This window comes from Panicum virgatum, chromosome 7K (genome assembly GCF_016808335.1).
Source record: "Panicum virgatum strain AP13 chromosome 7K, P.virgatum_v5, whole genome shotgun sequence".
Classification (NCBI taxonomy): domain Eukaryota; kingdom Viridiplantae; phylum Streptophyta; class Magnoliopsida; order Poales; family Poaceae; genus Panicum; species Panicum virgatum.
This window is the reverse complement of record NC_053142.1, coordinates 30,313,864-30,384,175: the sequence shown is the minus strand read 5'-3', so window position 1 is coordinate 30,384,175 and position 70,312 is coordinate 30,313,864. Positions and strand designations below refer to the sequence as shown.

Genomic DNA, 70,312 nt, shown 5'->3' with positions numbered 1-70,312 from the left:
GAAGGAAAACAAACAGTGCCTACTCCTATCTCAAAATTTCTCCCTCGGGTTTAGAGTCTAAGAACTATTGTAACATTTAACCGTGTATATATCTACAAGATGGATATTTCGATCGGTTTAATTCCATATCTAAAAAATGTCAAAATTCCTGCCTGCACCAGGCTTTTCGGGCACAGATTGAAAGGTTGTGCTATATGGCACTATGACTAGATAGTTGCTCCTTGCCCTCTATCTCCTAGGGCCTTTTGTCTTTCAGAAGAAGCTCAATTTTCCCACAACATCCCTCACTTCGCCCCTCCCTCCTCTCACGCCGTTCGTCTCCTAGTCGTTGCCGCGGTGGTACTCGCTCGTGGGCGGGTTAACGTCTAGAGTCTAGACGACGCCATGAGTGTGTTGCGCGCCGTCGCGGCCGCGGCCACAACGGCAGGCGCCTCCCGGGCGGCGTCACCGTCGGACTCAACCTCGACGACGAGAACAGGGAACGCAAGGACGCCGAGGAGTCGGCGGCAGCAGGCCTCCATCATAATAAACCTGTTCCGGAATTTCTCACCTACGTGACCACCAGTTTGAAACTTCAGTAACATATTGGACCGACATGACAAATTCTGCGACCCACGGTACAATTCGTTCTGTTAGCTCCCGAGGGGGTGCAAAATTCAGCATATAAAAAAAAAAGAACTACGTTGCACTGATTTTTGAACTATCCACTAAGGTCAAAGATTCAGGGGGAAGACAATCCACAGGGATAATATGAGTTACTGCTGAATTTAGAAACTTTCCATCTATGACACCTTCAGAGACAGCGAAACCAGGCTTCCGGTTCACGCTCTTACTTTGGCAGCGGCTTCCTTGATTTGCTCGATCGTGAACACCCCAAAGAAGCTGTCATCTACGACTGCGTTGATTGCAGCGTAGGCGACATCATCCACGCTCACTGGGGGTGCGAGGACTAGGTCAGAAGCAGGCAACGAGCTCAACGGTTTGGTGAAGTTTTCAACCGAGGAAAGCAGCTTCTCTAATGGTTGTCCGACAGCGTCGAGTGGTATCTCAAAGCCATTTACTTTCCTTTTACCGTAAATGAAGCCTGGCCTCAACACAACACCTGTAAAAGATAAAGAGTAGGTTCCAAAGATGACAGGATGTATAAATTTTGAGACAAAGGATAATGGTGTGAAATGCTTCTAACCTGAGCCTGGGTATTTTGCGAGGACTTCAGACTCGGCCTTTCTCTTACCCGTGAAGTAGCCCGAGGTAAGAAGAAAGGATGGAAGATTGTAGTCATGAACAGAGATTAAAATGAACTTTGGGACTCCTGTAGAATAACACATGCTTAATTGTTATGCTCTTTTATTTATAAACAACCCCAAAGGAAAGGATAAGGTAACCTCATGTCATTCCTTGAGAAGATTAAACCAAGAAAGCAATCTCTAACCAAATACTGTAACTTAAACTTTGATAGTTAAAAGCTGTAGATTACCAGATCCCCATAGTTCAAATTCTGATGAAACTAAAGGTCGATGTGTTGGTCGCGCTAAGTAGACATAACTTCAGAAAAAAAAGCAAGTAGGTTTCTTAACATCTCCCTTTAGGTTCATATAATTGTTTTATGACAGTCAGGTTCCAACATTTAAGAGCCAACATATAGTAATTTCATTACCACCAAACTATTACAAATAATTGTCAAAGCAGGATTTCTATAGGGCTACCTTGGGGGGAAAACATGAGCCAAAATCACATTGGTGCCAAATGCATAGCCCCATAAAAGAAAAATAAAGTGTCTTTCTAAGTACCTGTTTGAACAATCTTAGTTAACTCACATCAATCTCCTAAATTGCCAATATAGAACGTAGTTGCATACAAATTGGCATATCGTTGTCATAGGGCATTACATAATACTTACCATATTCTTTTGCAGCATTTACTGCTATGATATTTGCCTCACCATTTATCCTTTTCATTTGTTCTTCATTGCCAAATCCTCCAAGGGTGGACACAACAGCAGTAGCTCCAACCAATACTTCATCCCATCTTGCGTAGAAAACATCTCCTACATCACATTAAGATGCTTAAACTGAATACTAGAGTGCCACACAACATTTAAACAACAATCTCTTGAAAATCGAATATCGGACCCTGTGGGTCTGCCACATATTTGCAGGAACAAGGTTGTAACAGGAAATTCCGTCTCAGTTGCACTTTGTTAAATCATTTTTTTCACAAATAAAGAGAATTGTAATAAGCCAGTGAGCAAGGCCAAAATAAAGACACAGTCTTGTATAATTATGTTTACATTATTTTGCAATAGCCAATGTCCAAAACAAGCATGACAGAGTGACATCAATGCATAATGTATTTCTTACAGAACAACTATTGCTCTAGATGAGGAATTTTATTATTTCCATTCTCCATTCAATTGCATGCCCAATCACTTGATAAAGGTATAATTTGGAAGACATAACAAGGGAATTAAGTTAACTAACATGAGGGAGCTAAAGCTAATCGCCAAACTTGTCACAACATATAATATCATAAGCGTACCTGCTTGCCAATTTACTTGATCAACCCAGGGATCAGTGTAAGATGGTCTTCCTGACCTGCCCGTCAACACAGAATGAAGCAGAAAGTGTAAATGTCACCACAATGCAGGTCAGTACCCAGAAACACTATAAAGGTAACCTTTCATGTTTCATTGCCAGACAGATTAATGACCATGAAATCGAGTCGTTAAATTTGGTGAAACAAAGGAGACGCTGAAGAAATCAATAGATGTGGAGCCTAAACTTAAAATTGTCAAATATATTCAGGAATGTGAAGATTGCAACTTGCCTAGTGACTTGATTTCCATATCAGTTAATGCCCATCATACAAGGGGAAAAGAGGGTACCTGCTCAAGCTCACAACCTCAATGCCTTTAGAGACAGCAGCTTTGCAAATCGCAGAGCCAACGAATCCACTTCCGCCCAACACCACAATCTGCAACCATAGAGAAACAGTTCAGAACGGTGAGGAAAAACCAGCTTAACCTGACAAATACTGAAATGGTAGAGACTTCAGCTGTACTCAAATACGGAGTACATGCCTTCTCGGTCTTCACATCAGCGACAATATCGATCGGGGTGGAGGAGTAGTCCTCTCTGACATCCGACGCGGCCCTGCACTTGGTACGGAGCCTGCGCGACCAAGAGAAACCATGTCACCACGAAAAAATTGCAGTAACCGAGGAGAGTATCCGCCGGGTGAGAGGGAGAGAGGGAGGGAACCTAGAGAATGGGGACGCGGCGGTGGGGGCGGGAGCCGCGCGGACCGACGCCGCCGCGGTCACCGCGGGCGGGCACCGGCGAGGGGAAAGAGGCGAGCTGACCGGCGCCGGCGGCCGGACGAGCAGCGGCGAGGGCGCCATGGGCTCCGCCGCTCGATGGACCTGGGGCTGGTCTTGCGGAGGCGCGAGCACGCGACGCCGGGAAGGTGGTGGCGCTGGGCGCGGCCGCGTGGGGGCGGTGGGCTGCCTCGACGTCACCGGTGGCTGTGGGGCGCTGCCTGCTGGAGCTGGAGTGAGGCGTCCCGCTGCCACGTCGCTTGCTTGTTTTTCCTGTGGATTTTTTTTGTGCTCTGCAAACGACGAAACGAAACGGGAAAAGCGTGACGTACTGTCCAGATCCGATTGGACGGCTCGGATGTTTCGTTGCTCGTATTTGCAACGAACTCGGCGTCCGGGCATGCCGACAGGAGATTGACAAGCCGGGAAATGTAGAACTTTCGTGTCTGAAGCGTGAATTTTCAGTATCAGTATTGTAACTATTCAGCAAACCATGTACAGCACAGCACAATCGTCTCTAATGATGATGATGTGCATAGACAACCAATGTTTTTCAATACAGGAAAGAATGACAGACAGGATATGTGCACAGCCTAAATCTAATCAGACAAATCAATAAAAAATAGAATCTGCTTTATATGCTTCAGCAATAAGGTAGAAGCCCTGGCTCAGGCCGTCAGAGGCAGCCTTTCTAGTCCTCAGATTGTGCCAGCCTGCCTGCCCCTGAAATCAGACTTCAAATCTTCAACTAGTTGAATGCCCGTGGGTTGCTACGGGTGCAATACAAGGAGCGCAAGCAATATGGTTTGATCTTAGCAACATGTCGCTTGATGCTCATTCAAAAAAACAAACATAAACATATATCAAGTACAAGCATAGCACACGGAAGTTTCTTATTCAAGCTCGTAGTTTGAAATTATATAATAAGGTACATATGCTATTGATGAAGTACATCGCGCATCCGCTTGATTTTGGCTTAACTTCTCAGTTGGGCAATGTCGTGGGCTTTTGGGGTACCCACAGCCAGGTGGCGGAGCGCACCCGCCTATTCCCCGAGGGGGAGTACTCGAGGAAGTGTCAAGCTATTAGGCTGATCTAGTTCGGGGGCAAGAACGCAAGAACAAACGAGTTTTGAGTGGTTCGGGCCGCCATAGCGTAATACCCTAAATCCACAGAGTGGTGCATTGCACTTGTATGAATGAGTCTATCCTCTGTCCCGCCGCGCCTTGGTTATTCTCTAGCGGGTGTCCCCCTTTTATAGTGCAAAGATGGGCCCCGACAGATGGGCCCAACAAGGAGATATTCTATACTAAATAGGCACTAATAGTGCTACAGTGATGGAGAATCTCTTGCCGGGTACACTTCGCCGTCTTGTAGACTTCCTGACCGAGGGGGTCTTCTCCTTTCCCATCGGTGAGACGCCCGTTGAGACAGTGTAGGTTGCGGCGTAGACTGTTGGGTCTACCGTATAGCCGTTATGATACTCTGTCACCGAGTTGTCATGTCTAACTGGCGTAGCAGACTGATGCGCGTGGCATAAGTGGCGCCAGCGGCTGTACTGTGCACCTTGGTAACGCGCGACCAACAGTACAGCTTGTCAAAAGTCTCCTTGGGTTCTGCTATGGCAGAGCACTTCTGAACCACCTGCATGAAATGCGGTAGGTGGGCAAGTCCTCCAGAGGAAGCTTGGCAGCCGCGCGCATGCTTGCAGACACGTGGCGGCTCCGGACCCCCCAGGCGGGGTGTCTGTTCCCTCCCGGTGAGGGGTCCGGATTACTATGGGGATCCCAGACCCCACAGGGGGTCCAGGGCCCCCGGCCGTTTTGGTCCTGAGCGCTTTCTTCTCCAGGACATGTGGTGACACCGGACCTGTCCCGACCGGGAGGCGGGTCCGGGGCTGTTGGTCCAGTGAGATGGGGCCGGACCCAGGGGTCCGTCAGCTCCTTAGGGCGCAGTTACGGACAACTACACGAGTCTTGCCATAGCAAGAGGGGGTACCCTAGTCCTGAGGTACCGACAGTGGCCCCCGGGCCCACCTTAGGAGAGGTACGAACCCGCAGGTGGGGCCATTATCATGACGCAATGCTGATTGCGTTGGCGTGCCCATGTTGAGAGCGGGTGCTCCGGACCCCTTCAAGGCCGTAGCACTTGTCGTCAGGTTCGGGTACTAGAGTGCTCTCCATTGGGCGGCGAAGGTGCAGGCTTAGTTGTACGAAACCGAGCTAAGCGGACCTCGAACTGCCCAAGGAGCAAGCACTACTTCCCTGGACCCGGCTTCAGGAGACCATGGCAAGCGGTCTCCGCCGGAGCGGGCCACCGGAGTGGACTTGAAGCGACCGTGGCGAGCGGTCTCCGCCGGAGCGGGCCACCGGAGTGGCCTTGGTGCGACCGTGGCGAGCGGTCTCCGCTGGAGCGGTCCACCGGAGTGGACTTGAAGCGACCGTGGCGAGCGGTCTCCGCCGGAGCGGGCCACCGGAGTGGACTTGGTGCAACCGTGGCGAGCGGTCTCCGCCGGAGCGGGCCACCGGAGTGGACTTGAAGCGACCGTGGCGAGCGGTCTCCGCCGGAGCGGGCCACTGGAGTGGACTTGGTGCGACCGTGGCGAGCGGTCTCCGCCGGAGCGGGCCACCGGAGTGGACTTGAAGCGACCGTGGCGAGCGGTCTCCGCCGGAGCGGGCCACCGGAGTGGACTTGGTGCGACCGTGGCGAGCGGTCTCCGCCGGAGCGGGTCACCGGAGTGGACTTGAAGCGACCGTGGCGAGCGGTCTCCACCGGAGCGGGCCACCGGAGTGGACTTGAAGCGTTGCTGACGATCCCATGAATTACGTCTCTGGGCCTTGCAGCAAGGTGTAGGAAACCAGGCCTTATACTAGAAAGGAGCCCGAGACCTCTAGGGACAGCAGACTCGGATACTAGGGGACTCGTAACAGGGCGGTGAAGTACGTAGGCTTAGGGTACATTACCAGGCTAAGCTACGCAGAACTTCTCTACCCCAGGATACGGGCACCACTTCTCCTGAGCAGGTCCCTAGGGGTCCGAACTGCCTTACAGCTAGAAGGGGTGTTCCAACCTGACCATAAGCTAGCAACTCAATTTGGATTGTTAGTAACAAAAGAAAAAATTCCATGCTGGAGAAAGAAAACATGCAGGTTGAACGAACAAGTGCTATTAGGTTAAAGTAAAGATAGGACGGAGGAAGCAAATCTCATTCATTACTTGATTTGTGGTGTACATCAGAGGTCGGGATTACGAGGGCGGACCTCTACCGCTCTGGACCACTTGGTGTTGCCTGATGAAGCCAGAGGCTGGGTTTACAAGGGCGGACCTTTACCGCTCTGGACCACACGTAGGCACCAAATCATTACAAAGGAGAAACCAACTCAAACCTATCTAGTGGTAACCTACAGCTGCCGCTTAGTAAGGTAGGCACGTTCCTGGCTGGAGTGGAACCGCCATCTTGGAGGTTCTTCTCAGTCGTTGGAGGCGAAAGTGCCCTGGACATGCTAACACAGCATCATCCAGCATCACCTCGGGAGCTTGCCGGGCCCTCCTTTGCACAAGAACTGTTTCATGCTTAGTTTGCATGAGAACAAATTCTTTGGCTTTGAATGGGAGGGGCCCAGCCGCCGCCGTCTGCCGCCGGAAGTCCAGCCCGATGATTGCTTGTCACGAGCTGGGTGCTCATTTGGATGAGCACGGAGCGCGGAGAAGGGCGGTCGTTCGCCGGCTCGACCTTGGTGCTGGCATCAGGCCCCGCGCTTGGTGGCGGAATCCTGTCTGCAGCAGCACCAAGAGAGTCTTGGTCCTGGCGAGGGAGGAGACGACGGTAGACTTCCCCCGGGCCATAGCGGTTGGCTCCAGGCTTCATATTGAGAGAAAGCCTTGAGCCGACGCCATGCCGCCACAGGGGAGTCCTGGTGGTTGCTTGAGAGAAAACCTTGAGCCGACACGGAAATGTTTGTAGGGTGACGCACAGCGGGCGTCTCCGCTGCGCGCCGCTGCACCGGCTCTGAGGCTCTGAGGTGTCGTAGTGGCGACGCACAGCAGGAGCCGCTGCCGTGCGCCGCCGCACCAAGGGCAACGCTGCCTCGATGCTGCGGCGTGCGGCGTAGGTGCCGCCACGCCTCTATTCATCTTCTCGTTGCCGTTGCAGAGGATGAGCTCAGCCTCAAAAGCCTGGTGATCTAGCCAACGCTTGCACCTCCCCACGGACGGCGCCAAATGTCGTGGGCATTTGGTTGTACCCACAGCCGGGTGGCGGAGCGCACCCGCCTATTCCCTGAGGGGGAGTACTCGGAGAAGTGCCAAGCTATTAGGCTGATCTAGCTCGGGGGCAAGAACGCAAGAACAAACGAGTTTTGAGAGTTTCGGGCCGCCGGAGCGTAATACCCTACATCCACTGAGTGGTGCATTGCACTTGTATGAATGAGTCTATCCTCTGTCCTGCCGGGCCTTGGTTGTTCTCTAGCGGGCGTCCCCTTTTATAGAGCAAGGAGGGCGCGTACACGGGTGTTGGACCCCGACAGATGGGCCCAACAAGGAGGTATTCTATACTAAATAGGCACTAATAGTGCTACAGTGATGGAGAATCTCTTGCCGGGTACGCTTCGCCGTCTTGTAGACTTCCTGACCGAGGGGGTCTTCTCCTTTGCCATCGGTGAGACGCCCGTTGAGACAGTGTAGGTTGCGGCGTAGACTGTTGGGTCTACCGCGTAGCCGTTATGATACTCTGTCACCGAGTTGTCATGTCTAACTGGCGTAGTAGACTGATGCGCGTGGCATAAGTGGCGCCAGCAGCTGTACTGTGCACCTTGGTAACGCGCGACCAACAGTACAGCTTGTCAAAAGTCTCCTTGGGCTCTGCTATGGCAGAGCACTTCTGAACCACCTGCATGAAATGCGGTAGGTGGGCAAGTCCTCCAGAGGAAGCTTGGCAGCCGCGCGCATGCTTGCGGACACGTGGCGGCTCCGGACCCCCCAGGCGGGGTGTCTGTTCCCTCCCGGTGAGGGGTCCGGATTACTATGGGGATCCCGGGCCCCACGGGGGTCCGGGGCCCCCGGCCGTTTTGGTCCAGAGCGCTTTTTTCTCTAGGACACGTGGTGACACCGGACTTGTCCCGACCGGGAGGTGGGTCCGGGGCTGTTGGTCCATTGAGATGGGACCGGACCCAGGGGTCCGTCAGCTCCTTAGGGCGCTGTTACGGAGAACTACACGAGTCTTTCCATAGCAAGAGGGGGTACCCTAGTCCTGAGGTACCGACAGTGGCCCCCGGGCCCACCTTGGGAGAGGTACGAACTCGCAGGTGGGGCCATTATCATGACGCAATGCTGATTGTGTTGCCGTGCCCATGTTGAGAGCGGGTGCTCCGGACCCCTTCAAGGCCGTAGCACTTGTCGTCAGGTTCGGGTACTAGAGTGCTCTCCATAGGGCGGCGAAGGTGCAGGCTTAGTTGTACGGAACCGAGCTAAGCGGACCTCGAACTGCCCAAGGAGCAAGCACTACTTCCCTGGACCCGGCTTCAGGCGACCGTGGCGAGCGGTCTCCGCCGGAGCGGGCCACCGGAGTGGACTTGAAGCGACCGTGGCGAGCGGTCTCCGCCGGAGCGGGCCACCGGAGTGGACTTGGTGCGACCGTGGCGAGCGGTCTCCGCCGGAGCGGGCCACCGGAGTGGACTTGGTGCGACCGTGGCGAGCGGTCTCCGCCGGAGCGGGCCACCGGAGTGGACTTGAAGCGACCGTGGCGAGCGGTCTCCGCCGGAGCGGGCCACCGGAGTGGACTTGGTGCGACCGTGGCGAGCGGTCTCCGCCGGAGCGGGCCACCGGAGTGGACTTGAAGCGTTGCTGACGATCCCATGAATTACGTCACCGGGCCTTGCAGCAAGGTGTAGGAAACCAGGCCTTATACTAGAAAGGAGCCCGGGACCTCTAGGGACAGAAGACTCGGATACTAGGGGATTCGTAACAGGGCGGTGAAGTACGTAGGCTTAGAGTACATTACCAGGCTAAGCTACGCAGAACTTCTCTACCCCAGGAAACGGGCACCACTTCTCCTGAGCAGGTCCCTAGGGGTCCGAACTGTCTTCCAGCTAAAAGGGGTGTTCCAACCTGACTATAAGCCAGCAACTCAATTTGGATTGTTAGTAACAAAAGAAAAAATTCCATGCTGGAGAAAGAAAACATGCAGGTTGAACGAACAAGTGCTATTAGGTTAAAGTAAAGATAGGACGGAGGAAGCAAATCTCCTTCATTACTTGATTTGTGGTGTACATCAGAGGTCGGGATTACGAGGGCGGACCTCTACCGCTCTGGACCACTTGGTGTTGCCTGATGAAGCCAGAGGCCGGGTTTACAAGGGCGGACCTTTACCGCTCTGGACCACACGTAGGCACCAAATCATTACAAAGGAGAAACTAACTCAAACCTATCTAGTGGTAACCTACAGCTGCCGCTTCGTAAGGTAGGCACGTTTCCGGCTGGAGTGGAACCGCCATCTTGGAGGTTCTTCTCAGTCGTTGGAGGCGAAAGTGCCCTGGACATGCTAACACAGCATCATCCAGCATCACCTCGGAAGCTTGCCGGGCCCTCCTTTGTACAAGAACGGTTTCATGCTTAGTTCGCATGAGAACAAATTCTTTGGCTTTGAATGGGAGCGGCCCAGCCGCCGCCGTCTGCCGCCGGAAGTCCAGCCCGATGATTGCTTGTCACGAGCTGGGTGCTCATTTGGATGAGCACGGAGCGCGGAGAAGGGCGGTCGTTCGCCGGCTCGACCTTGGTGCTGGCGTCAGGCCCCCGCGCCTGGTGGCGGAATCCTGTCTGCAGCAGCACCAAGAGAGTCTTGGTCCTGGCGAGGGAGGAGACGACGGTAGACTTCCCCCGGGCCACAGCGGTCGGCTCCAGGCTTCATATTGAGAGAAAGCCTTGAGCCGACGCCATGCCGCAACAGGAGAGTCCTGGTGGTTGCTTGAGAGAAAACCTTGAGCCGATGCGGAAATGTTTGTAGGGTGACGCACAGCTTGCGTCTCCGCTGCGCGCCGCTGCACCGGCTCTAAGGTGACGTAGTGGCGACGCACAACAGGCGCCGCTGCCGTGCGCTGCCGCACCAAGGGCACCGCTGCCTCGGCGCTGCAGCGTGCGGCGTAGGTGTCGCCACGCTTCTCTTCATCTTCTCGTCGCCGTTGCAGAGGATGAGCTCAGCTTCAAAAGCCTGGAGATCTAGCCAACGCTTGCACGTCCCCACGGACGGCGCCAAATGTCGTGGGCTTTTGAGGGTACCCACAGCCGGGTGGCGGAGCGCACCCGCCTATTCCCTGAGGGGGAGTACTCGGGGAAGTGCCAAGCTATTAGGCTGATCTAGCTCGGGGGCAAGAACGCAAGAACAAACGAGTTTTGAGTGGTTCGGGCCGCCGGAGCGTAATACCCTACATCCACTGAGTGGTGCATTGCACTTGTATGAATGAGTCTATCCTCTGTCCCGCCGGGCCTTGGTTATTCTTTAGCGGGCGTCCCACTTTTATAGTGCAAGGAGGGCACGTACACGGGTGTTGGACCCCGACAGATGGGCCCAACAAGGAGGTATTCTATACTAAATAGGCACTAATAGTGCTACAGTGATGGAGAATCTCTTGCCGGGTACGCTTCGCTGTCTTGTAGACTTCCTGACCGAGGGGGTCTTCTCCTTTCCCATCGGTGAGACGCCCGTTGAGACAGTGTAGGTTGCGGCGTAGACTGTTGGGTCTACCGCGTAACCGTTATGATACTCTGTCACCGAGTTGTCATGTCTAACTGGCGTAGCAGACTGATGCGCGTGGCATAAGTGGCGCCAGCAGCTGTACTGTGCACTTTGGTAACGCGCGACCAACAGTACAGCTTGTCAAAAGTCTCCTTGGGCTCTGCTATGGCAGAGCACTTCTGAACCACCTGCATGAAATGTGGTAGGTGGGCAAGTCCTCCAGAGGAAGCTTGGCAGCTGCGCGCATGCTTGCGGACACGTGGCGGCTCCGGACCCCCAGGCGGGGTGTCTGTTCCCTCCCGGTGAGGGGTCCGGATTACTATGGGGATCCTATACCCCACGGGGGGTCCGGGGCCCCCGGCCGTTTTGGTCCTGAGCGCTTTCTTCTCCAGGACACGTGGTGACACCGGACCTGTCCCAACCGGGAGGCGGGTCCGGGGCGGTTGGTCCAGTGAGATGGGGCCGGACCCAGGGGTCCGTCAGCTCCTTAGGGCGCAGTTACGGAGAACTACACGAGTCTTGCCATAGCAAGAGGGAGTACCCTAGTCCTGAGGTACCGACAGGCAAGGACACTCACCACTCAGTAGACAACAACATATCGATCATTTAATCGAGTATGATCCATCACCTTTGCTTTCATCCATCTGTATGTTTACCATGGCTCACAAGTCACAAAGGCAGTGCCCTTAATTATTCTCATCAAGGCTTAGACAAATTAAATCTTAGTCAGTTCAGGAACGGAAACGTCAAATGATTTGAGGTGCAACCGTGCAAGCATCTGGTGATTCCCCTAAATAAAATATCTTATCTCTATGCAAAAATTACAAAGAAGATACAAAAATATTTATGATCAAAATCAAAATCTTGGAAGGCTACAGTGTACATCATATCAGCACTGTGAAGATATAAATGTCAATGTTTTTCTTTTCTGAAACAGATATAAATGTCAATGTAGCCACATTCAAGATCTACATAATTCAATACCAGTACCTAGTATTGCTATTCCGATCAAAAGCTGGAAAAGAAGCTAGGCATTCAAGATCTAAATAAATGATGTCTTGCCTGTTGGTGGCACCAATGATGAAAACAGTCTTCTTGGCGTTCATGCCATCCATCTCAGTCATCAGCTGGTTCAACACTTTGTCAGCAGCACCTCCAGCATCACCAACGCTGCTTCCCCTCTGAAATACACACATAAAATATCAATCATAACTAAGTTGCAGGGAGCGACCATGTATGCACAAGAGCATCATAACAAGAGCATAAGCAAGAGACAATACCTGAGTAGCAATGGAGTCAAGCTCATCGAAGAAGAGAACACATGGAGCAGACTGCCTGGCCTTGTCAAAATCTCACAGATATTGGCCTCACTCACCAAACCACATGGTAAGCAGCTCAGGTTCCTTCACACTGATGAAGTTAGCCTGGCATTAATTAGCAATTGCCTTGGCCAACAAAGTCTTTCCACAGCCAGGAGGGCCGTAAAACAGAACACCCTTTGAAGGATACATTCCAAACTTCTCGAATTTATCTGGATGCTCCACTGGATATTGAACAGTCTGCAAGAATTTGAACTTGTCGAAAAAAATGATAACTAAGATTTAGCAATTTAATAGCCAAACCAATGTATGGGACAAAAATACCTCCTGGAGCTCCCTCTTGACGTTCTCCAGGCCACCAATATCATCCCAAGAGACATTTGGAAAACAACCTTAACAAATAAGTTCAATGTTAGCCTCTGGAACAAGTAAACTTTATCACAACAAAGAAACCCCTCACCTGCCCTATTCAGTAAGTACATGAACCCGAACGATCAGAACATGACATTATCGATGCAGTATTAGTTGATGTGATTACTGTTTTTTCCCCACCCTTCGTTGAAATGATCAAGAGATTTCCAAAAGTAATATCCACTGTATGTAGCGGTGTTTAATGGCGCCGGGTTGACCAGTTTGGGCAACACTGCTGGACGCCCAAAATTAGTTCAATTGGAAGAAACCAGTTGAACACCCCTGCCTGTATTATTATGGTCTGATATATACAACTTATTTAGTCAAAATCAAACTGTGAAGAAGAATTCTATACCCAAGAAGAAGAAAGCATGCAGAGACAATAATCAAAACTTCACAAGATTACATGATGAACAGCCCTAACATAAAAGACTTCAAGAGTACTAAACATATGAACAAGTGATAGTGAATGTCTCACGTCAGTAACAAACAAAATAGTAATGCCCTGGAGGCAAAGGAAACAAACCTTGGTTTACGAGCCTGGTACATAAAGGAAGAACCTGTGACAATGGGCCAATTTTTGCCTCTGCAAGCAACTTGTTGTTTAGTATCTGCTAAACAAGCATGTTGTTAGTATCACAGTAGCCACTGCTGAGTTTATTATCGCCTGATATATTAAAAAACAGATCCCTATTTTACAGATCATTCCATCACACAAACGGCAGCATTGGTCAAGGCCAAACATCACATCCGGAAGTTTAGAATTAAGAGGAAATCTCCACCAGCAACATCAAATATTGTGCTCCTCGGAAAGATTTCGAAAGGGCAGGATCAAAAACTAAAACAAAACTTGGCCAAAAACCTCAGAGAATTGAGGGGATGGAATCGGATAGCTATTTGTTCATAGTTACTTTGATCCTGTTATTTGAAATAAATAAAAAACTTTCTAACAAATGCTGCAACATTTTTCATCCAACACTTTGTAACAGACAATCCTCCAAACTTATAATAAACTTTCTAACAAATGCTGCAGCATTTTTCATCCATAACACTTCGTAACAGACAATACTCCAAGGCCCCATTCATCTAGCCAGGTCCATGAATCAATGAATGAATGCACCTAAAGGATCAAAAGCATGGAAGAAATGGACAAAAAAGATCCCTCATTTATACCTTGGATAAGAAATGGATCAAAGTCACAAGGAACAACTGGATTCAAATGATACTACAATTAAGGAAAAAGGTATAGTTAGATTATCCGTACCAAATGATGAATCAGCAAAGGTATTGGTCTTGTTCTTAAATTGCATTAGGAGTATACAAGAACTAAGAAGCTGGAAAACGGCAAGTCATTAGAAAAATAGAAATGTGATGAGTAGTTGCCAAGTTCCACTTATTTTGTTTCCAAAACCATGTTGGGAATTTGACCAAATGGCATAATCTAACTATACCAAGTTGCTGCTCAGTTCCATGTGCCAGTTTTGTAATTCGATTTACCAAGTTGCCAAATTTTACCATCAAGGTTAGGCATTAGCAGAAATCTAGAGAATTCTCAGTCACCACGGATTGATCTCCAAAGATCCTCACCTCTATGAAGCTGCGGAGGGCCTCCCCTGCTCCTGGGACCCGCCTCCTCTGTCCACCTCGCCGCTCGCCGCCGCGTCCTCACGTAACAAACAATTTCCCCAGCGTGAGATGGGCATCAACAAAACCCTACTGCCCAGCTGCTACTTGCTATGAGACCAAGAGGCCGGCGCCGCCTACATCCTGATGTCATCAGCGACTCGGCGTTGGTGGCATCGAGGGATCAGGTCCGCTCGTTTTGTTCGCCTCCACGCCATAGTCTCGGGGGAGGCCGGAAGCACCAAGCTGCCGCCCGCGCGCACGGAGATCCGGCTGCGGCGTGGCGCATCAACGTCGAAGTGCGGGCCAAGCTGAACGTCATTGAGGAGGACCGAGCAGGAGAGTACGGTTCAGATTGCCCATCAACAAATCAAAGGCATGTTTATCTTGCATATATCGATTATGTCAAGTACTTGAGGCTTGAAATCAAATCTGCAAGTGGGGAGGCTCTCCGCACCCTTGTGTATCATGAAATTTTGTTATTGCAATTATATTATGTTTCTATAGTCTGATGATCATTCTACTGTTGATAGTAGATTGGTTATCTGGACTTCTGTAAGGAACAAGGATTTCAGACTGCACAAGCCCCAACGGAAGTATCCCGCCACACAGCAAATTCATCATGCACATGGCGAGCAGGATTAGGGAGCGACTGCAAGAGGGACTCACCTGACGATCGAGTCGGGGATTCGGCATGGCAGCGTTAGGCCGGCGAACGTGGCGCCGATGGCAAGGGACTCGGGCCGGAGCAGATCGTCGGGGAGGCGACGAGCTGACGCGCGGGAAAGCGCAGCAGGGGCGCGCGGGTCCACGGCGAGGGCCTCGGTCCGGAGCAGATCGTCGGGGAGCCGACGAGCTAGCGCGCGAGGAGGCGACGAGCTGACGGGGACCGCCTCCTTTTTGCGCAAGCGGACGGGGACCCCTCGCGGCGGCAACCAGGGGCACCTCGATTTGGCGGGGTGGGGCGGGATGGCTGGATGACGCGATGGCGGTGGCGGTGGCGCGGACCAGCTCGGCGCGAGGGGTAGGGCGTCGCGAGGGGCGGGATGGGATTGCGATCGAGGCGGCGTGACGGCGGCGGCGCGGAACAGCTACTCGCGCGGGGAGGCGCAGGAAAGGTGCGTGGGCCCCCGTGACGGCGTCGAGCAGGAGGGGCGCGCGGGCAGGAACCGTCGAGAGGCGTGGAATCTGGGGCGGACGGTTTGGAGCGGTGGGCAAAACCGTCGGGGAGGAGTGGGGCGGGGCTGGGTGGTCGAGGGAGGGCGAGAGCGACTGCGCGGGCGCGGAGGGCGGACCCGCGAGCGGGCAGAAACACGGATGAAGGCTTCAGGAAGTTCAATTCGCTTGAAATATATGCGAACCCGAAGCTTCCAAGAACAGCTTTTTCAACAGTCTCTCTTTACGACACCTCTCCATTGAACTACGATAACGAACTGAATCTGTACGACTGCACAAAGAACCGAACTCCAACTTCACTAATCCTTTTCCTGGATCTGAGAAGAATCGACCTGCCCCCATAGGGTCTCTGCACACATCTTCTCCTCTTCCTTCTCTTGTTGAGAACAATCAGATAGCTCAGCTTCCCACTCATCATCTTCATCTGGCACACCTTCGTCAGTGTCGTCTGACAAGTCTACAACATCGTTACTCTGCAGAACACAAGCTTCAGACGCAGCCTCTCGCATGGCCAACCGAGTCGCTGGCCTATCACTCCCCTTATATTGCGGCGGAGGCGCGACAAACGGTAGGGCGATGGCCTCCATACTGTGTCTACTTTCACTTGCATGCTTTGACCTTCCTGGTGGTGGAGAAATGAGTATGATGCCGAGCTCATAGTTGCAAATGTGCAGTCTTGGACCAGAAGGTGCTGATCTAGTTACAGTAGGATTTGCTTTGGAGGGAGGAGAAAGGAGTTGCCCCCATGCTGCCGGACTGAAATTGTGAGACCCACAATAAGTCCAGCCCAATGAGTGTCCCCCAGAATGCGACTCAAAGCGTCTTTGAGCAACCTGACAATCTGACATAGAGAGTAGCGTCACAATCATAGCTGAAGTTTATGTAAGAAAATTGAATTTTTCACTTTTTCGGGCAGTATCATTATTATGCAACAATGACTCATGGTAAACAGCAGCAAGGAAGTTACATAGGATGCTTCTATCCAAGTTGATGGTAGGCAGCTTATCAAGAAAGGATGAAAATCAAGAGCATTAGCCATCGGTTGAAGACCTAGTAGGAAAGCCATAACTGGACCATTTCTCTAACATACTGTCAATGCCTTCAACCATAATAGTCTGCAAGAACAGTTGTTGGGTTTGTCATTTCTTTGCCATTGTTTACCTTGAACTACCTTTCCGATATTTTCCCAATAACTAAAGAAGCCCAAGAATATTTAATTCTATGTCATTCCCCAAATACATCATACCTTAACATGCATAGATGCCCTATCCTGGCATATGGTTGAGGGATTGCATCATGAAATATGCCAGTAGATCTCAATCTTTGCCATGTTTTCTGCAAAAAGGAAGCATGTGAGATTGGCACGAGAAATAAAATCATATGCCTTAGGCTCTGTTTGGATGTAGATATTGAGCAGCTGGAATTGAATTATCTACCAATACCAAAGCAGACTAGTATTGGAAATGAGTTATAATATCAAATCTGCAGTTTGGGTGTAGATGGAATTGGTGGTTGGAATCCAATGAAGTAGCAAATGCCAATTCATGTTTGGATGCGCATGTCAAGAAATTGGGAATTGACCTTCTCATCCTCTCCACCCTAGCCATGTCAGAGAAGGTCGCGTCGTCATCTCGCCAGAGAAAGCCCCGCTGCGCTGACCCGGGGAGGAGCTCACCACCGCTGCCCTCGCCTCGCCGGATAATGCCCTGCTGGTTCGGGCCTCCAGGCTGCCACAGTCGCCGCACTGGTCTGGGCTCCAGGTTGCCGCCGCCGCCGTAAGATTCCCTCCTCACGTGGAGGTCGAGCCCACAAGCAGATGGGCCTCACGGCACCGGAGCTCGGGGCGGCGGAGGGGCGCAGGGGAGGAGCGGTGGTGCGGTGGAGGGGCGGACCTCGGGGCGGCGGAGGGATGCAGGGGGAAGGAGCGGAGGAGGCGGGGGCCGGCTCGACGCCGCCGAGGATCTCCGCGACGCCGCGACGTGCTGCTTCGGCCGCCGGGCTGCAGGTCGCGAGGGGCGCGGGGAGCAGCGGTGGAGGGGCGCCGAGGAGGCGGAGGGGCGTGTGGGAGCAGAGTGACGCGTGGCTTTGGCCGTCGGTCGCGAGGGGCGCGGCAGGGGATGACGGGAACTCGGGGAGCGACGCGGAGGCGGAGAGACGCAGACGCTGGTGAATGCAACCCAATATAGAGCTCTAGGGGTCGGAATCGTGAGAGAAGTTCTAGCAGTATGTTGAATATCCGCTTGGTATTGGTGGGAGTTTCCAGTACCAATTCTCAGCACATCCAAACAGCTGACATTGAGTGTATTCAATACCAATTCCAATATCTAGCCTTCAATATCTACATCCAAACGGTACCTTAGAGTTTTTATGCAGGGGGCAGCCTCTAATTTTACAGTATTTAGCACGTGCTTCTCTAACTAGAAATATATGACTTCCATTTCAATGTGCAGACTTTCCAGATTGAATGTGGTGCAAATATATCATGAGTTCTTATTGGTAAATTGATCAAAATGCTCAGAGTTGTCAAAAGAGAATCCACCTCAGGTAGAGAAACCAAATTCCGGCACAAGTGGATTCCACATGCTCTTTTTTTCACCCTGCCAATTGTTGGAAACAACAGACTGATTGATGGCTTCTTTGGCTCATGCTTTGCTGTCCGGCAACCCCACTAGAAAACTAAGGAACCCTTAAGTGATCATGTCCATCAAGATAAAATATTGCAGTAATTAGCTAGAGAAGAGAAACGGAACCCTCCAGACATGGGTTCCACTCCCACTGACTCCTTGGGTCCATCTTGCAGACTCCTCTATGCCGACCGTCCCACCCGTGCCTATAGGGGTGTAAGTGATAAATATTTTTGGACCAACTGATCGATCAAGAAGGTTTAGATAATTTTTGGTAGGAAATTCGGATATCATATGTTTTTATATCAAATTTGATTTTTTGGCGAATTGAATATTGAATTCGAATACTTCTAGATATTGGATACGAATATAAGAATGGCAGTATCTGTCGAATATCGGATATCCGATAGGATAATCCGGATAGTGAATTTGGATACGTATAGTTATATCCGATAAGTCCAATTTGATTTAAAACCAAGATAAGTTTCAGCCCACTATTATAAAGGAGAGTTTTCTATCTGTTTTCTAAATTATGATCGTGTTTATATGTCTAGATTCGTGACCTAAGTTTAAATTATAATCTTATTAAAATATTTAAATAAATATTTGAAATTTAAAGTGCAAATGTTCCATTAATGTAAACTTTTTTTATATAAAAGTATTGTCATGTATTGTTAATTTTCCTTGTTAAGCATAATTTAATTGGAATTTGGACTCCTAGAGTGGTTGGATGATTAGAACATATGTGATATGCATGGATGTATTCTTTTACTCAACATTCGAAGAAATATCTGTGACCGATATTATCTGCATCCGGCTTTGACGCGTCCTGACAGCATCAATTGGTACAAATTGATTTGATTTTCCATGGTGCTAAGTCTCGTAAAAATAAAATAATGAATTGTGTTGACAGGAAATGATCTGTTTTCCCGTAGCGCTATGTTAGTCTCACAAATATAAAAGTCCAAATTGTTGCATGTGCTTGTAGACAAACACACTCTCATTTGATTTAGTTATACTATGTACAATATTTAGGTCTCGTTTGGAAAAGGTCTAGGTCCAGAAAAATTCATGAATTTTTTTAGTGAAGTTGGATATTTATAGCTCTAAAAATCTGTGAAGTTGAAATTCTGGACACATACGAGTGTATGGTTGAGTAGTTTCAGTCCTATTTTAGAGGAAATACAAGTATTTAAAGCACTTTATTTTATCCTATAAGCTTCTGCTCCAGCATGAATTTCAGATCTACAGCTATGCCAAATAAGCACTTAGTTATTCGACAGAAATTGTTTTGCCCGTAGTGAGATACTGGCATCTTGACTTTGGTTTAATGTTGTTTCCTCGACTACAAAATCAGGAATCTTTAGTCCTCGAACTACCAATAGCTTTTAAAAATGGTCCTCAATTGTATTTGGTGGCGGTTTTGCCACATCATGTCCCACGTGGCCGGATGCCACGGTGACTGGCTGAGTCAGCTCCCGGTCGGCTCGGATGGAGGGTGGGGGTGGCTGGTGCGGGTAGAGGCCGAGGCTGACGACGGGTGGAGGAAAAGGTTAACGATGAGCGGCGCAGTCGGCAGATCTGGACGGGCGGGCAGAGGCGGAGGTCCACGACAGGCAGCGCAGTTGCAGCGAGTGATGAGGTGGCGAAGCAGCAGTAGCCCAGCAGCTTGCGGCGCGCCGACAGAGCAGCGGCAGCACGACAACCATGGCACCCAGCGACGTAGGATATGACGTGGCACTCTATGTTAGCAAAACCATCACCGAATACAATCAGAGACCATTTTTGAGTGGGATTGGTAGTTCACCGAATACATGCGCACGGGAAGGGCGTGCAGGGCGGTCACGCACAGGAAAAGGATGAACAGGGATGTGCCCATGAACGCCGCCACCATCTCCACCTCTTATGGCTGTGTCGATAATGCTTTGTGTCGGTACCTCCGGTGCCTTCGTCCAGAGCCTGACGAAGCGTTGGAGGTATTCTTGCAGGGTCTCCTTGTCCCTTTGCTTGATGTCAAGGAAATCACACAAACTCAATTTGTCTGGCTTTATGGCTCAGAAGCTGGTTGTTAACTCAGTCCTTAGCTGACTCCAAGAATGTCTGTGGCCGTTGGGGAGGTCGGTGTACCATCGCTGCACCGGGCCTTTCAAAGCCAAGACCAATGCCTTTGCTTTCACAGCACGGCCCCCTCCGGTCGATTCAATTGTTGCTTCGTACTTTAACAAGAACTCCTCTGGGTCGGACTCCCCATCGAATTGTGGTAGGATTGTTGCATTAAACCGATGAGGCCATGGGACTTCATCCAACTCGGCGGACAGTGGAGACATTGGGCCATCGTAACACAGCCCCCTCTGGTGGTGCCTTCGGCGGTACTCGCCGTCTTCCTCTTCAAACTCCTCGTGTTGGGGGTCTTCGACTGCTATCACTTGTGGCCGTGCCCTTGGAGCTTCATGTCTTCACGGGACTGGCTCCTCGGGCGCCCTCGGAGCTTCATGCCCTCGCTAGGCTGGCTCCTCAGGCTCCTCTGCAAACGCTCCCTATATTTGTTCCAGCATTCTCCTCTTTTCTTGGATCTTCTGCTGAAGCAGCTAACAACAAAGCTCTTCCTCTTTCAGCTGCCTGTATTGTTCTAGGGCTTTGGATTCTGTTAGCTGCCTTTCCTTGCCCTTTGCCCTTGTTTCCATTTGAGGGGCCGAAGGCCCTGCCTCCTCCGCTGCCTGACATGCTCTCTGGCTAGCTTCAGCCACATGTGGTTCGATCCTTCGCAAGGCCTGCAGGTCCTCTGCTGTGACTCCCAAGTTCTCGAGGTTGACTTCGAGCTCGCCATTTGCGATGCGCTCGACTGAAGTCTCTTCGCTATTGGAGTTGTCATTTCCCTGTGGCACAATAGCGGGACCCGAAGACATCGGGACGTCCGCCGAACGGCCGAAGAGGTGTCGTTTCCCTTTCTCTTCGGTGCCATGTGGTATGTTGGAACAAACTGCAGGTGGCGCCAAAAACTGTTGGTGGAAAGTACTCTTTGGGGCGAAGCGTACCACAACAGTCCCACGAGAACCCACGAGACATGAGAAACACTCAAAGATCTTCAGAACAGATTCTTCTAGCATTGTTCCCCTTCCAATCAAAACCCCCCTTCCAGTAGTAGCTACAACCTACAGGGGTATTTATAGGAGGTGGTTCTCCTATCCTTCGGAAATTACATCCAGTTACCCTCTCAACGACTATATTCTAGGAATATTCCAGAGGTACTAGGTAATTTTCTATCTAAATCCTCTTTATAGCTATCCTCTCTAGCCTCTCCGTTCCTTCGGACGCGATCTGCACACGATCCTTCAGCTCACCTTCGGCGCCACTTCCCCAGTGATCTCTCACCGGGAACCTTCAGGGAAACCGCCGTCCTCGTGCTTCGCCATCGTGTCCCTCCGGCAACTCTTCGGAGGTGACCTTCGCCGAGTATGCCAAATCCCTCTCTTTGTCGGCTCCAGGGCAGGACCGTGTCTTGGGTGTGCCTTCGGCCGGTATCCGAAGGGGGCGAACCACAACACCTGATAGGGAAGGGGCCGAGCATCTGGAGGAAAATCCTATGAGACTCTAGACTTAGCAAGGTGGACCTTCTCTAAAAATAACATGTATGAGCACTCAACGCTGCTATACATGTCATACATCCGACCGAGACATGCGACCGACTCGATGGCGTCAGCCACCAGCAGCACGATAAGAATCAACCTGGCTGGTAGTAAAACGACAACTTTATTGGTCAGCACTACTCCATTAATTCGTAATCCGCTATTCCTCATTCCTCGCTCTAATTCTAATCCGATGTAACATCCCAAGTGTTGATTTGTAGCTTCATCACATATTTATATTGAGTTTAAACCTTAAAATTTGGATCAAAATGAGTGAAGAAACCTCAACTGCTCCCCCTCCGGCACCCATCCCCACTCGACGCGCGGCGAGCGCTTGCTCGCTGGCGTGCTGTGCCGCCCATGCTGCCCACGCCGTGCCCCACCCCCGCCAGGCGCCCAGGCCCTTATCCCTTCCCTGAAGCCCCATGCCTACCTTCCGACTCCCTCGCTTTGTCTTTTTCCTCGTCACGCCGAGCCGAGCAGTTTCCATTGCCGCGACACCACCTCGATGTCGAGCCCCCTCCTCCGCGCCACCACTAGCAAAACCCTCCCCTGCATGGCTGCACTGCATCCCTCTAGGCCCAGGGTAGCTCTCTGGCCCTTCCCCGACCTCCAGCGGCCACCCCCCTCGCCGGAGATCGACCTCCACCTCCGTCTCCTCCACTGCTCCGCCGCCGGCCCCCTCCCGACCACCCTCGGCCCAAACTCTCGCACCAAATCGTTCCCTGGTGAGCCCCTCATGCTTCCCCACCACTTCCCCACCGCCGGCGAGCCCTCCCCTCGCCGGATTTCAGCCTCCAACGCCGCAGCCACGCCCAGGGACTACATTGTAAGGATCGACCTTTTTCTAGGGTTCTTAGTGCATAAAACAGGGACTTGTTTGTAAGGCTTTAGTCTGTGTAAATGTTGTGTAGATCTGCAACTTGTAAAATCAATGTAAAATCGTAGAAAAATTATAAAAATGCAAACTAAAATTTATTATGTTCTATATTCTGAGATCTACAACTTTTCTTACAGGCACATCTTGAGTTTCTAAATATTTTTAGCTCTAGATTAAATGTTATTTTAAATAGCTTCTTTTTGTATCTTTTGTTCTAGACTAGTGTTAGAGTTGAGCTTTTTACAGTTGGTTATTATCTTCATGATTAGTCTTGTGCGAGAAAATCATCCTTACTTATGGTCTCTAGTTCTATATTTTATTAAATCTTTTTTATGCCTTTGTTAAATAGATATATTTGTTTAAGGTGTTATACTATTAGGTTAAGCTTGAAACTTATACAGTAGGGTCTTGTTGAAGTGTAATTGCTATGATAAAAGTTCGAGACTTTTTTCTCCTGTTTAACATGCACAAATATTTTATCTATTTTTAAATGCACTAAATAAGTTTAAATAGTTCTGGTGCTTGGAAAAATCCGAACAATTCACAGTAGTCTCTTTACATGGTTCTAAGTGTTTTGTAAAATTTTGAGTTGCATAACTTGAATGGTTTTCTCGTTATAAATTAATCTAGGTTCTAACAGTGTGGTTGCATTAATTTCTATAGTTCCTGTTGTTGATTATTGTTGGTAAATTCATGGAAGTTTCATAATAGAGTTCCCTGGTATTGAGTTATCCACGGTTAATTTGTCATGTGCAGAACACATAGTTTAATATTTGAATGCATTCAATTCCTAATCTAACATGTGTTGCTAAGATAAATAATTCATGTAGATAAAAATCATGAGACTTAGTTGAAAATTTTAATTATATATACATCACGTTTGTATCTTTTCATGATCATAGGATCTATAACTGTTATTCTGTGCAATGTATTCCTTTTTGCATCAATGTGCATTTAACAAAAGTGCTTTATAAAAGCTACTAAAAAATCATCCAAAGTTTTAGGCTCCGTGAGTACGACATAAATAACGTTTTAAGAACAGTAGCATCTGTTGTTATATATTTATGCACATGCATTAACTGGTATTTCATGTGCATACATGTAGAATCCATAACCGAAGACGTCGGCTATGAATTGGTCGTGAAGCCAAGAGCAAGCGAACAAGCCAAGGAAGGAACTTGTGAAGATCCGGCCCAAGGCCGAGATAAATACTAACTCCGCTCAGTTGAAGGCAAGTCCCAGAGCATAACCCTTAATTTAAAATTATGTAATATTTTTAATTAAGTATTTTTTAAGAGAGAAGGTTTTTCCACTTTATTCCCAGGGAACAAAGCATCCAAGGAGTTCAGCCTTGTACAGTTTAAGGTTCAAATTTGCGTATTATAGGCGCGCCCGCTACAAATTCAAAAGGAAGCTGAAACAAGCATATCTAGAACACAGAGAGGGACTCAGCCATGGCGCTGGAGGTTGCTCTTGACACTCCCAACTCTGATAATGGTGGAGCCGATGTTGATGAAGTAGTCGCTTCGTTCTCCCAGTTTCCTGCTGTCAGCATCAAAGGCTTCACGCTTTTCTCTGTTATCTTGTTGATCGCCCAGTCATATTTCTCCTCGCTCCCCGCTTTGCATAGAGGTCTCTAGTTCTTCAGTGCTTGTGCTGTCCTATTTAAAGCCACTCGTTCGTCCTTCCAAGTCTTCCCCTGAAAACACATCTCATTTCTTAGTTTCCATATGCTCCACATCAAAGCAGCACAAACAGTGTTTAGGACACTATTCTTGTTATTGCTCACCCACCAACGGGCTACAGACTCAAAATTAGATCCGATTTGTATGTCAAAGATGCTTGACATATGTTTCCAAAGGACACTAGCGACACAACAGTCAAAGAACAGGTGTGTGATCGTTTCAGTGTCAGAGCAAAATAGACAGGAGAGATCCTCAAGTGATCTTCTTTTGGCTAGGTTATCTCTCGTTAGAGTTTTATTATTTGAGAGCAGCCAAAGGAAAATATGAACCCTAGAGGCACATACAGACTCCAGACCACAGGTGTATAAACCGGTTGTATTCCTCTAAAGCTTACTGTCTTATACATAGCCTGAACCGAAAACTTACTACTATTATCAAATGACCAAATAATAGCATCGCAATCCTCTGAAAAGGTAATGGATTCAGCAATTGTAATCAAGGCTAACCAATCTTGCATGAGGGTTTCATTAACTCCTCTTCTAAAAGAGATTTTCAGTTCTGTACCATCCCAGACATCATCCACACATAAGTTTTTTTGATTATTGATGACATAGAGATCCCAGAATTGGGTAGCTAAACTACAGTTACCAAACCACCAATCTTCCCAAAATCTCACTGATTTTCCATCTCCTATTTTCCATCTCACCCCCATCTTAGCAGCTTTGCATGTCCACAACACCCCTTTCCAAAAAGGGGAGGCCCCAATCTCAGGGCAGCAGAAGATATTTGGGTTATTATTGTATTTATAATCAACAATTTTTTTCCAGATCATATTATCACTCAAGTGATATCTATTAATCCAAGATGCTAGAAGACACAAGTTCATATTGCTCATATCAGGAATGCCCCAACCTCCATAATCTGTTTTCTGGGTCAGACTATGCCAATTTGACAGGTGGTACTTATGTTTGCCTTCATAATCATGCCAGAGGAAGTTGGCCATTTGTGAATTGATACAGTCAATAGCCCATCTTGGGAACTTAATCACAGAGAGCAGGTATATAGGTATACTAGCTAAACATGTCTTGAGCAGGGTAAGCTTTCCTGCACTAGAGAGTAGTCTCCCTTTCCAGCCTGTAATTCTTTTTATCAACTTATCTACCACAGGTTGTATGTGTTCCCTTTTGAGTTTACTGTGGTGTAGAGGGACACCTAGATACTTGATAGGGAAAGTACCAATGTTACAGCAAAAGAGTCTAGCCAAGGCATTCTGTTCATCTTCATTCAGATTAAAAGTCATGAGGTCACTTTTGTGATAGTTGATTTTCATTCCTGAAAGCTGTTCAAAACAAACAAGCAAGAATTTAAAATGTCTAGCTTGCTGAATATCATTTTTGAGGAATAGGAGGGTATCATCAGCATATTGTAGACTGATGATTCCCCCTTCCAAAACCTCAGGGTGGAGACCTTCAATCAGATTGTGCCCAGCTGCTTTCATAAGCATTCTTGTGAACGCATCTACCACTAAATTAAAAAGGAGAGGAGACAAAGGGTTTCCTTGTTTGAGAACTTTACCCACTCCAAAATAGCTACTGTTGGTGTCATTCATCCTGACACACACAGAACCTCTCCTGGTTAAGAGGTTAATCCAAGTCACCCACTTATTTGAGAAATTTCTAGATCTTAGTACTTCCTCAAGGAAGTTCCAATTCACTATATCATAAGCTTTTTCATAGTCAATTTTTAAGATAATACCTGTTTTTTTTTCTTTTTGGCAATCTCATGAATAATTTCATGTGCAGCCACAACACTTTCCAAGATGTATCTGCCTTTAATGAAAGCAGATTGATTGTAGGTAATCAGTCTGTCACAAATTTTTACTAGTCTATTGTTCAGAGCTTTGCTAAAGATCTTAAAGCTGCAATTAATAAGGGCTATGGGTCTAAATTTCTTTAAGTCTGTGGCATCAGGTTCTTTTGGGATGAGGGTGAGCATAACATAGTTAAGCCTATTTATGTCCAACTCATTCTTCTCAAAAGCTCTCACCAGATCCATGAAGTCTGATTTGATGAGATCCCAAAATCTCTGATAAAATAGCAAAGGGAAGCCATCAGGGCCAGGTGCACCATCTGCATATGACCTGAAGATAGCTTCTTTAATTTCTTCTTAAGTAAAAGGAGCATCTAAAATCTCATTTTCAGTGGCAGAAACTTTATCACAGTTATCCCAGAAGTTATTATCTAAGTGGACATCTAATTTTTCCTTGGCACCAAAAAGATTTTTGTAAAAGTTGGCAGCTACTTTCAGCATCTCAATGGTTTCAGTAATCATCCCATCAGGACCTTCAATGCCCAGAATGGCTTTCTTTCTGCTTTGGTTAGCCATTGCCTAAAAGTAGGCAGTGTTTCTGTCTCCCTCTGTAATATCTCTCTCTCTCTCGAGAACGTTGTCTAGCTTTAATTTCCTCGAGTCGCCAAATATTTTCCAGATCATTCTGGATTTCATCCATTCTATCTCTGGATTTCATCCATTCTATCTTTTTCAGCTGGGCTAAGCAGGTTTTCCTCGGAGAAGATATCTAGAATATCAAACTCCTCAAGGAGCTCTCTTTTGTGTTTCGTAATCTCTCCATTCACATTCTTGGACCAGCCTTTGATTTTTCTTCTTAACAGCTTTAATTTGGTTTGCCACATATCTAGGAGATTTGCACAATGGAACTGAGTATTCCAGACTTCAGCCACCAGATTTTGAAATTCTTCTCTTTCCAGCCACCATTTTTCAAAGCGAAAAATATATGGTTTTTGACTGGGGTTGATGCCTAGTTCTACTATGATTGGAACATGGTAACTTCCAACTCTAGGGGTACCTCTGATGTTAACACCAGGGTACTGATTCTCGAAGTTGGTTGTAACAAAAACTCTATCTAGAACTGCCATTATTGGCTCCTCCTGATTGTTTGTCCATGTATAGGACCTAGTAGGATTTTTAATCTCGATCAGCCCACCAGCATTTATCCAGTTGTTGAAGGCATGAGCCCAATGGTAATTAATGTTACCATTATTCTTATTAGAGCTTTCTCTAATCAAGTTAAAATCACCACCAAACACCATAGGGCCATCCCAGGAGTCCAGGATGACATGTAGTTCATCAATGAACTCTTGTTTACCCTGCTCATAAGGAGAGCCATAGACTACTACTAATCTCCAAACAAAGCTATCACAAATGTTCTTGATTTTAACAGACACACAGGAGTAAAAGTCCCAGTTAATGACATGGAATTTGGAGGCTTTAAGGCCAACCAGGATTCCTCCTGCAGTACCAGTAGCAGGGAGGAAATTCCAAGAGAAGTTCCTACAAATATTGTTGAGGAAAGAATCATGAAAAGCTTCTTTCTTTGTTTCCAAAATTCCCACAAAATCTAACTCATTGTTAGCAATGAAATCTTTAAAACATTCATGGCTGCCTGCTTTATTCAGGCTCCTAATGTTCCAAAAGGCACCTTTCTTGAGGAATATTTGTATGTGAAGGGGGCTTAAGGCCCCTCTGGACTACCAGGGACCAAGTTTCCTTAGGGTAACTTTGGTTATCATTATGCTCTGAAGGCATAGCATTCCCCTTTAATTGAGTTTCTCCATGATTCAAATCAAGGTTTCTAGGTAAGACAGTTTCAGAGTTAGCATCTATGAAAGTGTCACATTTATCTTTTTCAGCATTTTTCAGGGCATCAATGTTTTGAAAAGCATCATGGTCATTAGTGCCCAAAGTAATCTTGACTTTACTAGAAATATCATTTAAGTAGGAATTTTCCAGCACATTAAAGGATGTACCTGGTTTTCCTTTGTGGGCAGTTTCCAAATTCTGAGTAGTCCTTAGATCCATAGCCTTCTGTAATATAGTCCTGTCATCATTAGCATGATATTTATGCATTAAATTTCTAGGAGTTGAATGAAACCATATATAGATGCATAATCCTTAAGTTCCCTTGGTCTTATATTAGTATGCGTAGGTCGATAGCACTGCCATGCTTAATAGGACTTTGTAGAAGTCGAGTGATTTTCTATCACTCGCGAGATGTAGGACCTATGCATACTTGGGGTAAGAAAGTTAGAAATAATGATGAGATGTATGAAAATGGAGACCGATGGGGAATGATATTGATGCATAGGTTATGACAACATGACAGGGTTCCTGGGTGTCTTAGCCCTGTCCGCGTCGAGTAAGGCCCATTTGTTATTGGCCCTGCTGATCGAGTTTGAACAGTACTAACCACGTACCGACAGTAGGAGTTAGTCGAACCTGATAAGCTGAGTACCTCGGTCACTTTGGTGTTTGAGTTGATACCTGCTTCTCCAATGGTGCTAGTTGGAAAACTCATGGCTGACCGTTCGTAGGTATCGGTGGGGTTAGTGGTTTTGGGTCGAGGGGCGGTTCATACATTCTGTAGTGGCCGACGGGAATTGTTGATGTGTGTGACTCGACGGGGTTGCATTCGTCGTGTGGTTAGGTTTTCCTTGCAAGGATTAAATCAGATCAATTCGCCGTCGCTCTTGGATAAGAGCACCTTGATCACCGAGTCACATCATAGTATAATGGTATGGAACATGGATTATACATGATGATGGTTATCTTGAATTGTGATTTAATGCTCTATCATATTTGCTCTAGTAGTTCTGCAAATGTAGTTGATTATTAATCTATATAGAACTTTGAGCTAAAATATTGAAAGTAAGGATTCCTTGTTATGAGCTTTCGGGCAAAACAAACCCACCAGCCAAAAGTCTTGCATATTAGGAGTCGGTTAAGTATATACATGATTAAAGTCTTGTTGAGTATTAGTATACTTAGAGTTTGTTGTTGACTCTATTTTAGGTATAGCTATTACTGGTTGAAGTTAAACATGATTCACACCGGTGGGCTCGATGTGACGTCCTCACGTCGTCGTAGTTACGGAACCATTTTATTTGTTCTCTATAAAAAATGTTCTTAGATTAGATTCTTTTCCACTGCTATTGCTTATTACACTGAATTGTAATTCAAAAGCTATTTTGTAAATATATACTAATATTGTTCTCTATTTTTGCAAAATTGTGTCATGCTGGTACTATCTACACTCATCGCCATGCGAGACATCTGATGTTCATTTCGATCAGAGATTATTCGTGGTTTATCAGAATTTACCCGACAGATTGTCATATTACACCGTTTTAAGTGCGTGGTAACTTAATTAATTATTAAAATTATAATTAGTATATTTAAGCTGGTTTAATTTGGACGGTTCTACCACATCGATATTAGCTCTTCGATTTCTATCGGAAAGAAGAAATTAAAGAACACAAGGGCTGGTGGCGCTAGACGCGACTGCTGACGCCTGACGGCACTCTGGTTGCGAATGACGAGCACCATGGCTCCATGTTTGGCGAGTGAGGACCATGGAGTTGGATAACAATGGCGCTCACCATGATAGCTCTCTTGACAAAGATCAAGATTCAAGAGCCCCGGCGCCAAGGAATATAGATTGCATCATGGGTGAGGTCTTCCATGAACTGGAACGTCAGGAAGAACCAATGTGTTAGCAACCTCCTCCATTAATGGCATAGAAGCTGCTGATTTGAGTACAATTGGAGTACAACGACCTCGAGTAAGAGGAAGGTCTCGACTTAGCAAGCAATTTGGGCAGAGGATTAGAGAACAGAGCTTGGGAAGGGGGAGAGATTCTAGACCAAGAGAGGAGGCCCAGAGGAGGAAGATGAACAATAGAAAAGGATGGGTTGTGATTCTGAATCAATTCATCGATGCCCTCAAATGCTTCTGCCGTTCCTTTTTGTATAGTTGCCAGTCAATAGCTTGTCTCGAAGGCTCAGTGGTCCATAGCCCATGCAAGAGACGGCCCAGGTTGTTGACGGCTTCTGAGGCCATCCGCAGGCGGTTTTTTTTATTTTTTTATTTTTTATTTCCGTTTTTTAAAAAATATATTTTCGATTTGAAAATTTATAGAAATATACCCCGGGCGCCCCGCTGCCGGGCGGCCGGGACCTGGCTGCCCGGCTGTCGGGCGGCAAGAGCTTATCTGCAAAAAAAGAGGAAAAAAAAAATTACGGACAGGTCCCTGGGAACCGGCCGCCCGGCAGCCCCCCATCCCTATATATGGGTGTTGGCTGCCCCTCCCCCCTCATTTGTCTTGCTAAAAATCCAGAAAAAAGAAAAGAGAGGGAGGGAGGGAGAGGAGGGGTGAGGGAGAGGCAAAGCGGCGAAGCCCTGTCGGATTTTCAAACCGGCGACTTTAGGTAACTAAAATTTTCCACATTTTATAAATAGATTATGTTGTAATTATTTTTTTGAAACAGTAGATTACCAATCAGTTCAATTATTGTTAGGAGTGATTAGTGATACATTTAGGTGCATTTACTTATAGTGATTAGCGTTGATATAGTACATTAAGTGTTAGATTTAGTATTAGAAAATACTAGAAAATTGTTAGAGAAGTATTAGAAAATAAAAAATACAAGATAATATTAGAAAATTGTAGAAAATGTTAGAAAATTATAGAAAATGTTAGAAAACTGTAGAAAATTATAGAAAATTGTAGAGAAGGTTAGAAAATTGTAGAGAATGTTAGAAAATTATAAAAAATTATAGAAACTATTTTGTTGAAACAGTAGATTAGTAATCATTTTAATTATTATTAGGACTGATTAGTGGTACATTTAGGTGTAGTTAATTGTAGTGATTAGCGTTGATATAGTATATTAGCAAGCTAATTAATTAATCTTAAAAATTGCAAGATAATATAAGAAAATTTCTAAAATGTTACAAAATATTAGAAATTATTATTAATGGTTAGAAAATCTTATAAATTATTTAGGAAATATAAGGAAATATTACAAATATTTAGATGTGTGTGATTGTATTGTATTGTTTTGATCTTTCGTGGTAGGTATGGCCGGGGTTACTCCTGCGTTGCTGGACCCAACAATAGACTTGGGTCACCGGTCCTTCCTTATGAAGGTTCAGCACCAAGAACTAAACGTGCTGCGTCCACGTCCACCTGCAGAGTTGGTTGCTGTAGACCCACGATGGGTGCCCAGGTGATATGTCGTATATTTTCTGTTTTTATCCGTTATACATTTCGTTATATAATGTATTAACATTTGAGCACTGTATGATGCAGGCTGAGCGAGGCAGGTCTTCTCACAGTGGCTCGTCTTGCTGAGAGTGCTTTGGTGAAGCTAGACAGGTCTCTACTTTCAGCTCGCGTTGACAGATGGAGACCTGAGACACACACGTTCCACCTCCCTTGTGGGGAGATGGCACCGACCTTGCAGGACGTTGCGATGCTGCTTGGTCTTCCTATCACCGGAGACGCTGTCGGGCCCCGCGTGGTACCTTCTACGTGGCTGGAGGATCTTGAGGAACGTTTTGCAGGTGTTGCCACCACGATTGATCCTGAAGATTTCAATGAGCACCCACAGTCGAAAGGCCCTTCCAAGTCATGGCTCCTACAGTTTCAGGTACAATTTCGTACAAAACAATGTGTTGATGTATTTTATGGCTTTGAAATAACTCATGTGTTTCTTATTCTCAATGTTCGTACTTCATTGCAGCCGGATCTGTTGGCAGCCCATGCTGATGACTAAAGCGTGACTAGATCACTCGAGGCATACCTGCTGTGGTTATTTGGGTACATCCTGTTCAACAACTCACACGGGCACTGTGTGGATAGGGTGCTTCTGCTATACGCACAGGAGATCACCGATGCAGATGAGGATGCCATACCCTTATATAGTTGGGGTTCAGCGGCTCTTGCATGCACATATCGTGGACTCTGCAAGGCATCACGACAGAATGATAGGAATGCTGTTCTAACGGGGTGCCCATTTCTGCTACAGTTTTGGTCTTACGAGAGGATTGCTATCGGTCGTCCCATGATTGACTAGTCACCGTACACGCCGGATATGTACGGTGACATGGAGAACGACAGACCCACCATGGGGACTCTCTGATACTCTCGATAGGTGTGGACCCCATAAAAATTTATATTCTTTGCGTGCTATGGTCATACATTGTTCCCTCAATACCTTTCTTATGGACACATAATTTTTATTTTTGCAGAAAACATGGGCACATGTACAGACCCGGCGGTCTTATCCTGGGTTTGTTGCCGAATTTGATCGATTGACCCCAGAAGACATTGTGTGGGAGCCATACAGTCCTTCGGCTATAGCCGCACGTGCACCGCTTGGGATATCTTCAGTGTGCACACAAGACCAGGTCCTATGGATGACTACTGCAGCTTTGGTGTATGACGTTGCAGTTGAGGCCCACTGCCCGGATAGAGTCATGAGGCAGTTCGGTCGACGCCAGTCTTTCCCTGTGTCTTCAGCGTTGGATCGTGTTCAGCGCCACGATCATAGGTAACAAAAATGTATGAGCACCCATGCACTAATAACGTGAAACTAATTTCTATTTAATGTGCAGTTTATCAAGGGAGGGGCATCCTTTCTCGACAATGTGGGTCACTAGATTACAACCATGGGTGGCTGCGTGGGATGATGCAGACGAGCAGTTGGCTGAGGATACCGGTCCACACACTGAGCCTTCGTTTCGGGCGTACCTGACCTGGTACGAACCGATGACTCGTTGCCGTTTGACGTATGTTGACATGTATCCACAGCCGCATGTTGCGACTTCACAGGATCGCTATGCACGACACAGGGATGAGGCATTAGCTGGGGCGGTGAGTAAATGTTGACGGCATTTTCGATCTTTTAATATTTGTATACTAAGTTTTTTTGGTTACAGTTCGAGGCATGCAGGCTGCTTGAATTAGATTGCTCACTGAATGTAATGAGGATTCATGGCGGGTCTACGATGAGCGTGCCGGCACAACTCGAGGCCTGGACCACTCAACGTGATAGAGCCCGAGGTATGCTTTAGGCCTTTGGTACGCGGATGGAGTACGAGGATTTCTACGGATTGTCGCAAGCGTCGACATCGGTTCCTTGTGGTCCCGCATGTCAGCAGCCTCCCTAATACCATCGACAGGCAGAAGGTATGGTGTGATATTTACCGATCAGTATGTTTATATGCATTATTTAAATACGACTCCACACAGGGTACGGGTACCCCGGTTCTCAGCCCTATGGAGGGCCAGGTGCCTCGCAAGGGGCTCCATTTCATGGAACCCAGATTACCTCTATGCCACATGCTGGAGGGACTTTAGGTAAATATGTGGTGCATAATTTTATTTGCTTATGTTTTATGGTCGAAGGCTCATACGTTATTATTTATACTCAGGATCACAATAGTTCACCAGAGCGGGGCCGTCTTCGTATCACCCTATGCCGTCACCAGGAGGATATGAAGGAGTTTCTTCCTATCCACCACCACCACCTCCTCCAACACAGGGTACATACAATAATTTATACGGAATTGCATTCACCTTTTGAATGTTACTTAATTTTTTTTGTGATCTGTAGGGTGGTCTGAAGACAACGCCGCGGCCTCCTTGGACGAGTTTACACGGTTGTTTGCTAATCCTGCCCAGGACGATGATTCCAGCTTGCATACATCTCTGGCTCAGTTACGCCGTCCTGCCAGAAACATGGGGCCACCGAAACGTCATAGCTACCCTACAGATCACGTACACACACAACGTAAGAGAGGTCAGAATGGTAGGGGTCGTTAGTTGTTTGCACTTGTTTCTCCGGCGGCATTATGGACTGTTTCGACTGTTCGGATTATGATTGTTTATGATTGTGGTAGTTTACTTGTCATTTGTTTCTATAGATATTATTGATGTGAACTTGTTATGTTTGTGGGTTCCATAATGCTCGTGAAATAAGGGAATCTCTTGCGAATTTTTTCCGTGATTTAATGAAGGACAAGTTAGTTGCGGGAGGAGTTAGCGGCCGAGATCCCGCCGACGATGATGACGACTACCGCATACAGAGTAAACTTCGTGACACGCTCGTATAACTCAAAATAGGGACCATAGTGTATCTATCTGCGAGTACGAGATCACAGGTTGCCACTGCTCAGCATGGCGATCACGGGTTTCGCATATGTCACATTGTTTGCCCAGAAAAACGTGACAAAAGACGACAGCCCAATAGTAGTGCCCTTTCACAATTTCAAAAAGATGTGACAACACGGCAACCACACCAGCTCACATTCAAAGCAGTCTCTCGGGCGAGGACGGTGGAACTGTCATTCTACAGCGAAGGTCTGTGGCGTGTAGTGGGGAAGGCGGCATCTAGCCACGATCGACCGAGCGGTAGCGATGCAGTGCTGTGAGTCTGCATGCACTTAGATGCTCTGCATGCACAGAGATGCATCGAGTAGTCAGTTCGATAATTGAATCTAGCCTTTTCAGTGTTCGGTCAGCTAGCCTTCACTGTGTTGTCATGTAGGCTTTTCAGGTCTATTTACACTCCACACTCCGGGTATCAGACCTTTGTGCGCCTATAAATACTCCGAAGTTTGTGAACTCCCAGCAGCACTCAAACAACAAAGCTCATTGTATACCCAATGTCTGGAGGTGGGTCTAGCGGGAAGAATTACTACGGTTTTGGGAAAGGAAAAGGGGGAAGAAAGGGAGACCCCATAATATGGGAGGGGACTCTTGGAACTGATTCCTTTCCGGAACCAGTGTTTGAGTTTCCGCCACAGCACAAGAATGAATTTACCAATGAAACTCCTCTACGACAATACGATAACCGTAGAGAATCGTGGCAAAAATGCAGACATGGTGAGGACTGCTTACCCACACGCATGGGTAATACTCGGTTGTTTTATTTCTTTATCTTCGTTGAGATACCTTACATGAAATTTATTTTGCAGTCTTCAGATGGTCCAGAAAACTGTGGTTTTACCAGATGGGTCGATCCTGCACCAATTGATTTATTTTAGGAATTCATCTAGTACCTCCAGATAAAGATCTTTGATCTGGAATGCAAGGTAAACCATTACGAGGAATTGAGCGAGGGTAACAAAGACGACAAAGATGATGATACTAGCAATGCTGCCGCTTCACAGGATGAACCATGCACTATTCATTACTGCAACTGCCCTTGTCACAAGAAGAAGGGCCCCGCCCCTCTGGCACCACCGCCTGCACCACCTGCAATGGGTGGATACTGCGGAGAAGGCTAAACGCAGTTTGCTACGTGGGGGTACGGCTACTAGGACTACCTATTGCTAGTCACATGCTGCATCGTTGTGTTTGTTGTGTTTTTCTAAATTACCTAAGACATGTTAGCTTAGTTCAGAATCTATTTACCGTAGTTGCAACGGGTTCTGCCATGCCACTGCATGTCTGATGTGTGTTTCATTAACGTTGTATTATGATGTAATTACTATGGTTTATATTGTATAATGCAGTTTTTAGTTCTTAATTCTTATCGTTATATTTGATATGTGGTTCACAGTATTCTAGTCTCCTGAAAATATCCGAAAATATTAAAGGCAAGTTCGAAGATTCACTAGATTGCTTGTGCGTGCGTGGCACCTCGGCGCCGTGATCTGTGGCGCCAAGACATGTTATCTCGGCGCCACATATTACAGCGCCCACCCCAGGGTCTATTTCTACAAAAAATTACAAAAAGGGTACATATGTGAAATTATTTCGCGAAAAGGGCTAAATTGCAAAAAAAAATACAGGCCGCCCCGCAGCCGGGCGGCCTGGGAGGCCGGCCGCCCAGCTGCCGGGCGGCCGGTTCCCAGGGATTTGTCTGCAATTTGTTTTCGTCTTTTTTTTTCAGGTAAACCCCTGCCGCCCGGCAGCCGGGCGGCCAGGTCTCGGCCGTCCGGCAGCGGGGCGGCCGGGTATATTTCTGTAAATTTCCAAATCGAAAATATATTTTTGTAAAAAACGGAAATAAAAAATAAAAAAATAAAAAAACCGCCCATCCGCAGTGAGGCAAAGGAAATAGCTAGCGAGTTGGACGGAGAGAGAAGCAAAATAGTTTATTCTTTTTTTACCTTCTGGCCCCCTGTTCTCACGGGTACGCGTGAAATGGCGTGCCATTGTGTCAGGCGACGTCGCCGGCTCAGGACTGATTTGCTCGTCGCTGGCTGCTTGGCTCCCTCCTCTCTCTCGATTTGCTCGTCGCTGGCTGCTTGGCTCCCTCCTCTCTCCGTCTTCCACGTGGACCTGAGCCGGCGACGTCGCCTGCCGTTGCGGACGCCCTGACACAATGGCATATGCAGTAGTCAGTAGACCTTGATCACGTTTGCGTGCGGTGCTCCGTGCTCAGCAATTGGCCATGCATGTTCATGAATTTATTAGTCCCTCCAGGCCGCGCCGGAGCCAGAGTGCATGCCGCGCACGCGGTGGCCGGAGGTTCGGAGCTAATCGCGTCCGTGGCTTTCACAACACGTCGTCGTGGTCAACGAGGTGACGCGACGTCGATTGCTTCCATTCCGAGCACCATCGTGTGGTGGAAGCCGAGGTCGGCCAAGGGTCGTGATGGAGGCCGTCGCATGCTGGGGACCTATACAGAATTTCTAAACGTTACTCGAGTAAAAACTCATTTTTGTCATCAGTCGATTTTTTGTGTGTTGAGTGTTCTTTTTTCCAGCCCACGAAGCGCGCACTCATGGCCAGCTGTATGCGTAGACACAGCCCAAGCTCCGTGTCTGGATTTTTCCTACCAGGAGATCGAGACCACTGGCCAGCTCATCCCAATTAAACAGGTTTTTTTTTCGCGACCGTGCCGGAGCATATATTTTATTAAGAAAAAAAATAATTTACAAATATTTCTTACAGTAGGCTAAACAGAAAAAAGGCCAGAAAAACAAACGGCCGGCAAACTAGCTAAACAAAGACCACATACGGGAGGCAAAGCATCCGCCAGCACAACGACGGCAAAGCATCCGTCGTAGTAGTCGCAGCTCCAACGAATATGGTGATGATGTGTCAATAGAGCACAGGTAGGCGATACAGATGAAGACGACCACCCACGGCAAGCCGTAAAGAAATCAGACTGCCAGCCGTATGAGTATGAAGGAATCCCAAGATGATGCCCCCAACAGGGATATGATGTACCAGGCGCCATCATCGCCAATCCGATGCATCGGACATGGTTTTCACCAGGGATTCATCCCGAAGCCAAGGGCCGTCAAGAGCTGAACATGAAGCACCGCAGCCGTGCCTGGGAACACGCCAATCCGGGAGGAGGGGGGCACCGAGCTGGGCCGGCCAAGGAGGCATGAAGGTGTCCCGTGACGACGCCCCCAGCAGGGACATGACGCATTGGGCGCCATTGTCGCCGGTCTGGAATACCGAACATGGTTTTCACTGTGGAACAACCTTCCTGCCCGGGACCACAGAGGCCAGGTCGACCCAGCGTGGCGGACGCCACCAGGACCTGTCGGCGGCCACCACCCCCAGAGACCACCAGGCCAGGGGAACGCAGATCCGGGCCAGAGACGACCAGATTCGTAGCTGAGCCGTCGACGTCGCCGACGCAGCCGCCGATGTTGAAGTTGCGCGCGAAGCAGAGCGGGCCGAATTGGCACGCGCGCTGGCGCGCAGCGCCCGCTTGCCCCGCCACCGCAGGCGCCGCACTAGCCGCGTGAGCCCGAGCCCGTGGTCCCCGCCGACGTCGCAGCACCGCCGCCGGCCGGGCGAGCTACCGAGCCGGCACGGCGCCGGCGCAACCGGTGCGCCCCCGGGAACTTCCAGGTGCGGTGGCGCCCCTACCATCGACCAGAGGGCTCCCCCGGCAAGGGGAACGCATATCCGGGGCTGGAATCCAGCGGATCACGATGAGCCGGCGACCTAGGGTTGGGAGGGGGCGAGTGGCGTGGGAGTGAGCGGGAGGGAGAGAGAGAGGGGGAGCGCGATGCGGGGGCTGGCTTCAGCACCGCCGCCGCCGGCCGCCAGCGACAGCGGCTGCCGAAGCTGGGGAGGCGGGGGGTCGGGGTGGTGCGTGGTGTCGCCCCCCGAGCCGCCAGGGAGGGCGACGTGGGGGTCAGGGCTCGACGATTTCCAATTAAACGGGTTTAAACGGGTCCTCTTGTTTTTTATCTATTAAAGTTACAGTTTCAAATTGCTTCGTCTTTACTTGTTACCACACTGTCTTATCCAGATCAGTTGTTTGATTTTCATAATTCCTAACTGGCTACCTATCACCCCGAGTAAAAGTATGCTATGTGCTGCATCAGTTGATTTTTTTTTATCCCTTTTGCGGCCGTTCTATCGATTTCCGCATCCCAGCTTTTGTCACTACACTAAGTGCACTAATGGCGGTGCGCGGAGAGGCCCGCACAGTTGTTTACGACACACCACTCGGTCTTTTCTCCATGGACTCCGTAAGAACATAACAATCGAGTCATTTCAAGAAAGATACAGACACACAAAAATATGCACTTTAGATTTATTAGATCTAAAAAAATGTTTTCAACAAGCATGTTTCTTGTAACCTATTCCAGGTGATAGTGTGGAATTTTGTATATTTTACTTTTTGATTTGATTTATCGTTAAGTACTTGTCTTTGGTGCAATGTAATATATTGTTTTCTTTGTTTTACTTTTTACGTATGACGTAATTTCTCTAGATCAAAATCATTTTGGTTTTACTGTTGTGCGAGGTGAAATGCATGAATTTCTTGTCTTGTTAAGATCAAATTAAAAGGCTGCAATCCCTTTGTCTGATATAAAACTATAAAAATAATTTTATGTTCTTGTAATATTAATCTATTCTTACGAACCGAGCGTAGCAACCTACCAGAGTTTCTTGTGGTAGAACCTACCAACCTAAATATTCATATTTTTTGAAAATATTATGGACATAATGGCGTTATTATTTTATTAGTAGACAACGTATCCGTCAACAACGAGACTCCTGTGGTGAGTGTGCATGCGCATATGTGACCATTCGTGTTCGTACAAATAATTTTAATCTTTTTTTGTTAACGGGTCTATTTCCTTTTAATGGTTAACATGGGCGTCTACTTTTTATTTGGTAGTTTTGTTGATTTTAATATTCTAGTTGTTCGCATTTTGCAGTGTGTTATTTTTTTGCCACATCAAATTAGTGTAATTTATAATGTTGAGTATGTCCAAGTTATGTTTAGTATTGTCAATTTTAATTTTGTATGTTTTTAAACTCATGTTCTGTCCGTGTCATGTCTGTTTGCAATCTTCTAGGAAAAATAAACCTTCTAATTTGTAGGTGACAGATTTGTTGTTTATTTATGGTTTTTTTTTGAGAAACTGGGCTTGTATTTCATATAAAGATTTTGGTGGTTACAACCCAAAAGATACAAGAACACCCTTGAACAGAAATACAATTACATCATGGTCCTTGTAAACTCTCGGTCTTCCTCGCCATCAGCGGCTGGAGCACCCTACCTGAAGCCGACCTCCTCTTCGGCGAAGCAACACAGATTTTTGTCGCCGTCTTGTGCAGCATGTCGAACCCGACTTGCTTTGTAAACGATGAACGACCCGGCAAGAAAGCATCGTCGGATACTGAGGGATCTGACACCACATGAATCAGAACCTCCAGACCACCGGACGACGACGAACCCAGAGGGGGAACAAAACCACCATGGAAGGTGGGACTGAGATCCCAACCCGGCTTCTCAGCAAGTTGGTAGGCAAGTCTCCCCACCGGCACCGGTAACCCTACACCACCGGGAGGAGCAGACCTCGCAGAAGGACCGAAGCTCGCGCCTCCAAAGACACCAATGCCGAAATCCGTCTGGAGGAGACCTAACCTCCTTCAATCCTCTCCAGAGACGACGCCGTCGCTGCCACCATCGCCGGAGAAGCGAAGAGGAACAGCTAACCCTAACCGGTGATATAAAAGTCGCCGGCGGGACCTACTGAGCTTCCCATGGAGCACAACCACCCTGGAAGCAATTATTAACACTAACCTCCATGATTCGTCGCCAATGTCACCGTCAAGGATGCCAACGCCCGTTGCTAGCACCCCCACCAGTGGCAACGCCGACGCCATCACGGGGAAGGAAAAGAACTAGTGCGCAACTCATCGCCGCCACCGGAAAGACCGATCCGCCGCCGATTCGTCAGAATCCCCTCCACCTCCGACGCCGGCGAGGGTGCCAGAGGTGAGGAGCGATCGAATCGGCGGCGGAGATGAGAAATCGCCCTGGAGTCGCCGCTGGGAACTGTAGCAAGGAAAGAAGACTCGAGAGATCTACGCACCGGCAATCTCGTTTATTTATGGGTGGACCCTTTTTACTCAACTGTTTTCGGCCCACGTTTTTCAGCCGATTCCCCCTTTGCGGGTCAGATGGGAAATTCGATTGATTTTTGTTTCCCTGTCACTCAAATTTGGATAAACTGCCAATGCTGTCCAGTCCTATTAGTTTAAAAAATTGGCTGATAGCATGTTGATTTTTACTCGATTGTTATGTAGTCAGTCCCCATCATCTATGCTGCAAATCATAAATCCATCGTCTAAAAAAGTATAGGCTCCGATGGGGGTGAATCGGCCCAGTACAGAAATCATGGTTCTGACACACTAGCTGGGCCGCCTATCCTGATTACAGAAAGGAAAAAGTCCTATTTATCTTCCTAAATTATAGGTCGAGTTTACTTTTTCACCTTAAACTCGAAAACCGGATATTTTGCCTCCTCGAACTCGTGAAACCGGACATATGACCTCCCTGGGTGTTGTTTCCTAGTGGTTTTCCTAATTTTGTTTTATGTTTATTTTGAATAAATCTTTGAAAAATCATAGTAAATAGCAAAAAAATCATAAAATAGAAAATCAAATTTTATTGGACTCCACATGAGTAGGTCTATGCATTAAAAATATGATATGATAAAATTTAATAAAAAAATTATTTTTAATTTTAGATATATATATATATTTACTATTGATTCATATCTACATTTTGTGTGGTCCAATTATGGTGAAATTTTTATGGTGCTATAATAACTAAATTATTGAACTATAGTAAAAATTTATACTCATTGGATCATCTATGTCTGAGTTATAAATTCAGGAGTTTAATTCCAAACTATACCAGACTCTTCAGATTGTTAAGAATAAATGATCCAATGACCATGATTTTTTTACTGAAGCTTAATAATATAATTATTAGCTCAACATAAAAAATTCACCATAATTTGACAAAGGAAGATGTTTATATGAATTAATTATAGGAAATTATATATTTAAAATTAAAAATACATTTTTTACTAAGTTATATCTTATAATATGTTAAATGCATAGATCTAATCTTGTGGAGTCCAAAAAAATTTAGTTTTCCATTTTATGATTTTCTTGTGATTTATTATGATTTTTCAAAGATTAATCCAAAATAAATATAAAAGAAAAAGAGGAAAACCACTAAGAAAACCACTCAGAAAGGTCTTATTTCCGGTTTTGCAAGTTCGAGGAGGCAAAATATCCGGTTTTCAAGTTTAAGGTGGAAATGTAAACTCGGTCTATAGTTCAGGGAGGTAAATAGGACTTTTTCCTTACGGAAATGCGCCGCTAGCGACCTATCATCCAGCAGGCAGATGGCCGTGGGATTAACATGCATGGTTAATTTGTTTGCCATCCCGAAGCTGACACGCATCTTTTTATTATTGTTTTTTCTTTTCTTTCTTCTATTTTTTTCTAGGTTCTAATTTTTCCATTTTTCTTTTTTCTTTCCATTTTATTTTTTTATTTTTTTCCTTTGTATATACTAACTTGTTAGCCATGTCATTTTATCTTCTTTTAGTTGAACACAGCAGCTCATGTGGTGGCCGATAATGGGATTTTCGTTACTAACTTTGTGGACCCAACACAACCTGCTCGGTTACTGCAGGGTTGCTTCCTAATATTTCTGCTAGCGGACTAGTGAGTAGCAAGAAGGGCAGAGAGAGATTTTTTTTATAGAAAGGGTTCGATTTCATTGATTACAAGGCTATTACACCCCTGAGTAAAAGGGAAAATAAGTCCTTCATCGGAGCACCCACTACGTGTCGCCGCTGCCGAGCGTCGTTGCCGCAGTCCGGTCCTACTCCACCTCCCGCAGTGAAGAAGGAAAACCAGAATCCCGGGCAACTTCAAATTTCAAGCCCATGAGTAACACGCGGAAAGTGTGCTTCTTGTCCGTTGAACGTCCCGGGCAATCACTGTGTACACCTGAATCTGACACAGTAACACCGGTCGCTTCACCGGCCAACTCCAGCCAACAAGCAGCGAACCCGTGAGAGCAACAAAAGGCCACCAGCCCATACACACGAGCAGATGGTAAACTAACCTCACAAGGTAGCCGCAGACTACGGATCCACCTTGGAGGGACCTAACAATCGTCCAGCCTTCAGCGACCATGTTTTTGGTAATGAAGCTGGCATCTCTACTGATGTCACGGGCACAGCCAGCAAAGATGGGTGTGTTTAGTTTCCTCTCCAATTTTTTTTTGAAAGAGAATCTTGCTTTCTAGAAGTATTAAATAAAATATATTTACAAAACTCTTTGTACGGATGTGTTGTAAATCGCGAGATGAATGTAATGAGCATAATTAATTCATAATTAATAGATGGTTACTGTAGTATCACTATTGCAAATTATAAATTAAGTAGGCTCATTAGATTCGTCTCGCGATTTACAACTTATTTGTGTAAAAAAATTTATAAACAGATTTTATTTAATACTTCTAAATAGCAAGATTCTCTTTGATGTGACGATCCGTAAAATTTTTAGGGAGGGAACTAAACACACCCATATGCACAGAGGAATCGAGTACTAACGCAAAAGAAAGCAACAAAAAAACCTCGTCGATGCCGAAACCTCCGCATAAAACGCCGGACTCACGCACCGGACACCACTCGAGCACCACCAGACTCCATTCACCGCCGACATCACCGCCATCCAAAGAGCCATGGAGGAAACAAAAAACTCCCAGCAAAACACTCACAGGAAGGAAATCCAACCCTAAACCTAACCTATTAGTAGGGGATATAGACATCCTCCACTGGATCCACGCTTCCCCCAGCTCTCCAGCGACACAAAGGCCGCCGGAGGACAAGGGAAGAAGGTGGATCTAGCAGGGGAACGTAAAGTCGCCTAGAAATCGCCCAGTCGCTATTGTTGGGAAGAGTCTGGAAAGAAGAAGAGCTCTCTGCCAAACTCTTTGTTCTATACATTCATACAACTAGGCTTTTGTGTACAATTCTCTGTCCCATAATTTTGTATAGTTTATTCTAGATATACTGACTTTTGCTCCTTGAATTTATAGAGTCTATTTTTATATATCTCAATCTCTATCTCTACTTTTTCTAAAGCAAGTAATGATTCCAATCAAAATTCTAATCGAAACCGAACAAATCAACCGAAATCCCAATCGGAACTCGCACTACAACACAAAACATTTGTAGGAGCGGTCAAAATAGGATTTTTAGGAACGGACGCCAGGCCCGTTGCTGCTTTTTGTAGCTAAAAATGACATTTGCAGCGACGGGTAACATACCCACCTCTGAAAATCTATTTCTAGGAGGGATCACGCCCTTATCTGCTCTTAAAGATCCATTTTCAGGGGCGGATGACGCGGTTACCTACCCCTAAAAATTGATTTGCAGGGGCGACGACAGCACGACACGCCACTACAAATAGGAAAGAAAACAAAAAAAATCCGCCGGCCTCGCGGCCACCGCTGCGCCCTCGCCACGGCCACCGCACCACCCCAGCGGGGGTCGTGCTTGCCGCCATGCGCCCGCGGGAGGACAAGGTCGAGGAGGCCCGCGCCACGCCGGCCGAGGTCGTGCCCGCCGCTGCACCCCCGCCGTGGCCGCCCACGACCTCGCGCGCTGCAGGCCGCCACGCCCCCCGCTTGCGTCCGTGCGTCGCTGGCCGCCGCGCGCGCGTCCGCACACCACTGGCCGCCGCGCGCGCGTCCGCGCGCCCTTGCCCTATGCTCGCCACCACAGCCTCCGCGGCATGCCCGCCCTATGCTCGCCGGATCTGAAGAGAGATGAGGGAGAAGGTGAGAGAGAGAGGATAAGACGAGAGGGAGAAGGTGAGAGAGAGTACGGCCGGCGCGCCCGGCGTCCGCGCCCCGCCGCACCCACGTCCCCGCCCCGGAGGCTGCCTCGCCCTGCCGATGCCGCGGGAGGATGCCGCACCCGCGTCCCTGCCCCGCTCCGCCGGCGGCGCGGGAGGCCGCCTCGCCCCGTCGGTACCGCGGGAGGCCGTCGCGCCCAAGTCACCGGCGCCGCAGGAGGCCAGGCGAGAGAGAGAGAGAGAGAGAGAGAGAGAGAGAGAGAGAGAGAGAGAGAGAGAGAGAGAGAGAGAGAGAGAGAGAGAGAGAGAGAAGTGTGAGATGAGGGAGGATAAGGCGATCTCCAACGGTTCCCTGGGAACCGCCCCCACCCTACGTAGGGGGAGCTTTGGGGGGAATTTCCCTCCATCGGTTCCCCCCAAAGCTCCCCTTATATATGGGGAGAGTTGAAACTCCCCCCATATTTAGGGTGGGTTTGAACTCCCCCTATATTCTAATCACACAGTTTCTTCACGATATCGGGGTGGCGTGGCGAGGGGTTAAGGGCTCCAGCGCGAGGGGTAGAGCGGTGGGGAGCTTCGACACGACGCGTGGAAGCCAGCGCGAAGCAGGTGGTGGCTCTGGGGCGGCCCAGAGCGGCGGGCGGCGCGGCAGTGCGCCGGCAGCAGAGCAAGCAGAGGAGTAGGCCTGAGGTGGAAGAAAATGGACTGCTTTGCAATTTCTGAAATTTCCTGGGACCCAACTGTAAAACAGATATAACTTTTAAAATAGGGCTCAAATGAAAAAGTACCCAACATGAAAGTTGTTCAACTTTTCAAGATCTACAACTTTGATGTTGTGAAAAAAATTATTTGATCAAAGATTCAAGAGATAATTTTGAAAACATAAGAGGGATTTTGAATTCCAGGAATTTTGTCTTTTTCAATGCAATTTCACTTTAAACTTAGGCTGAATTGAAAAGTTTCCTGTCATGTAATGATGACACTACATTTTGCAAAAATACCCTCCACAAAAGCTATAATTTCACAACCTATTCAAACATAACTATAAAAAGGACCTTGCATAAAATCATAATTACACATATAACCTTTATATTTACAAAAAGATCATTTTTCAAGCAATTCAAGCACTTGATGCATACAATAGATACACAACTACTGTGCAGACACCTAGGGTGTCACAGACCTCTCCTAGGTGCTTTAAGAACCGGCGGCGAAGACAAGTAATATTTAATTTTTTCAAATGCCTCTTGCTGTTTTGCCCCCCCCCCCAAGTAAATTCAGCCTCTTTCTTTAACTGAAGAATAGGAGTAAAAGCATCGATCTTTCCAGAAACTTCTCAAATAATTTACCTTGCCTAGAAACTTTTGCATGTCCTTCTTGCAAGTAGGAGCCTCAACCTTCTTCATGGCTTCAATTCTTTTAGGATCAATCTCTATGCCCTTCTCATGAATAATGAAACCAAGAAACTTTCCAGCCGATACTCCAGCAGCACATTTGAGTGGATTCATCTTTAAACCATACTGACGCATCCTTTCAAGAGCAAGTTTTAAATCAGCTAAATGATGATCTAACCCGGCTGATTTAATAACAATATCATCAATATACACTTCCAAGATAACACCAAGCAAATCATGAAAGATCAAATTCATAGCTCTTTGATACGTTGCATCGGCATTCTTCAAACAAAAAGTCATAACAACCCACTCAAATAACCCAACAAATTCGGGACATACAAAAGTCGTTTTAGATGTATCCTCTTCGGCCAGAAAAATTTGATTGTAACCCGCGTTACCATCAAGAAAACTAATGACATGATGTCCGAAAGCTTCATTAATTAACATATCGGCTATAGGCATAGGATACTCATCTTTAGGAGTAGCTTTATTGAGATCTCTAAAATCAATGCAAACTCGAATCTTGCCCGAATCTTTCTTTTTCTACGGGCATAATATTAGAGATCCAATCTGCATAACGACAAGACCGAATAAAACCAGCATCTAGTAATCGATTAATCTCTTCTTTAATTCGGTCATAAATACTAGGATTGAAACGCCTAGCCGGTTGCTTATAAGGTCTAAAACCGGCTTTGATTGGTAAACGATGTTCAACAAGGTTACGACTTAAACCAGGCATTTCAGAATAATCCCAAGCAAAACAATCGATGTATTTCTTTTAATAACTTATCTAAATCGGCTTTATATTTAGCCGATAAATTTTTGTTTACAAAAGTCGGCCTAGAAATAGCACCATCACCTAGATCTACCTTTTCTAAAGGATCAGCCGACATAAAATCTTGGCCCAGCTTGTCCATGTCCTCTGACTCTTCAATAGTCTCACACATATCGTTCGTACGCGCCCGATAGTGTTCGATACGCTGCTGGAGCCACTCTGCATGGGACCGGTCTGGCCGGTCTGACCCACCGATCTGACCGGTCGGCTCTAGTGGCCGATCCGAAGAGGACCGGTCATGGGACCCGATCTGACCGGTGCTGTCTGAGTCGCCTGCTTGACTCATTTTGATTACATTAAATGATTTAGCCGATTTTCCACCGGCTTTAGAATAGCATTAATGAAACCTTCCTTGGTGCAACTAATAAGCTCATAATCGGACAAATCCAAACCCGATAAACACTTGATGTTGTCATTAGCACCAACGGAGTTGGAATCGGCGGTAGCAATGAAAGATGAAGTATCGCCATACACCACTTCAATCTCATCACCGATCCACTGAATAAGAAATTGATGCAAGGTAGATGGAACACATTGATTGGCATGAATCCAATCACGCCCAAGTATTAAACTGACATTACCTTGCACCTCCGAGACGAAGAAGGCTGTGGCGAGCGTCTTGCTCCCAATGGTCAACTCCATAGAAGCAACCCATTTGGCACCAATGGGATCCCCTCCACCCACGCCACTGACCGTCATGTTGGTCTTGATCAGCTCTTCGTCCTTCCCACCAAACTTCTTGTATAATGAGTAGGGCATAAGATTTGCAATGGCCCCACCATCCACGAGCATGCGAGAAATCAGTTTTCCATTAACATGCCCCCTCATGTAGAGAGCCTTCAAATGGTAATCTGATTCTTTGGGCTTCTGAAATACAGCATCGCGAGGCCCAAACTGAAGATGAGCCACCTCCTCTTCGGGAATTATGAGGTAATCCGAAGACATATGCACAACATTCATTTCCAAATTATTGTTCTCCGGAGATGCTTCATAATCCACCAATTCTTCGTCCTCCTTTGCTGGAGGAGCTGGCTGTACTTCATCAACACGAGAAGCCGAAACGGGCGATGCTGCTTCGGCTGTGCTCTCTGCACTGGGCTCGACCGGTCTGACCGGTTGCTCAGAGCGGTCTGACCGGTCGGGTATACCGGGCTGACCAGACGTCGGGGTCGGTCCGACCGGTCCTACTGCTAGTTGGACGACCACCTTAGCCTGCCACACTTTGCCCTGAGGGATCATGGGTCTGTACTTGTTGAAGTGGTCATCCCTCGTCTTCTCTGCCTCCTGCTCCCTCTTCTCTTTATTGAAAGGCATTGCAGCTTCCTCTTCTGAGTATGTGTCAACCCCTCTGGACACCAACGGGGCTGATGGTACTTGTCTAGTACCTTGCTACTGCCACCCTCATGATTGTTGGCTGTGAAAGGTTTTGGAGCAGAAGAAGTAGCCGATTTGTCAATCACCATCGGCTCTTTACCCTTGTCATGTACAACCACCTTGATTTCGCCAATCTGAACTACAGCATCGGCTTTGGGCTTCTTTGAATAAACATTTGGTTGTACTTCTAACTTCTTCGCCTTCACATGATATTCCATCTGCGGAGGAGCAAACTGCGCCGGCCTCTGCTGAGACCGGTCTGGCCGGTCATGGGGGACCGGTCTGACCGGTTGTGGCTGGTGCACCTAACCGGATTGGTGTGGCCCCAACCGGTCATGTACTGGCATCCTGGACCCTTCCTGCCCCTGATATGGCGGTGGATATGGCATTGGAAAACACTGAAGCCAAATTCCTTCATGCTCCCACACTGTATTTGTTGCATTTGATGCCGATGGAGCCCATGGCATGGCATACACTTGTTGCAGAGGGAACTATGTATAATCACCTCTGCGTCTTATGAATTCCCTCCTTGGAGGTGAAACATTGCCTCGACGCGGTGGTGAATGTGGTCTTTTTTTTTAACAGCCGATCTTGTTGAACAGCCATTGTGTACTTGTTTAACAGCTGTCCAAAGGTAGGTCCCTAATTTGCAGATCGTCCCTGCACCTTTGGCTTGTTCATTTTCCAAGTACCCACTTCCGAACCCTTTAGCTTGAAAGTCTGAGGCTGTACTATGGACCGGTCTGATCGGTTGCTGGGTCCGGTCTGACCGGCTGGACCGGTCGGACTGGTCGGTGACACCGGTCTGACCGGTCGCGCCTGGACAACAGGCTGACTGGTAGAATCTCCTTGCCCCCTGGGCTTGGGAGCATTGAGGATGATTTTCAGAGTTGTTTTTCCATCAGGGGTCTTCTGTGAAACAACCTCCATAGCCAGAATCTTGTCATTTGCATTCATCGGCCTTGGATCACCAATCACAACATTCTTCCCTTGAGCCCCTTCTGCTTGTTCTGGCCGAAGGAGAACTTTTTGATTGCTCAGTTCCAACATGTGGACAGGGAAGGGAGTCTTGTCAACTTGCATCTCAGAAAGTACCAATTGTCTTTCTTCTATAGCGGATTGGATCTGTCGACGGAAAACATTACAATCATTAGTTGCATGCGAGAAAAAATTATGCCATTTACAATATGCATGCCTTTTTAAATCTTCCAACGAAGGTATACCATGAGATAAATGAATGCTTCCATGCTTAAGTAATTCATCAAAAATTCTAGCTTATTTAGAAACATCGAAAGTAAGTTTTACCTCATTTTGCCGATTCTTTTGAATTAGCTTAAGCGAAGGACATGTAGAAGGTTTGTTCTTTGATGGCCAAACAAACTTAGCGGCATATACTCCTTTTTCCTCATCGTCCGAACAATCGGAATCATTTTCAACAACATGTGTATTGGACCGATGAGGTTTAAAAGGATCTTTTGAATTCTTATACTTAAATACTACACCAATTGCTCGCATTTGCAAATGATTTACCGTAATGAAATCAAAACCCTCAAGTTTCTCTTCAAATAAGGACGCAAACTATTGTATGCCAAATCCGCCAAGTCCTTTTCAGAAAGTGATAAATTAAAGCATTGGTTTTTCAAAGCTTTAAATCTTTGCAAGTAATCTAAAACTGATTCATCTCGGTTTTGCTTAACCGATGTCAAGTCCAACAATCTAACTTTGGTTTCTCCACTAAAGAAGTGATCATGAAATTTGCGCACTAATTGATTCCAATTTAAAATCGAACCTAGAGCAAATGAAGAAAACAAAGAGAAAGCGGTCCCCGTTAATGATAAAGAAAATAAACGAACACGCAAAGCATCATTAAGACCCGCTTCTCCCAACTGTAAAACATATTGGCTAACATGCTCCCAAGTCGTGCAAGAATCATCACCATTAAATTTAATGAACTGGGGAATACGCCAACTAGCAGGATATGAAACAAAATCAAACTCAGGAGGATACAGCTTTTGATGAAGACGTGAACTACCCATATCAATTGCAAGTTTAGTTTTAAGAACCCCGGCCAAATCTTCTTTAAATCTAGTAAAATCAGCCTGGTAATTACTACTGGTCGAAGCGTATGAAGTGGACGCGACACGTTGTGTGCTAGGACCAGTATAAGCCATGGTAGAATTAGGAATCGATCCTCGTTGAGTTCCAGATCCCTGTTGTACTGCAGCATTGGGCCCTGTGTATGACACCATCTCACCAGTTCGGCTAGGGGCGGCCGAACTAGGAATAGTAGCAAGTGGTGTAGGAGATGGTGGACTCTGCACCATTGCATCGATCTGATCGGTCATATGACCGGTCTGACTGCTCGGACTGGTCGGACCGGTCGCCTAGACCGGTCTGACCGATGGCGCGTGAACTGATGATGGCGGCAGCGTTTGCCATGGAAACGAATTCGGCGGCATGCCATAGAATGGATTTGGATCAGTAGATGCACTAGCCGAATTTGGATCTGAAAAATAAGTGCCATCGACACTTTTCCCCTTTTTTAAGGCCGTAATCTCATCATTAATGCCCGCAAAAGTCTCACCCGCAGCTACTTGTGCATTAGATATCTTTGGATCTACCATGAGAGAGAATTACTTGACTAACTCAGAGGGATCATTAGGGAGTACCTCAACCTTGTCGTTATTCAGCTTGAAGGATGGCATCACGAACTCCCCGGCAGCTACTTGCGCATTAGATATCTTTGGATCTACCATGAAAGAGAATTGCTTGACTAACTCAGAGGGATCATTAGGGAGTACCTCAACCTTGTCGTTGTTCAGCTTGGAGGATGGCATCACGAACTCCCCGACCCTCTTGAAAAGGCCTCCATGCTCCTTCTTGAAGCCTTGAAGGAAGTGCTCCTTCAAGTGTTCTTCGGCGATGAGGTAGGCCTGGCGCTCGTCATCGGTGAAATCCTCCATGGTTGCCTTGATGATGTTGTCATTGTGAACTTCACCATGAGAACCCATCTTCTCGAAAAATTAGATTAGATCGGTTTTGGCAACCAGATTAATCTCGTCCCCAGCGGAGTCGCCAAAAAGTGTGTTGACACAGAATCGCGCCAAACACATTCGATTGCGCTAGTACGCGCGAACAATCATAAATACGATCAACACCCACGAAACTCTAGGCAGACCGGTCTGACCAGTGCCGCCGACCGGTCTGACCGGTGCAGGTAGAGCTTCACTGAAGACCTAGATCGGCGAGCTCGGGAGGGACCCCGTCGGAGCTTGTGAACATAGGGTTGTCCTGAGGTCGGCATGCCACTCAGAACGTCTTCAAACACCGTCGAGACGAGAGAAGAAATCAATTAGTGTTTGGAAAAGGCTAGGGTTCGAGAGACAAAAGTAATGCGATTTTTTGTACTGATTCGATTGGGAATAGCCTCAATCGGCCTCAGCCTTTATATTTATAGGCCGGGGAAGACGTACCTCTTCACGAGTAGGATTACAAGAGGACTCTTTACAAAAACTCTAATTCTACTCGGACTATACAGACCAGACCAGTTTGACCGGTCGGCCCAATCGGTCAGACGCTGTCAGCCTCTGCAGGTGCCAAATTTGGCTGTCAACGTTTCCATAACCGATGCTTGGCGCTCTCACCCTCCTCTCTAACTCCTCCTCCACCGCGTCGCTGGGCCGCAGACCCTACTATCTGACTCCTCTGCCGCGCCGCCAGGGTGCACACCCTCCTCTCTGACTCCTCTACCGCGCCAATGGGCTGCAGCCCCCTCCTCTCCAACTCCTCCGCCCGCGTTGCCGGGGCGCTGCGCGAGTTCGGCACCCCCATCCGCAACGCCAGCCGCCACCAACCACGCCCATCCTACCGGCGTCCATCATTGTCTAGGAGGAAACCCCAGCACGGCCTATTCCCTCTGGGTTCATAGGCACCTCACTCACCGGAGCAGGCCGGAATCCGGATCCACGACCGAGACGGCACTGACGATAGAGACGGCCGGCAAACACTGGAGGTGTAGGGCTCATGCTCAGGCTCGGGGCCGGTGGCTTCTCGGCGACCAGTTCCATTCTTTTCCCGAAAGGTCATACAATTATTGCAAGCACCCTTTCTCTCTCAGATGCAAATTGATTATTGCAGGCACCCTTTCCTGCTTCAGATGCAAATCGAAGCAGTAGCCAGCAGCAACACGTTTCATTCCTCTGCTTCTACTCCAAGGCACGGCTCCAAATCTAATCATGTTCGCTTCCTATGCTTGTGACGGAACCGCCAATTTATAAATCTAAATTAAAAGTAATGGTCGTCATTTGAACACATCGGGCGCATTAGCTTAATGGTTTAATTTGACGGTCCTTTCTCAACCCACGGCCCGATCGAAACAACACCGGTTGTCTCACTCGATGGTGAGCGCAGATGGTACAAGCATGATAAATACTTGAAAATACAAATACAATATGCAAAAGAAAACATTAAGTTTTACAAACCGAGTTCAAATGTATATATAACTTACATAATTCACAAACTTTACAATAGAAGTAACCAAAGTTCTAAAGGGAAAAGAACCTACAACTACACTAGTTCTGCTGGTTCAGATTTTACACAACCAGTCAGACCGGTCTGCACTGACCCCCACAACTACTAGTCAGACCGGTCCACTGATCGGTCAGACCGGTCTACACCAAACTAAGGGGTTGCACACTCTACCCCCAAGTGTGCAATCCACTAACTCCCTAATCTAAGGGTCTCGCTCCACCACATTCCACCCATCTACATCCCGGCGGATGAACTTGACACAGCAGGGGCAGAAGTCTATGTCTGTATGGCCTGAAATAAATTTTCAACAAAAGCCTTGAGCAACTAATACTCAGCAAGACTTACCCGACCATTGGGTATACTTAGCCCACATATCTAGACATGCAAAACTTTCTGGCTGGTAGTTTGTTTTGCGGAAAAGCAACTAAAAGTGGATCCTTATTTTCAATATTTTAGCTCAGCTTTCATTATATCTTAACTATCAACTAGTATTTGCCTATCTAGAGCAAACATGGTAGAGTATTAAACAACAATTCAGAGTATTCATCATATAATTTTCATGTTTCTTCTCATTACTACGATGCAGTGCTGCGATCAAGGTGCTCATATCCGAGAGTGACTGATGGCGAATCGATTCGATTCAACCTTGCAAGGTGGATCTAACCAACATGGCCCGCATTTGCCCCATCGGACTATACGAGCCAACCATTCCCCTCCCCGCCTCAAACTATAGAACCACCCCACCTGCATATAGTCAGCCGATCCCTACGATAGACCACCAAAAGTAAACATATGCATCCCCTTTCTCCGCGGCCACTCGACTGCCCTAAGGGGTGGGTAGAAGTTCTATACTTTCGAGACAAAGAAGTACTAGGCTTACCGATTTCGACTACCTCCTACTCCCGGAATGTGGTTAGTACTGTTCAAACTCAATCAACAGGGCCAGACAACGAATGGTCCCTAACCAACACAAATGGAGCTACACCTTCCCCGTCCGATCTCAAATTCCATTTCCTTTCATTCTAAGTTCAGTACCTCATATATGGAAATATAAAAACATCCTATATCTCACAAGTAACTGGAAATTACTCGACTTCTACCAGGTCTTATTTAGAATGGCATGACTATCGTTCTACATCTACTAGTATAGGACTCATGGTACCTAGGGATTATGCATCTATGGTTTCATTCAACTCCTATAAACGTAATGCACAAATACTTAAGTAGATACATTGTGTAACATCCTGAAAATTTACCAAATCACATCACGCGCCAAATAATTTCAAAATCTCTTTTCAATCGTTGAGCTCAGTCCACTCAAAATTGTTCCCTGCCCGATCTCCCGAAAAATCGGTCCCAACATCCGAATCCGACCGCTGTCCCGTCTTCCTTTTTCTCCTCGCTCTGCGTGTGTCGTCCGACCGGACGTCACAGCACGTGGGCCCGAAACCGCCGCAGTAGTCGCCGAAATCTCCGCCATCTCTCTCTCTCTTTCTCTCTCTCCTTTTCTTTCTCTTTTTCTTTTACCATTTCCTTTTTTCCTTTTCCCTTTTCTTTTCCCTCCTTCTCTCTCTCTCTCTCTCCTTCCTTCCCTCTCCTCTCCCGCGCGCTGCAGAGCAGCCGCTCGCCGCGCTGACCCGGCCACGCACACGCGCAGGCCCGCCCAGCTCAGCGCCGCTCGCGCACGCGCGCGCCCCTGCGCCCGGCCGACCCCACGCGCGACACTCACACGCGCGCCTCCCCCCCGCTCGTGCGTGCACCACGCGGCTGGGCCACCCGCCGCGCCGCTCGCCGCTCCCAGCTCGACGCTGAGCCCCCTCGCTGCCTGCCCATGTGCCGCGCGTGGGCGCAACGCATGTTCTTCGCGACCCCGACATCGCCGTGCCGCTCGCCTGCCTCGACGACCGAGCTCCGCGTCCGCCAGCGAGTTGAGCCACGTGCGGCGCCCCGCCTTCGCCGCCGGCTGCTCCTATGCTCGCACAGCACCCACGCGCCCCACGTGTCTGCAGTGCTCGGCGCGCTGCTCGGCCTCTGCCCGAGCTGTCCCATCGCGCTGCACTGCCTCGCCGCTCGCGCCGCCACTCCGCGAGGGCGAATGCCATTAAAGGCACCCCGCACCGCCCGCCGGCCACCACCACCGCCGCGCCCCTCCTCCACCAGCCTACTCCGCCTATAAAAAGGCTCCCCGCGCAGCTCACCCTCCCCATGACCTCACCCGCCGCCCCTAGCTCTCCTCCCTAGCCCATAGCGCCGCCGCCACAGTCACCTCCGCCCGCCACCGCCGGCCCTCGTAGCCCCGCCGCCTCGCTCCACCCTAGCTCGAGCTAGGTAGGGGAATTGAACCTCCTCCTCCTCCCCTCCCTTTTCCCCCATTCCCGGCAGCCGCCGAGTCCTGGGCCGCCGGAATCGGCCGGCGCAGGAGCTTCCCCTCCCCTCCTCTGTTTTCCCGTGGAGGGAGGAGGAAAAAGGTGGCTTTTTGCCATAAAATCCCCTGGCCTTCCCTCTATTTCCTAAAGAACCCTCACCTTTGTGTACTTTTGAATAAAGGCCCTTCTACTTTTAGCTATTTAGGAGAAACCAGAGGAGCCGAGAGATCAGGAAACCGCCGCCGCCGTGGTGTACGAAAGCGAAGGCAAGTCTCATCGATCCCTTACGTTGACTATGATTGATCCCAAGTAAGGTTAAATATAAAATTTGCTAGACTTAGGGATTGCATGAGACGATACACTGAGGGATTGAGAGAAACCATTGACTGAAGCCAAGTTGCATATCGATTTACTGTCATACTGGCATATTATCAGACCTTGTTAATTGATGAAACTGGAATGGGAATGAGACCAGGGCGGTGTGGAATGTTTTGGAGCATGTGCTACTGTGGTGGTAGACTTGCGACCGAGCGTTGTTGTGATGACACCTTGGGTTTGGTTGGTTATGGTTGTTGACTGCCCTGATGAACCTTAAGGACCGTGTGTTGTGGTGCCATCTCACCTAACCTACTTTCAGTACAACCACATGAGTTTGTATGGAAAAACCTTAGTCTAATCCTACTGGCTAACCTTGTAGTCGTCCGGGGTGGATATATTTTGGGGTGATACCTGGATTGGTCAAGACCCCGGGGGTTTGTGGGCGACTAGTCGGGGTTTGAGCCGCGGCTGGGTGTCGGCTATGACGGAGCCGTCTCTGGATGGTGAAGTGCGTGTGGGTAAAGCGTACAACCTCTGCAGAGTGTACAATCCATTCGAATGGTCCGTGTCCTCGGTTTGGATAGGTTACGGTGTGGACATCTCAACTAGTTGAGCCACCTAGCCCCTGAGATGGATGATTGTTTGGGTTACCTTTAATACTACATTTGTAATTTATTCTGGTTAATTAATGGACCTTTGCGTATTAATTTGTAACTCCCTCCCCGCAAGGGTGAGGTGGGACTTGCTGAGTACTTTCGTACTCAACCCTTGTTGATTATTTTTTTTCAGAGGATCCTGATTTTGTGCCTGAAGATTACGAGTAGATCGTGTCCACACCCAAGCTGATCGAGTGGAGCCGTGATGGACGAGGAGCTAGTCTTGCATGTCGTTATGCTACTCATTATCCTGTGGTTATTTGCGGTACCTTTGTGTTGTCACTTTACTCCTCGTGTACGGGTTAAATAAAGCTCTTTATGACTTTGGACTCCACTTGATGTAACATATATTGTATCGGAGACTTGCTTCAGTTATTAATACATGGTTTAGCCTCGATCTTTGGGGTCGGGGCGCTTCAGGTGGTATCAGAGCCATGCTTGGCTGTAGGACGCGAACCGGTAGTGAACAATGATCATAGGAGCCCTAGGATGGTCAATCCTTGAAACCCTATTACTCCTTAAACTTTATCATTGTTATGCTAACCCTACCCTTGTAAATCAGATAGCTGATGACTGGACCACCACCTACTACATCAACGAAGACGGATTCCTCAAGGTGCTTTATGCTGCCACTGTGTGACTTGGTATTCTGGAACGTCCGGAGTACGTGGGTCGCGAGTTCATGGAGCATGGCACCGAAAGCTGTGAGGTCACCATCCATGTTGGCGCCAGTGATAAGTACTTAGAGATGCAACCCTGGAGCGTCACCACCACTGGAGCTCGTATGCCTGACACCATTCAACTTGCAGCTCGCAAGGCACTGCGGTACCTGTGCCAGATGTTTGAATGGCACTTGGGTTCCACCCCCATGAAGTACTTTCCCCCGCTAGATCGTAACCGTCCTGCTTGGGCGGCGAGGATCCGCAACTTGGAGAGCACCACAGGAACCGAGAAGGACCCCACAGTTGTCGCTATGTCTGCCTATTTGCTTAGCCTTGACGATTTGTGCGACCAACTGCACCAGCATGTGAAAGACCTCATCCAACGTGCTGAGAGAGCGGAGTCCCGTCGGCATAAGACTAAGCTGGCCTTAGCTCAGGCAGAAGCCCGAGCAGCTGAAGCTAAAAGCCGCCTTGCTGCAACCGAAGAGAACCTTAGTGAGCAAGCAGACCGCCACAGTCAGCTCCTTAGGGGTGTCTACCTAGTGGACCGTGCCAAGCGCAAGGAACGCCATCCCAGGACTACCGCGGAGCCGCCAATCCTAGAGGGAATTCCGCTGTATCCCTTGTCCCAACCACGCAGGAGGATTGGTGAATCAGTGCCACCCACACCTCCCGCGTCTCCCTGAGATCTCGGAAATAGTGACCCCGAAGACCGTGTTGTAGGGTTCAGAAGTCAAGTTGTTCCGGCCGACCCTTAAAAGTCGAGCCGCGTTATTGTAATCCGTCGTGTCATGTATCCCTGCTTGTTTGAATGAATGCTTGTGTGAGGCTTGAATGATTTGCTTGTGTGCATTGTGCAGTACAAAATATTTTATATATATACAAATCTACCCCAGGAATATACTAGGGGAGTCACCTAATCTTGCCCTCCTTGACCGTAGATGTCCCGTCGTTCGAGGCGAGTCCAGGGACTCCATGCTCAGGAAGACGGTGACGAGATCAACTCGAGAAACCAAGCCCCTCTGAATGTAGCCCCAGAAGCACCAGAAAATGGACACCTACCGCCGCCTCCTCCCCGTGCCCCAGCACCCATTGATCTGGCAACCATATTGCAGCAGCAGAACCAACTCCTTCAAGTTATTGTGACCACTCTCACTGCTCAAGCTCAAGGCAATCTTGGCAACAATAGACCTGTGATGCATCATAATGGCAATGGCAGTAGAATTGCAGATTTCAACCGCCTGCAGCCACCCAAGTTTGGAGGGTCTGACAACACAATTGAGGCAGATGATTGGCTGCGAGAGATTGAAATGAAGCTTGAAGTAGTCCATGCAGATGATAGAGACAAGGTTTTGCTCGCAGTACAACAGTTAAAGGGACCAGCCCTTGCTTGGTGGCAAAGTTATCGGGAAGTAAACAAAAATGCTAACGAGATGGTATGGCCTGACTTTGTCAAGATCTTCAGAGAACACCACATTCCCAACAATGTTATTAAGCTCAAGAAGGATGAGTTCAGCAAGCTTCGTCAAGGTGGGATGACTGTGACAGAGTACCTTCATAAGTTCTCAGAGTTGTCTCGTTATGCACCAGAGGATATTAATGATGACGAGAAGAAGCAAGAAGCTTTTCTTGGTGGGCTTAACCCTAAAATCAGGACCTTGGTTGAAGTCACCACCCACAGTGACTTCAATGCCATGGTCAACAGGGCTATCACCACCGAGAGAAACAGGAAGGTAGAACTCAGTGAGCACAAATGTCGGTTTGAAAGCAAAAAGCCCCAGCAGTTGGAGAAGTTCCAGAGGACTCAGTATCCGGCTCACTCAGGTCAGAGGAGCCAGGGTGCCTTCTCATTCAAGGTGCACCCCGGTTCTCTCTAGAAGCCAGCTCAGTCAGCTCCAGTTGTGAAGACCCAAAGTACCTTCCGCACCCAGCAGTCTGGTGGAAGTCAAGTGACCAATGCGAGGACCTGTTTCCACTGCCGTGAAGCCGGACACTTCAAGGCCAACTGCCCGTATCTCAGCCAGCTCGCCCCTTCTGTTTTCACCAACTCTGTTCAAGGAGCAAAGAAGCCGACTGAAGCCAACCGTGCAGCACCCGCTAGGAGCCAACAGCAGTCCTTCGGCAAGGCAAAGCTGAATCATGTGTACGCTAAAGAAGCAGAGGATGCACTAGGAGTGATTTTCGGTGAGTTTCTTGTCCAATCAGCTCTAGCCACAGTGCTTTTTGATTCTGGAGCATCGCAGTCCTTTATATCCTCCCACTTTGTGGAAAAGCATGATATACCTACTATAGCCCTTAAGAGGCCGCTAATGACCCGTTCGCCTGGAGGTCATATACCTTGCCACTTAGGTGTCATAGATATCCCTATAAACCTAAGTGGGGTAGTATTCCTTGCCAACCTAGTAGTCCTTGCTTCCAAAGGGATAGATGTAGGGTTCACTATTGATTTAGTCCCTGGAACCAAGCCTATAGCAAAGAATACCTATCGGTTAGCAGCTCCAGAGCTTGCCGAGTTGAAGAAGCAGCTTGAAGAGCTTCAACAAAAGGGATTTATTAGACCTGTTGCTTCTCCATGGGGAGCCCCAGTGCTCTTTGTGAAGAAGAAAGATGGAAGCATGAGACTTTGTGTGGACTACCGTGATCTGAATGCAGTCACCATCAAGAACAAGTACACTCTGCCTCGGATTGATGACCTGTTTGATCAACTGAAGGGAGCTAAGTTCTTCTCCAAGATAGATCTGAGGTCAGGTTATCATCAGCTCAGAGTGCGACAAGAGGACATCTTTAAGACAGCCTTCAGGACCCGTTATGGCCAGTATGAGTGCACAGTGATGCCTTTTGGTCTGACAAATGCCCCTGCCTTTTTCATGACCCTCATGAATAATGTGTTTATGGAGGAGTTAGATCGGTTTGTTTTGGTCTTCATAGATGACATACTGGTCTACTCTAAGAGTGCTGAGGAGCATGGACAACATCTCAGAGTTGTGCTGGGAAAGCTCAGAAAACACCAGTTGTATGCCAAAGTTTAGTAAGTGTGAATTTTGGTTGCAGAGAGTCAGTTTTCTGGGCCATGTCTTAACAGCTGAAGGTGTTGAAGTGGACCCAGAAAAGGTCAAGGCAGTATCAGAATGGAAGCAACCAACCTCAGCCTCGGAGATCAGGAGTTTCTTGGGATTAGCCGGCTATTACCGGAGATTCATCGAAGGTTTCTCTAAGATATCCCGGCCTATGACCGAGTTGCTCCGGAAGGACACGAAGTTTGTCTAGTCTGAAGCTTGCGAGAGAAGTTTTCAAGAGTTGAAGAGGAGACTAACTTCTGCCCCAGTGCTAGTCTTGCTAGATAATCAGAAGAGCTTTGTCGTTTATTGCGACGCTTCCCGACAAGGATTGGGTTGTGTGCTTATGCAAGAAGGAAGAGTTGTAGCTTATGCCTCAAGACAGTTGAGAATACATGAGCAGAACTACCCCACCCATGACTTGGAGTTAGCGGCAGTTGTGCTTGCCCTCAAGATTTGGAGACATTATCTGATCGGAAACAAGTGTGAAATCTACACGGATCACAAGAGCCTGAAGTACATTTTCACCCAGTCAGATCTCAACCTTAGACAGAGAAGATGGTTGGAATTGATCAAATACTATGATTTGGAAATGCAGTACCACCCTAGAAAGGCTAATGTGGTGGCTGATGCGCTCAGTCGTAAAGCGTATTGCCATCACTTAGTTACACAAGCCCCAGAGCTGAGTGAAGAAATGAGAAGGTTGAACCTAAGGGTTGTACGCCGCTCTTGCAACTACAACCTTAGTGTTCATCCCGTCCTGGACAACTAGATCAAGGAAGCTCAGATGGAGGATAGAAGATTGGTATGGATTAAAGGTCGCAACAGTGAAGGCAAAGCCCCAGATTTTAGAGTAGATAAAGATGGAGTCTTGTGGTTCAAAAAGAGATTATGTGTGCCTAAGCAAGGTCATTTCTGCTGGACCATTTTGGATGAAGCCCACAACTCAGCTTATTCCATTCACCCCGGCACTACGAAAATGTACCTGGACCTTAAGGAGAAGTATTGGTGGAATGGTATGAAGGGAGATATCGCTCAATTCGTCGCTCATTGTGATGTGTGCAAAAGGGTCAAGGCAAAGCACCAGAAGCCCAGTGGATTACTTCAGCCGTTGCCGATCCCAGTATGGAAGTGGGATGAAGTTAGTATGGATTTTATCACTGGTCTACCAAGAACCCAGAGCGGTCATGACTCAGTTTGGGTGATTATTGATCGACTCACTAAAGTGGCACACTTCATCCCAGTGCGTACCACTTATGGAAGTGATAAATTAGCCAAGTTATATATTGAGCGTATTGTGAAGTTGCATGGAGTACCTAAGAGGATTGTGTCAGATAGAGGCACCCAGTTCACTTCGAGATTCTGGAGTAGGTTACATGAAGCACTTGGTACAAAGTTGGACTTCAGTTCAGCCTATCATCCTCAGACTGATGGCCAGATAGAAAGAGTTAATCAGATCCTTGAAGACATGCTAAGAACCTGTGTTCTTACGTATTGCAAAGATTGGGAAAACAGTTTGCCATATGCGGAGTTCTCTTACAACAACAGCTACCAGTCAAGTTTGAAGATGTCACCGTTCGAAGCCCTATATGGGAGGAAGTGTCGCACACCTCTCATGTGGACCGAAGTTGGCGACCACATCATTGAGGGCCCAGATTTTATTAAAGAAGCAGAAGACAAGATAGCAGAAATTAGAGAGAATCTAAAGGCAGCTCAATCCCGCCAGAAAAGTTATGCCGATAAAAGACGACGTACTCTCAGCTTTGAAGTTGGAGATTATGTGTACCTTAAAGTTTCCCCAATTCGCGGCACGCGCAGATTCCAGGTGCGCGGGAAGTTGGCCTCACGTTACATTGGACCTTTTTCAGTTATCAAAAAAGTGGGAGCAGTAGCCTACAAGCTTCAGTTGCTAGCAGAGATGTCAGATGTGCACGATGTGTTCCATGTGTCCCAGCTCAGGAAGTGTCTGCGAGTATCGGAAGAACAAGTGACCCCAGAGACAATCGACCTGCAAGATGATCTCAGATATCAAGAGGTGCCAGTGAAAATTTTGGACACTGTGATGAGAAAAACCCACAACTCAACAGTTAGAATTTGTCGAGTTCAGTGGAGCAGACATTCGGAAGCAGAAGCAACTTGGGAAAGAGAAGACGCACTCCGAGCCGAATTTCCTAGTCTCTTTAGTTGAATCTCGGGGACGAGATTCAACCTAAGTGGGGTAGGTTTGTAACATCCTGAAAATTTACCAAATCAAATCACACGCCAAATAATTTCAAAATCTCTTTTCAATCATTGAGCTCAATCCACTCAAAATCGTTCCCTGCCCGATCTCCCGATCTCCCAAAAAACCGGTCCCGACATCCGAATCCAACCGCTGTCCCGTCTTCCTTTTTCTCCTCGCTCCGCGTGCGTCGTCCGACTAGATGTCGCAGCACGCATGCCCGACACCGCCGCAGTCGTCGCCGAAATCTACGCCATCTCTCTCTCTCTCTCTCTCTCTTTCTCTCTCTTCCTTTCTTTCTCTTTCTCTTTTTCCATTTCCTTTTTTCCTTTTCCCTTTTCTTTTTCCTCCTTCTCTCTCTCTCCTTCCTTCCTTCTCCTCTCCCGTGCGCTGCAGAGTAGCCGTTCGCCACGCCGCCCCGGCCACGCACGCGCGTACGCCCGCCCAGCTCGGCGCCGCCTGCACACGCGCGCGCACCTGCTCCCGGCCGACCCCACGTGCGACACGCACACGCGCGCCTCCCCCCCCCGCTCGCGCGTGCACCATGTGGCTGGGCCACCTGCCGCACCGCTCGCCTCTCCTAGCTCGACGCCGAGCCCCCTCGCCGCCTGCCCACGCGCCGCACGCGCGCAACTGGCGTTCTGCGCGACCCCGATATCGACACCCGAGCTCCGCGTCCGCCAGCGAGCCGAGCCACGTGCAGCGCCTCGCCTTCTCCGCCGGCCGCTCCTGTGCTCGCACAGCACCCACACGCCCCACGTGTCTACAGTTCTCGGCGCGCCGCTCGGCCTCTGCCCGAGCTGTCCCATCGCGCTGCACCGCGTCGCCGCTCGCGCCGCCGCTCCGCGACGGCGAACGCCAGTAAAGGCACCCCGCACCGCCCTCCGGCTACCACCACCACCGCGCCCTCCTCCACCGACCTACTCCGCCTATAAAAAGGCTCCCCGCGCAGCTCACCCTCCCCACGACCTCACCCGCCGCCCCTAGCTCTCCTCCCTAGCCCATAGCGCCACCGCCACAGTCACCTCCGCCCGCCGCCGCCGGCCCTCATGGCCCCGCCGCCTCGCTCCACCCCAGCTCGAGCTAGGTAGGGGAATCGAACCTCCTCCTCCTCCCCTCCCTTTTCCCCCATTCCCGGCCGCCGCCGAGCCCCGGGCCACCGGAATCGGCCGGCGCAGGAGCTTCCCCTCCCCTCCTCTGTTTTCCCGTGGAGGGAGGAGGAAGAAGGTGGCTTTTTGCCACAAAACACCCTAGCCTTGCCTCTATTTCCTAAAGAACCCTCCCCTTTGTGTACTTTTGAATAAAGGCCCTTCTACTTTTAGCTATTTAGGGAACTGACCCTCCACCATATAAACTTAATAGTAAACAGACCCCTACACCTTTCTAGTATGCCCCAAATATTTTCTAAAATTATAACCAAGCCCTTGCCATCTCAAAAATAAATACAAAGAGGCCCCTAAACCCCGGTTTAACCCTAAACCCCTTTCTGATCTATCATTTCATGCGCCAAACAATCTCCGATCGACCCCAAACTTTACCACGCCATTCCTAACATAGTTTCGGCCATGCCATTAGAAAATCTCCCAAAAATATGATTCCTATCCCCATATCTTAAATTGTTTCTGATTCGAGCTCATTTTATTTTATGTTTATGCTTGCTTATGTTGTTCGTCGGTTGTGCTGTTTCCGCCGTGTATGAAAAAGTAGAACCGATTCCAGAGGAGAAACCAAAGGAGCCGGGAGATCAGGAAACCGCTGCCACCGACGCGTACGAAAGCGAAGGTAAGTCTCATCGATCCCTTACGTTGACTATGATTGATCCCAAGTAAGGTTAAATATAAAATTTGCTAGACTTAGGGATTGCATGAGACGATACACTGAGGGATTGAGAGAAATCATTGATTGAAGCCATGTTGCATATCGATTTACTGTCAGACTGGCATATTATCAGACCTTGTTAATTGATGAAACTGGAATGGGAATGAGACCAGGGCAGTGTGGAATGTGTTGGAGCATGCGCTACCGTGGTGGTAGACTTGCGACCGAGCGTTGTCGTGATGACACCATGGGTTTGGTTGGTTATGGTTGTTGACTGCCCTGATGAACCTTAAGGACCGTGTGTTGTGGTGCCATATCACCTAATCTACTTTCAGTACGACCACATGAGTTTGTATGGGCAAACCTTAGTCTAATCCCACTGGCTAACCTGGTAGTCGTCCGGGGTGGATATATTTTGGGGTGATACCTGGATTGGTCAAGACCCCGGGGGTTTGTGGGCGACTAGTCGGGGTTTGAGCCACGGATGGGTGTCGGCTATGACGGAGCCGTCTCTGGACGGTGAAGTGCATGTGGGTAAAGCGTACAACCTCTGCAGAGTATACAATCCATTCGAATGGTCTGTGTCCTCGGTTTGGACAGGTTACAGTGTGGACATCTCAACTAGTTGAGCCACCTAGCCCCTGAGATGGATGACTGTTTGGGTTACCTTTAATACTACATTTGTAATTTATTCTGGTTAATTAATGGACCTTTGCGTATTAATCTGTAACTCCCTCCCCGTAAGAGTGAGGTGGGACTTGCTGAGTACTTTCATACTCAACCGTTGTTGATTATTTTTTTCAGAGGATCCTGATTTTAAGCCTGAAGATTACGAGTAGATCATGTCCGCACCTAAGCTGATCGAGTGGAGCCGTGATGGACGAAGAGCTAGTCTTGCATGTCGTTATGCAACTCGTTATCCTGTGATTATCTGCGGTAGCTTTGTGTTGTCACTTTACTCCTTGTGTACGGGTTGAATAAATCTCTGTATGACTTTGGACTCCACTTGATGTAACATGTATTGTACCGGAGACTTGCTTCGGTTATTAATACATGGTTTAGCCTCAATCTTTGGGGTCGGGGCGCCTCACATTGCATAAATTTAAATTAGAGGTTATGCACCGGGGCTTGCCTTCTGCCTGCTGCTCAGTACTGGGGTGAACTGGGCCTTGGGCCGGGTTCTCACACCTCTTCTCCTGTTGGGCTTGTTCTAGTGGCTCCAGTGGCTCCGCAACCACCTCGTACATGACTTCCTCCGCGTCAGAACAGCGTCAGAACAGAACCTGGCGTTGCATCCCGACCTCCTCTGTTTCTTCCTCCAAACCCAAGCTATAGAGCAATGGGCAAGTACTAGAGAACATGATTAGGAAAATACATATTGGGTCGGGATGTAGTAAAGCTAGGACACTGCAGCTAATATCGCCTTCTCTTTTCATTGTTAACGCACAATGGCAAAATGATTGGGAAATTTTAGTTTACTGCTTGCTTTTGTTCTCTAATAATACTATCTTCTTTATTTGAGTCGTAGTCAATGGTTATTAGTTGTGGGTGATTTGTGATCTCAAAAGCCAGACTGCTGTCTGCTCCACATGTGTTCGTTAGAATGGTTAATAGAGAGCTTATCCTGTACTCGTACACTTCCTTAGAATTTCTTGATAAATAAGATCGGCTTTTGTACCAGGGAAGTGGCATTTATGGTCTAATCTCCATGATCTAGAATATCTAGCGTGATATTGATTGTTGATCCATCTTATTTGCATACTCTATCACCATGATAATGATATTGATTTTCCAGCTAAAGCTTTTCGCAACTGCTGTTGATCATTTACAGCATTGCCCGTCCCGACGTCCGCTCTCTGATCCTCTCAGGTGCAGTGACACACAAGGCACCAGTGCAGGGCTGCTTAAAAGCAATCGGCAAGGCAGCAAGGACGACTACAACAACCGGAGGTAGGAAATTTTAATTTTGCCTTGTCATGTGAATTTTTCTAGCAGTAAAGAATATTGATTGTTGATCCATCTCTACTATGATCACCGATTTACTTGCTTCACATATTTGTCACATCATTTACTTGCATATATAGACATATAGTGTAGTCTACTATGATCACCTATAGACATGTAGTGTAGTCAACAATCATGGGTGCCCTTCGCTTGTGTTGTGCCTCCTTGCCGCTCGATGATATCTTGTTTTTTCACTAATCTGTGGCCCTCTTTGCCTATTTGGCAATACTGCAGCCTGCAATGGTCCTTCCATGGTGCTCTAATCCTAATCCCTTCTATAGTTCTATTGCAAAAAAAAAGGGCTCTGACTTGAAGTGCTTATTTTTTAATTCGTATTCAGCATCTGGGGTCTGCATGTAAAGTTGGTTTGTTGCAGTTAACTTGAAAATTTATTTTGATTGCGCGCTGTCATCTAATGTGAAAAATTATTTTTATTGTATACTGCCATCACTCTTCTGTCAATTTGTGTTGAACTTCTGTCAAATGTTGGCATTATAAGTTAACTGAATATATTTGAATGGTTTCAGTTAAGTCATCATTGTTGTTCCCTGCTGCTACCTTGGTCTTCTGTGGTTTGATCCCCAATCTGCAAATTTATTCTAGAGTCAATCCATGAGGGTTTCATGTATATTTGGTCCGAATTGGAGGCTTGGCTGGTTCAGCATGGACATTGTCAGAAAAAATAATCGCTACTCTTCAAACTTATGGAAGTTATAATGATCTGATTATGGGGATTCTCGGGGACTTTGACACTGATACTACAAGATCCTGGTGATAATGAAGGGCTATGTATACGTGACCAATGTAATGTAAGCACCAGTTTTTACAATTCATTCTGTTTAGTTCTGTCCATTTATGATCCTTATAAAAGCACTATCAATCACAGGTCAAGTTGTGTACCATGGGAATGTAGGGTTCGTTAACTGGATGGGGGAAAAGTGGGGTAGACAGGGGACTACAGTCTCATACGTGGTTTGATCAGAGGTACAAAGTAATGATAACAAAACAAAGAGGGTGCCATAATAACCACTAAAGGAGACAGGAGATCCTTGAATTAAGAGAACTGAAGTTGTAGATGAGAAAGGCAAAGGCTGCTGTAGTCAGCACAAATGGCCTCTCATCTTCAATGCATGTTAGCACATAAGGGATAACAAGTAAGCGTGCTTTGCCTATTCCACATTCATCAGCAGCATTTACTTGTTAAAAAAAACAGTCTTTGAATTCATGCCATTCAGAAAAATTCAGATTTGCATGGTAGATAACAATTGTCTTCTGAAACCTATCCCCTAAAAGTTCACCTATACTTTTTTTTTCTCGAACGGCGCAGGAGGACTGCGCGTCATTTCATTTAAGAAGGAAAAAGGGGGATCCCAGAGTTTAGACAACCCCTATACAACTCACACCATAAGGTCAACTCTTACAAAAGAAGCAACCCATGACCACGCCCCTAGGACCTAAGGTACCGGGGGCATCGACCTATCGAGGAGCTCCTTGAGCTTGGAAGCTCCTGCCATGCACCAAAGAACACACTCACTAGACACAGTCTGGAGGAGCAATTGAACACTTGGTCGAGAACCCTCGAACACACAAGCGTTGCGGTGCTTCCAGATCTCCCACGTGACCAGGATGATGAGGGAGTTCAGACCCTTGCGATGATCTTTAGGCACACGTTTTATAGTTATGCTCCACCAAGCCGAAAAACTGGTCGTCGAGGTGGTAGGCCCGGCAATGGCCAAATTCAGGTGCTGAATAAAAGTTCACCTATACTATTGACCATTATATTCTTTTGTGAATTGTATGCCACTGGAAAATTTATATTTCACGTAGCTATTATATGTTTAGTTTTCGGTGGTTATGATGTTGTTCAACCAATTTTCTACTGTAAAGGAAGAACCAAATCTCTACCATCATACTCAGAGATCCTTAGTTTGAAGTATAAATATAAACATTTTGCAATTGGTAATTGGACTTGTTTCCTGTACATTAATTAAACTGGGCTACCTTTTACTACTTTAAAAATTAAAATAATAGAATGAATACTTCAGTTATGGAACATAAGCAACATACTGTAAGCAGGGGCGGAGCCGCCACTAGGGCGAGCTAGGGCAGCCGCCCTAGGTCCCTCTAGGCGAGGTCCATAGCATATCTATTAATAGCAGCGGTAGCGGGGAAGAAGAAGAAGAATGGATCTGAGGAACATAGGAAGAACACGGGAGAATGGGAAATTAGCTTACGGGAGAATGGGAAATTAGCTTTCGGAGGATAGGTTACTTGAGAAAGGAGTAAGAGTTCATTCAAGTTGTTCGATACTCTTCCTTCTCCCACGCACTCAGCATTTAACTAGTGACTCTCTTGCATTTACATGCCTGGGTCAGATACGTGCACGCAGGCACATCTAGTGAACTCATTCGCTGCAGCCAAAATGGACACTAGATTTCCTGGTGCGGTGGCCAATAATAGTAGATGATTCCTCCGGTTCGGGGGTGCTGACAATATTCTTTGTTCTCAACTCTAGTAGGAGCTCATGACGGTGCGGCAGCGTCCCTCTGAATGCGAGGATGACAGTTCTCTACCGCCGAGAGTCACGAGACTCAGATTGGGCCATTGGGGCATTGGGCGAGAGGACTTTGTGGCCTCGTGGGCCGTCCGATCAAGTAGGTTGTGACCTCTTAAGCGATTCAACCAGCGCCCAAGCCTAGTGCTACGTTTTCTTACTGCCAGAGTCGTTGCCGACTTCGGCAGTTCACCATCCACCCTCCTTCTACAGTCCCGCTCAGGCGCACACGCCGGCGCGTCGCTGCCATTGCGCGACGGAGCTCCGTGCCCGTCCATCCTGCAGCCCCACCTCAGCACCTGCCGGACGTGCTAGCGGATTCTGTGCGCCGCCAGCACGGGCACCTGTAGCCGAGCAGCAAGCCTCGGCGCTTTGCTTTGGCCGTGCAAAACTTTTATTGTAGAACTCCGCCCTAGGTCATTTTTTGGGCTGGTTTCGCCACTGACTGTAGGGACGGTCCCATTGTTTGGTTTTGAAATCTAAAAGAGACTCTCATGTGCAATTAATCAAACAGGTTCCGAGACTGATCAATCCTTTTTGTTTTGGGATGGTATGTGAGGTGGAAATTTAACTTGCAGCAGCTGGTCTGTACCTCAACACACCATCAGTGATATGCAAGTACATCATCACCATTAAGGATAGAGATTTGATTCAGGGGCTTATTATGCAGTCATTTAGTGATGACGCGGACTGTTGGTACAGTATGAAAAAGAGGCACTAATTCAGTGATATCTGATCTTAATCGTCAAGTGTTTGTTCAGGTATTCTAGCTCGCTAACTTATTTATCATGTGTTTGTGAAACAGCCAACAGATATGTAGTTTACTTGGGCATGTGTGTTGTCACTGAAATAGAGATGGAGAGTCTACAGGGATGGAAGCTGCATAGGGAAGTATCTTTGCTGACAAGATGATGGGGGGATTTTGATTAAAGACATCGAGTGTCGTCGTTTCTATGGGTATTTATGGGGGTGCTTTTTAGCTGGAGCTTTTGTTTGTGCTTTCACTACATACTTGATTATCCATATTTTCACATGATTTATTTGTGCTTTGACACTATTATGTAAATAAATTAACCTGAAAAAATATTTTTGGTAAGATCAACATCATTTTACCTATGTTGTGTATTGCGCTGAAATTCTTTTGCCACCTGTAGCAACGCATGGGCACGAACTAATAATTAGTGCGTTTATAAGTAGGTTATTGCAGTAGGTCTTATGAAATATTTTTACCATCCTTAGCAGCGTTAGGGCAACTAACTATATCAACTAATCTCTACTACTAAAAAAACCGTAACTCATCGTCCACAGGCGAGCCCGTGGCCTTGCTCCGCGGTGCGCCCCTCCCGCCCGCCCCCTACCTCGCGACCTCCTCCTCTGCCTGCAACCGTGGGCTTGCTCCCGCAGGGCGCCTCTCCCACACCGCTCCACCGCGTCGCTCTTCGTCGTCCCCATCCGCCGCGCCATCCCCCCTCTCCACGCCCTACTCCGTGCCCAGCGCCGCAGATCTACGCCACCCTGCCGCGGTGATGCCGCCGCCGTCCCCCCTCCCCCCCACGCACGCGCCCCAGATCCACGACTGCCCTCGCGAGATCAGCCATCGAGGAGGAAGAGAAGCCATCGTGCCCGGTGTATCGTCCTCTCCGATCCCTTCTTCTACGGAGATGACGACATCGATGAGCTTCGCGGGCGCATCGATGTGGGCCCAGCTCCTACTCCCAAGGCTGCCGCCCCCGCCCGGAGTCTCCATATCCGAAGGCCGCCGCCGCGAGCTCCCCGCCAGTCCCCGCCCGGAGGCCAGCTCGCCGGAGGTTAACATCGACAGTCGCCCACGCCCGAGTTCAGAGTCTTCCAAGTTCCAAGGGGATTCATTGGGTTTTTTTTACATATTTACCATCATACCGGATGACACTCATCCAATTATCACTCTTAAAATGACGCCTACAATTTTAGCACTCTTGTTTCGGAGCTCTTACATTTTTACCTCATTTGTTTGCCACGCTGCCTGACACGCTGGTGCACAGTCATCAGAGGCACGCGAAATGTCCTTTCTACCTCTGACTTGTTCCTCTCTTCTTCCTCTCTGACAGCCGGGTCCCGCAGCCACAGGTGATTCATTCGGTACCAAGCCACGCACCCCCTCCGCTCCTCCTCGCCGCAGGTGATTCA

General features: G+C 47.8%; 4 protein-coding genes and 3 long non-coding RNA genes across 29 annotated transcripts in view; 5 read left to right on the top strand and 2 right to left on the bottom strand.

Moving 5' to 3' along the window:
* LOC120640861 (probable protein phosphatase 2C 39) overlaps positions 1-121 on the top strand; it is a 6,188-nt gene extending 6,067 nt beyond the window's left edge. Inside the window, exon 8 of the mRNA XM_039916782.1 lies at positions 1-121. This exon is cut by the window's left edge and continues 616 nt beyond it. The gene's annotated coding sequence lies outside the window, so the exon portion shown is untranslated.
* Positions 122-551: 430 nt separating this feature from the next.
* LOC120640860 (uncharacterized protein At1g32220, chloroplastic-like) lies at positions 552-3,574 on the bottom strand. The gene is made up of 7 exons (XM_039916781.1): positions 3,261-3,574; positions 3,080-3,170; positions 2,885-2,973; positions 2,539-2,594; positions 1,901-2,047; positions 1,187-1,312; positions 552-1,102 (listed from the first exon to the last, which is right to left on the bottom strand). The coding sequence occupies exons 1-7, from the start codon at positions 3,398-3,400 to the stop codon at positions 822-824; spliced, it is 930 nt and encodes a 309-aa protein (XP_039772715.1). The 5' UTR covers positions 3,401-3,574; the 3' UTR covers positions 552-821.
* An 8,256-nt stretch (positions 3,575-11,830) lies between these two features.
* Positions 11,831-15,620, bottom strand: LOC120640857 (cell division cycle protein 48 homolog). 23 transcript variants are annotated; one of them, XR_005662030.1, is made up of 5 exons: positions 15,068-15,612; positions 13,949-14,000; positions 12,689-13,386; positions 12,326-12,604; positions 11,831-12,226 (listed from the first exon to the last, which is right to left on the bottom strand). XR_005662030.1 is itself a non-coding variant. In XM_039916778.1 (5 exons), exons 1-4 carry the CDS (start codon positions 15,092-15,094, stop codon positions 12,476-12,478), a joined length of 291 nt encoding a protein of 96 aa, XP_039772712.1. In that variant the 5' UTR covers positions 15,095-15,620; the 3' UTR covers positions 11,831-12,226; positions 12,326-12,475. The 23 variants fall into 23 exon arrangements, 4 of the variants coding, with proteins under 4 accessions (XP_039772712.1, XP_039772710.1, XP_039772713.1 ...); XR_005662034.1 differs by lacking the exon at positions 13,949-14,000 and having other exon boundaries at positions 12,689-13,076; positions 13,302-13,386; positions 15,068-15,607; XR_005662032.1 differs by lacking the exon at positions 15,068-15,612 and having other exon boundaries at positions 12,689-13,076; positions 13,302-13,386; positions 13,949-15,061.
* A 6,550-nt stretch (positions 15,621-22,170) lies between these two features.
* Positions 22,171-23,940, top strand: LOC120640856. The gene is made up of 2 exons (XM_039916775.1): positions 22,171-22,653; positions 23,810-23,940. Exons 1-2 carry the CDS (start codon positions 22,333-22,335, stop codon positions 23,816-23,818), a joined length of 330 nt encoding a protein of 109 aa, XP_039772709.1. The 5' UTR covers positions 22,171-22,332; the 3' UTR covers positions 23,819-23,940.
* Positions 23,941-32,018: 8,078 nt separating this feature from the next.
* On the top strand, positions 32,019-33,346 carry LOC120643010. The gene is made up of 4 exons (XR_005662831.1): positions 32,019-32,401; positions 32,499-33,008; positions 33,082-33,123; positions 33,189-33,346. It is a non-coding gene; the product is annotated as an uncharacterized LOC120643010 (long non-coding RNA).
* Positions 33,347-65,169: 31,823 nt separating this feature from the next.
* LOC120643009 lies at positions 65,170-66,561 on the top strand. The gene is made up of 3 exons (XR_005662830.1): positions 65,170-65,538; positions 66,196-66,401; positions 66,479-66,561. It is a non-coding gene; the product is annotated as an uncharacterized LOC120643009 (long non-coding RNA).
* A 3,625-nt stretch (positions 66,562-70,186) lies between these two features.
* Positions 70,187-70,312, top strand: part of LOC120643008 — a 706-nt gene continuing 580 nt past the window's right edge. The window contains exon 1 of the long non-coding RNA XR_005662829.1: positions 70,187-70,312. This exon is cut by the window's right edge and continues 4 nt beyond it. This is a non-coding gene — a long non-coding RNA (uncharacterized LOC120643008).

Excerpts from the sequence above, each read along its gene's own strand:
- LOC120640856 (XM_039916775.1), top strand. The coding sequence starts at position 22,333 with ATGTCGAGCCCCCTCCTCCGCGCCACCACTAGCAAAACCCTCCCCTGC.
- LOC120640860 (XM_039916781.1), bottom strand. The coding sequence starts at position 3,400 with ATGGCGCCCTCGCCGCTGCTCGTCCGGCCGCCGGCGCCGGTCAGCTCG. Across the intron at positions 1,313-1,900 it reads AAATGCTGCAAAAGAATATG|GAGTCCCAAAGTTCATTTTA; the intron begins GTAAGTATTATG and ends GTTATTCTACAG. Across the intron at positions 1,103-1,186 it reads CGCAAAATACCCAGGCTCAG|GTGTTGTGTTGAGGCCAGGC; the intron begins GTTAGAAGCATT and ends TATCTTTTACAG.
- LOC120640857 (XM_039916776.1), bottom strand. The coding sequence starts at position 15,094 with ATGCCGAATCCCCGACTCGATCGTCAG. Across the intron at positions 13,387-15,067 it reads ATCCCCGACTCGATCGTCAG|ATACTAAACAACAAGTTGCT; the intron begins GTGAGTCCCTCT and ends CTTGTTTAGCAG. Across the intron at positions 12,757-13,301 it reads TACCAGGCTCGTAAACCAAG|GTTGTTTTCCAAATGTCTCT; the intron begins GTTTGTTTCCTT and ends TTATTTGTTAAG.